General features: G+C 32.2%; 2 protein-coding genes across 2 annotated transcripts; both read right to left on the reverse strand.

Moving 5' to 3' along the window:
• Positions 1 to 15,245: 15,245 nt before the first annotated feature.
• On the reverse strand, positions 15,246 to 17,514 carry LOC123197607 (dihydrofolate reductase-like). The gene is made up of 5 exons (XM_044611934.1): positions 17,312 to 17,514; positions 17,019 to 17,111; positions 16,825 to 16,923; positions 15,743 to 16,016; positions 15,246 to 15,658 (listed from the first exon to the last, which is right to left on the reverse strand). The coding sequence occupies exons 1-5, from the start codon at positions 17,438 to 17,440 to the stop codon at positions 15,513 to 15,515; spliced, it is 741 nt and encodes a 246-aa protein (XP_044467869.1). The 5' UTR covers positions 17,441 to 17,514; the 3' UTR covers positions 15,246 to 15,512.
• Positions 17,515 to 41,371: 23,857 nt separating this feature from the next.
• Positions 41,372 to 44,605, reverse strand: LOC123197952 (bZIP transcription factor 17). Its single transcript, XM_044612487.1, has 2 exons — positions 42,671 to 44,605; positions 41,372 to 42,146 (listed from the first exon to the last, which is right to left on the reverse strand). The coding sequence occupies exons 1-2, from the start codon at positions 44,442 to 44,444 to the stop codon at positions 41,701 to 41,703; spliced, it is 2,220 nt and encodes a 739-aa protein (XP_044468422.1). The 5' UTR covers positions 44,445 to 44,605; the 3' UTR covers positions 41,372 to 41,700.
• Between the last annotated feature and the right edge of the window lie 14,625 nt (positions 44,606 to 59,230).

Below are 59,230 nucleotides of genomic sequence, written 5' to 3' on the forward strand. Positions count from 1 at the left end.
TGCCTATGAATTGAGCGTACTTAAAGTTGGAAAATGTTAGATATTACATTGATTCAATCTCAAGCTCAATTCTTCTTTAAACTTAAGCATATTTTGTCTCAGTAAGCTTATGTTAGTGTATGCCCTAGGAAACATTCGTGTTGTCAATTCTAAGGGCATTTTATTCTTGCATGTACATTTATATGAATTATTAATAAAAGAAGTAGTTTTTTTGTTTATATGAATAAGTTGTTTCTTTTATTTGCAATGATATAAAGTATGTGTGTGAACTCTCCAGATAACTCACTTAATATACAAACTAAGTTATCAAATTATTCCTTACAAACGTGACATTATTGGGGAATTATATCACATAGTAGACATATCAAATACCTCTGTTAAATGTCATGAAATGACATTAGTATAGCTAATGATGATAGTCATGTCATTATGATATTTTTATAGATTATTAGTTAAAGAACCATTTTCAAATATGACCAATAATGATATGTCACATGGTCATTAAATCATAGTCAATGACTTATCATAAGATCGTACTAATGTGCAAAGTAATCTTTTGACTTGAGACATCATGATCGGATCTAATACAGATACTCGTGATTTGTATGATGTATATATATAAGGTTAATCACATCTTATAAGACAAACCATATTGGACATGTTTTATTTGTATATAGAGAAGAATGATGCTCAAGATGAGATCTGTTGACTCATAAAGTATTGGGTTCTTAATATCTGTTAATTTAACCCGAATCCAAGTTCTAAGCAAACATTCATAAATATTGAAAATTGAATCTTTAGCCACAATATAATGTAAGCCATGCAAACGATATTCATAATGACAAGTTTTGAATATTTAAATCGATAATTCACATAGAATCAAAGTTAGGGTTTTGACAATCTATGAATCTAAAATTGATCCAAATTTGATAACGGAAGGATATTACCAACATAGAAGATACAATTGAGGATATTAGGTTCGATAGAGTATTTTTTTCATCATAGTTTAAGGGCTATGGCACATTACTAGATATTTAACATAGTCGTTGGATTTTCGAATGCCTTTTAGATCATCTGAAATAAGACTCATGACTATGTCACAATGAACCTAAAGGGTCAAACCAATAAACCAAGCTTTTAAAAGTAAGGATTGATTATCCAAGCTTGGCTAACATCTTATAAAGGATAATAATACTCATATAAATGTTATATGGGGGCAAAGATAACATTTTAAAGGTTAAAATGTTAGTGAGATCAAACTAGGATGCCTAAAGTATATAATTGATATACATGGATGGTAAGTTCACAAATTGAGAATTTGTTGGCCAAAAAGAGAATTAGCAAATTACATTTTGGGCTACCATTATAAAAGGGTGGATTTTAGTTCATTTTGAAAAAGTTATTCTCTCACTAAACAAAACAAAAACTCTCTCCTCTCTCTCTTATGTGTATTTATAACACTTGTCTTCAAAAGCACACCCCTAGCAATAATTATCCCAAAGTTGTATGTCATGTGTGAATAAATGTTTAACTTAAAACACCTATTTAATATATATGAATAAATAACTCCATATATTTATTGATATTAAATAAACGTGCCAAAAGGTATCCTGAAAATGAGTTTAGCAATTACAAATAAAATCATTGTTCCTCATATACATAATTTCATAGAAATATTAACTGACACAATGAAATAGTTGTAGCCATTTATGCAGCTCATCATGCCGATCCCCTTACCTCCCCGCTTGCCTTGTTGTCTCTATTACCTGTAAATACAAAACAAATAATACAATGAGTATAAATACTCAGTAGACATTCATGATTTTGATGGTATTCCCTGTCAACCATGCCCTAACAAAGTCTTATTATCAAACTTACCCTAGGCACAACAGTTGGACACTTGCCTCAAGTGCCTCTTGTAAGCATTTGCCTCATATGTACACCAGATTGAGCACCCATTTTAGGTCCCTCTTATAACCATACCTGAGATGAACACTATCTTAGGTGTCGCTTACCTCCTCTTAAAAAAATGAATTATTCTTATTTACTTCCAAGGATCGAGACATCTTATCAATCAACCTGTGTATTCTCAATACTAAAATGTCTCATCTATTGGCCTTTGATGCAACTTACCCTTAGTTATATACAATTATACCAAAATTTCAAACCTAACCTCTTATGATCCTCTTATGAATATCCTTGACAGAGTCTCATCATCTCATGCATCTATGACACCTATCTCAAGTGTCTTTTACGTATTTGTATTGGATAGTTATTCATCTCAGATACCTCTTATGTCCATATTCATCAAATTCAAACACTCGTCTCAAGTGTCACTTACATTATCATCACGTATCGAATTAATTCCACTTTTTCTTTATTTGAAACTAAGACATTTCATCAATAATTCGAGCATTCTTAAAACCAAGACATCTTATCAAGTGGTCTTTTACTCAAAACCTCTTATACACATATTTTTTACTATATTAATCTGTGAAATTTTATCATTTAAATTTGAGGAATAGACCACTTATGAAAGCACTATTCTAAGCAGTAATTCTAACCATAAAACTCATGCATGTAGCCATACATAATCACCCATCAAGTTGTGTTATTTACCTAACCAATTTAAAAAATTAAAACCTTTAGCACATGCTGATTAACTATTTATTTGAGAGGTAACACAAGGCGTCCTTATCATATGCAAAAATCCAATGAATATTACACAGAGGCTATTCTAATTCTTCACCATTTATTCATAGCATACAAGGTCTGGGCATATTCTTGGCTATTATAGTTTCATATGGCGCTGGTACACCATAACATATGTGTATGCACACATGCCACTGCAACCCTAAAATACATATATTCAAAAATACATATATTGAGCATACAGTTGTTCACTGAGACATAAATTAAAGTTACCAGAGAATTTGCTCTTCTTATGATGGATACCTCATGTCTAGTATACATACCGCCAATCCTATATGCGTACTGCTTGACTGGATAGAGTATCAACCCTATGAGAGATGCATGGTTACACTCCTAGGAACATTAATCATGTATCTTTTTCCAAGCCTAGATTTGGGTAACGCGGAATGATGATCTAACAAAGACATTATTATGTGACTCTAATGCTTAGATATGTTAGAAATTTTCTATATAGGCTAACATTAATTATATTTTGATTTCATAAAACTTGGTAACTGAATAGTCTAATGCCAGTTTATAGATGAGCTTGAGTGATCAATAAGGACATGTCTAATACACTTAAAAGTTATCAGTTTTGGTGGACGATTTAGTATGGGTCTTCAATTATTGGACCTTTAATGGGAAGGTTCAAGTAATATCTTATAAATTGGTTAGGTCCCCACTCCAAAACATAATTCTAATACACTTACCCATTCAAAGCTATCATAGAGACGTTTTTAGAGTATAATACTTGTCATATTGTATTTTCAAGTTTTAAGTGATTTCTAAAGATCCTCAGTTTCAGAGACATGACTCAAACATGTTTTTTTATATCCCTAATTGTTCATTTTGCATTATATTTGATTATGAAATTCATTGTTCTACATTCTATGCATGTTTATATTAAATTTAGAATTAAAGCTCACATATGGTATCAGAACCAATCGACCTAGATATAAATTTTGAATTTCTATGAGACTTTAAAATAGGGTTTATTTTGCATTAAATTTTAGGGTTTATTATTATTATTTTTTAATTCATGTGCTATTGGAAAAACATAGAAACAAACCCTAGAATTTATAATAGTACACGTCGACGATAGCACCACTGTATTCATTGCCAGTGTAGGTCGTGGTGATCATGGCGATGTTTTCCCTATACTAGAGTGCAACTGATGACTGGAGATGATTGAAAAAACATCGGGTTTTCTAGTCTTATTAGCTTTAGTTGTTGCCAAGTAATCACTACCAACACTGTCGTTGGCATCCTCTTTGATGTCAAAAAAGTGATGAAAAATTGACCTAGCATCATCAACGATTGAACTAGTAGTTGGTTGTGGTAGAATTAAATGATGAAAATTAGCGATTAGGGTTTTTTGGTTATGGGTTGGAATCAAGTTTTCCCAACCTAATTACCAGACCTAAAGGGTTTAATAACTTATTTTACCAAATTTAGTCAAGCTAAGTTGTTTGACCTAAGCAACAAATGGGCCAACTCGGTCTATGTGAATTGAGTACTCTATACGTGAATCCATGTGCCATAAAGATGTCTTAGGGCATGTGAAAGCACATGACAACATGTTTATCATTTTGGCGATGTTTGAAGAAGCATCACATGTCCTTTCTAGAGCGTCATGGTGCGTATAATATTGTTTGTTTGTTGTGTTAGTGTTTTTTACTCTTTTAAGTCTTAAAGTTATTAAATTTCAACTATTTCAGGTAAAATTTATCAAATTATTGTTCAAAAAATTTGGTGCAACAAACTTAGGAAAAGATTGTCAGAGGTTATAAAGTATTAGATCTCATGAAATATTAAATTGGAGCAACATAACTTTGTATCAAGGAATAATTTGTGAGTTCTCAGAATATTGATTGCCAAAGTGACACATTTTGAGGTTTACAAAATGTTCCTTTCAGGAATGATACATTTGATAATTTTAATGCATTTAATTTCCTACCCAAAGATGGTCATTGTGTGTATCAAATTAGAGAATGAACTATGATCTAAAAAATATATCTGTTTGAAGGTGATATTTTCCAAATATCATATGTTCAAAAGGTCCTCATAAAGTTGTTATCCTATCATGACGAGGATAAATTATGTTCTAGAAAATATATCTACCTAAAGGTGATATTATTTTAGAACATCATACGTTCTAAAGGTTTTCATAAAGTTTATATATAACCTTGTGTTTAGGACCCTTATTGCATGTTATTTTCTCTTCCCAAAGGTGAGTTGATGATGATGCCCAAAGAATCCCTATAAGGTGTAACTTGTCAAGCTTCATTGTTTATTTTAAAGCTACTTTAATTAATTGTTGCTTATTGTTTAATTTGTTGCATTATCTTCTTTTAGTCTCTATTTCTCTGAACAATAGCAACAGTACTATTGAGGTCCTCACTAGAGGCAATTTCAAGCAATAAAGACAAGCAATTGAATTTGCTATGAGTATGGGTTATTGGGATATGACACTTGTCAAGATAAGCTAACTAATACTACTGATATAAATACCATTAACGTGAAAGATTTATTTGCTAAGTAGGAGACGTCAAGTCGTTTATGCATGATAGTTATGAAAAAAATTGTAGTTTAACATCTTCTTAGAGGGTAATCAATTAATGGGACTACTAAAGAATTCTTTACTACTGTAGGAAATTGATTTCAAATCCCTAACAATGTTGAAGCTTTATCTCTTGTTATTGAGTTTATTAGAATGAGATACATAGAGTTTAAGGGTGTTAAAGATTACATATTGAAGCTTGTTCACATTCAAGACAAACTCAAGAATCATAAAATCTTTATACCTAATGAATTCATTATTAATCATGCCCTAGCTATCTTACCTCAAACCTTTGCTCAACTTAAGACAACATATAACACAACAGAAGGAACCTAGAGCTTGGATAGTCTGATTACTAAGTATGTAGCTAAAAAGTGTAAAATCCAGAGGGAAAATGATGATGTGGTTTTTTTTGTCTCTCATTCTAAGGATGATCATGGTAAGAAAAACTATAAAAAAGGAAAGTTTAATCCTACAGCTCTTAAAATGATAAAATAAAAGGCATAGTCAAGGTTAGAAAAATACAAATGCAATAGAGGAAAAAAATCTTGTTAAGTGCTTATTTTGCAAGAAAAAAGACCTTATGAAGAAGAATTGCATGAAAAATAAGTTTTTGGGTAGAAAAAAGAGGTAACCCACTAAGTCTTATGTGCTTTGGATCTCATTTTGTTGATATATCACCAAATTCTTGGTGTCTTGATAGTGGAGCAACCGTACATGTTACTTTTACCTTATAAGGGTTTAAAAGCAAAAAAAGACTAAGTGATGTTGAGAGGACACTTAGAGTTAGAAATAATAGAGAAGTTGAAGTTGAATATATAAGAGTCGTTTGCCTTAGGTTGAAAGTGGCTTTAAGTTATTTTTAGAAAATGCATTTTATGTACCTGCATATAGAAGAAATTTGATTTTAGTTTCGACTTTAGATAAATGGGGATTTTGTTTGCATTATCTTTGAATTCTAAAGTTTCTTGGTGAGTGTGTTATAGATAATAGATTGTATTATGTGCGTTTAGCTCAAACTAATACTCTTGCTTTAATGAATGCTAAAAATAATGTGCGAAAAAGATTTTTGATTGATGAAAAATCCCTTTTATTATGACATAAAAGACTTGGACATATCTCTAGGAAAGGATTGAGAAACTAATAAAAGATAATATTCTTCCCTTATTAAATTCTGAAGATCTAGATGCTTGTGTTGATTGTAGTCAAGGAAAATTCACCAAGACTTAAAAAAAGAAGGTAACTCGTAGTTCAAATTTATTATAAGTGATTCATACTAATATAAATGGGCCCTAAACTACTATAATTTGTGGTTGTCAATATTTTATTACTTTTCTTGATGACTTCTCTCGTTATAGTCTCTTCTATTTGATTAAAGAAGAATCTAATGCCTTGGAGAAATTTAAGATCTCAAGAACTAAAGTGGAGAAATAATTGAAGAAAGTTATTAAGGTGGTAAGATTTGACCATAGAGGTGAGTATTATAGGACACATGGAGATTCAAGTCAAAGGCTAGTTTGCTAAGTACTTATAAGAATGTGGGATTGTTGCTCAATACACCATGTTTAGGAGCCCTGATCAAAATGGTGTGCCAAAAAGGCTTTACCACACACTTATGGATATGGTAAGAAGCATGATAAGTATGACTAATTTGCTTGAATACCTTTAGGGAAAGTTAATCAAAATGGCCCATACATTCTGAGAAGAGTTCCTAGTAAATTAGTCCCCAAAACACCTTTTGAGTTACAGACTAATAGAAAGCCTAACCTTAACCATTTTTTACTTTGGGGTTGCCCTTTTAAGGTTAGGAATTATAATCTTATTGAGAAAAAGCTAGATCCTCGCTTCATTAGATGTTACTTTGTTGGATACCAATCTTACTCTAAAGGATACAGGTTTTACTATCCTTCACGCAGCACAAGAATAATTGAGTCCTAAACTGCTAAGTTCCTTGAATTTGATATTTATGATACTTCATTATCCACTGAGATTCCTATTATTATTAGTTCTCCTGTCAAGGATTATGAAAAAGTTGTCACCTTTCCTTTGTCTCCTTCCTCTGGGATAAATGATTATGTCCAAAGAGAAACAACTGAAACTCAAGAAACCTTTACACCACAAACTGAAATTCCTAAAAATATAACTTAAGATCCTGTAGTTGAAATACCCCTTTTAAGATCAACAACACAAAGAAATTATGCCATTTCAGATATCTATCTTTATTTAACTAAACATGAATATGATATTGGAGATATAACTAATCCAATTTTGTTCCTTGAAGCAATTAAAAGTTCAAGTGCAAAAATATGGATGAAAGCTATGAAAGATAAAATGCAATCCATGAAGGGAAATAAGATTTAGGATCTTGTGGAGCTACTTGAAGGTTTCAAGCCTATAAATTGTAAATATGTCTTTAAAACTAAAAAAGATTCTAAGGGAAAGATAGACGAATTCAAAGCAAGATTGGTTATAAAAGGGTTTACTCGAAGAAAAAAGATTGACTTCAATGAGACATTTTCACCTGTATTCTCAAAGGATTTGTTCAAAATTATAATGGCTTTATAGCACATTTTGATTTGAAGCATCATCAGATGGATGTAAAGTTAGTTTTTCTCAATGGCAATCTTAATTAGAAGGTGTATATAAACCAGCTAAATGGTTTTGTGGTTGAAGGGAAACAATATATGGCGCATAGACTTAAAATGTCTATCTATGGTTTAAAATAGGCTTCTCAGCAATGGTATCTTAAGTTTGATGAGGTTGTGACCTTACATGACTTCATTGAAAATAAATTTGATTAGTGTATGTATATGAAGATCAGTGGGACCAAGTTCATTTTCTTGGTATTCTATGTTAATGACATTTTTTGCTTGTGAGTAGTGATCGCAGTATGTTTTATGAGACTAAGTAGTTTCTATCTAGAGCCTTTGACATAAAAGATCGTTGGGAAGTTTCTTTTGTTCTTGGCATTGAAATCCACCGAGATAGAAACCGTGGTTTGTTTAACTTATCTCTAAAGGCATATATTGAGTGTGTTCTTAAGAGATTCCAAATGTAAGATTGTAAAGTTAGCGATGTACCTATTGTAAAAAAAGATATGTTTAATAACAAACAATGTCCTCAAAATGATATTAAAAGGGTATTTATGAAAGATAAACCACATGTTAGGATGATTTAGAGTCTGATGTATGTCTAAGTGTGTACAAGACCTGACATAGTTTTTATTATGAATGTTCTTGGTCAATATGCTATTGATCTTGGTTCTGATCTTTGGGTAGCAACAAAGAAAATCATGGGATATTTGTAAAGGACTAAAGATTTCCTACTTGTGTATAAAAGAATGGAAACTCTTGAGATAGTACGATATTCTAATTTAGACTTTAATAGATGTCCGGATGACTTCAAATCTACTTCAAGGTACATTTTTATGCTTGCAGGTGGGGCTATATCCTAGAAAAGTGTCAGGAATACATCAGTGACATCTTTAACCATATATGCAAAACTTATTACTTGGTATAGGGCATCTACCCATACCATGTGGTTGAAGAATTACATCTCTGAGTTTTGAGTGGTTGATTCCATTTTTAGTCCGCTTATGATCTACTATGATAATTATGTAGTTATGTTTTTTTTGTAAGAACAATAAAGTCAACAGTAAGTCAAAGCATATAGAGATAAAATAATTTACAATCAGGGACTTCGTAAAGAAATAAGACATCATGGTGGAGCATATTAGTATTGATGCTATGTTGGTCGATCCTCTAACCAAAGCACTCAGATCCATTATTTTTAAAGGTCATGTAATGAATTTGGGTTTGTTAAAATCTTTTAATGCCTTAGGTTAATAAGAGTCTTAAAGTAATTTTTGGTTATTTTCTACTTGACTTTATGGCATTATTTTAGATTGGATGATTTATTATAATTATGAGTTTTGCAAAACTTATTATATGGATGGTTGATTATATATTTATCTATGTATGGATATATGTGCATGTACAAGGTTAAGGTAAAACATGCATCTCAAAATAAGGTTTTCATTGAGAATAACAGTTGGATGAGTATGTTTCATAAGTCTCAAGCAAAATTGAATCATACAGGCTTTATTTGAAGCAAAAGGATTTTCTTGTTTCTTTTGAAACATAAAGGTTAGAGAGAAATCATAAAGAGGACTGATAGAGATATAACACTGCTTCTGATTGCCCTTATTGGGTGTTATTCTGCCACACTCCTTAACTTGATCCATATTGATTTGATTATTAATAATTGTAATCGAGAACAATCGTGTGTCAATATAACAGATAAGTAATGTCTTAGTTCGTTATTGGTGATCATATCAACTAGATTGTTTATTATAGTATAATTTATCTTTGGACTATTTTGTTTTATAAAATAGTGACCACTTAAAATTAAAAATGTTGATTACCTAAGAGTCAAAATTGTTTTCTTTTTCTTAAAACAAAACAAAAATAATTAATGTTACCCAAGTGGGAGAATGTTAGAAATTTCTGATATAGGCTAATAATAATTATATTTTGATTTCATAAAATTGGGCAATTAAATAATTCAATACCAGTTTACAGATGGGTGTAAGTGATCAACAAAAACATGTCTAATACACCTAAAAGTCATTGATTTGGGTAGATAGTTTAGTGTGGGTCTTCAATTATTAGACCTTTAATGAGAGGGTATAAGTAATATCTTATAAATTAGCTAGATCCCTACTTCAAAACCTAATTCTGAAATGTTTACCCATTAAAAGTCATCATAAGGAGGTTTATAGAGCAAAAGACTTGTAATAACATATTTTCAAGTTTCAGGTGATTTTTAAAGATCTTTGATTTCAGTGACATAGCTCAAACAAGTTTTTCTATATCCGTATTATTAATTTTGTATTCAATTTAACTATGAAATTTGGTATTCTATATGTTATGCGTGTTTAGATTAAATTCAGAATTAAAGCTTACAAGATACACTTGGCAGACACTGCCATACACATTTGTCACCTTCCGTTTTGGAGAACCAAGTTCACATAAACATTTATTTTCACAGCATACATATAGAAAATTCATATACTTATCATTTCTTTTATCAATATCTAACACCTCAATTTGTATAGAAACCTAAAAAATCATCGAACATGTGAAAAATTGGCATGGATTAGGGAAAGTTGCCATAAAAGGGTGTCATCCCTAGCCTATATGCAAAAGTCATGGCACTAGAAAATAAAGAGAAAATGGGAGAGGTAATTAACACACTTCCTGGGATTTTCACTACACCCATGTAGAGATTATGATACATAAAGGTATAAATATCACAATAAATGCATACTAAACATGATTTTTTTCAAGTTCGCACTCAGACATATACAATCTCTGAATGCAAGCACTTACATGCAATTTAAAACCAAAAATTTGAGAAATAAAAATGCAGTATCGAATAATGGGAAATGACCGAATGGCCTTTTACATTTCCTAGAGGTATTGCAATCTCTCAGCCAAGGTTGAAAGAAAGCTTGGAGGGGCAACGTTTTCGAGGTTCTTCAAGTGAAGAGCTTTATTCCATCATCCTATTTTCCAGAGGAGTCAAAGGAATAGATAATTTTTCCATCTTTCTCCTTTTGAGCTTGTATGTCTTTATTCCTTTTCTTTCACCATGAAAAATGCATGTTTACATCTTCATTTTCATCTATTTTTCTTTCAAAATGGTATAAGAGCTAGAACAGCTCCTTGCATGTCCTTTTAAAGCCAAAAACATGTTTGAAATACATAAAAGTATCTTAATGTGTCATATACATGCATGCATGTGCTCCTTTTGCCTTAAAATCAATTTTTCCAAGCTTAAACTCTTCTTGAAGCTCACATCTAGACCTTCATGGTTGGAGTTTTCTTTTTCTTTTCATGTTCTAATGATTTTATGATAAATAACATGTATAATAAGGCATGTATATGGTGAAATGTTCATAGATGCATGTTAGTGTGCTTGTTTTTTACATGCATGTGCATTTTGGGTTGATAAATAAATTTTGATTCATGGAATATTGTTGCATGTCATAGCAGCCCTGTATATGGTGATATGCAATCTGATTTTGAGTTTATTTTGTGCCTGGAACATAAAGGATGTGATTTAGATCCATGTATGTATAGCTTGATATATGGTTTGGCTTTAGAATTAAAAAGAATTTGAAGCTTAAATTTATTGTATGTTTCATTTTTCATGAGTATATTATAATATGCTTTCTGTTTTGAATTCATTTTGTATATAAGATACATATTTTAGAGGCATGCAAACTTGGTATATGCATTGAAAGCATGCATACATGATGATATATTAGCTTGTGAGCATATACATGTCTTGAATGGTGCATAATAAAAATTCTGGATCTTAAAAGCTTTAATTTGGACATGCTAAATGACATTTTAATGGTAATTAAAGCATTTAGATGAAGACTATAATATATGTAATCAAGTGTAATTATATATGGTCTATATGATTATGGAGTATGGTGACATAATTTGTATGAATACTCCATGAAAGTTGATTGCTTAATTTAATTTAATTTGATTAAATGGTGGAATTTTTGCATGTATGTCAACTTGTACCAATGATGATCGGGTGTTAAAGATGTGATCTAATGTTGACATAAAATTGAATTTTTGAAGGCATGTGAAATAACTCATATGCCCTTTCGCTAGATTTAACATTGATTAAATGATGATGTCATGCACAAATACTAACTAGCCTTTAATGGTGAATAGTGTAATGGTTAGCATGAATTGAAATGATGATAAATATAATATTTTTTATATTATGCATATACCAACTAGCACCTAATGTTGATTGAGTGTGATAGTTGATATAATCATTTGATGACAATTTGAAAATTAATAATATTAAATTATTCCCATCAACATAGCTTCAGATGCTTCTGATGAAGAATGTAAGATGTTCGAAACATGGGTCGAGGACAATAGAAAAGCTCGAGGCTACATGTTAACCTCAATGAATAAATGCTCCAAACTAAGCACGAAAATATGTCAAATGCTTATGACATCCTTGCTACTTTGCATGAGTTGTATAGTGAGAACTCAATAATAGTTTAGTACAAGCTATGTGTTTTGCTCTTAAGCATGAGATTAAGGGAAAACATGCCCCCAGATGAACATGTCATAAAGATGACAAATGCAATGAGGTAATTGGACATTTGGAGTTTGTTCTACTAGATCACATTAAAGTGAATTTGATTTTATAGTCTTTCTCACCAAGTTATAAACCATTTATAACTATTACAATCCGAATCGAATAGAGTAAATACTTTCAGAGTTGTTTAATAAGGTCTAAAAGTTCTACAAGCAAGGAAAAAAAAACTTTAGATATGTGGATGTCTATATAGCTTCTACCAATAACACCAATATTAGGCCCAAAAGGCAACAAAAACACATGGGTATACATTATAGATGTGTTCACCAGACTTACTCGAATAAAGAATATTCATATAGATAGTTGTTTTAATGTCTATAAAATAAATCTTCTAAATACCATTAGTGTATAAGATCCTTTGACTCGGGATTGTCAAACTATCTCGTGTAAGAATTGATATGGTTTGACATTATCAAATGTGTTGTCATAATTTGGGTAACTGTAAAGATAGTGATTGGCCATATCATAAAATACATAGAGGTTATGGTTGACCAGTAGAAAATTTGTCACTCTTGAATACAGGAGAAGATATCTCACATAAGAATAGTAAAAAATATCTATGACTATTTGAATCTACAACCACAGTGGGAGTAGGTTGTAACCTAATTTATATTGGTCATTGATGTATATCAGTTCATGTCGAGGAACCACTGAGATAAACACAAATCTATGTCTTAGCCTCGAGAGTTATTGGTTGATGAAAGAATCGAATTACACTTAACTATAATGTTGTAAAAGCTTAAGAGATGTTCACTGACACTATATCATCTGGGCAGCCATGACACCTCATTAGAGGCTATCTTGGTTTGTGTCTAGATTTGACCCAAATGTAAACATTATCGGTTCGATAAAAAGTTTATGAGTCACACACACAAAGGACTTGAATCAAACTCAAAGGCGAGAATTGCTTATTAACAATCTTAGGGTTTAAGGACAAAAGAGAAAGATTGCGAATAGATTGGGTTTGCCCAATAAGGTTAAGAGGGCATGGTTTGACCACATCTTGACCAAGTGCATGACCATGCATCATGCAAGTTTGTTGTGTAGCTTAGTGGAGTAGTTGTTGGCCATGTACATGCATGGTGTTGATTGACACCATGCAAAAGGCAATTTGCTAGTTGTTTCACTCATGTGTTATCGATCAACATATGAGTTTTAAAGCATGTTAGCTATGCATGCCAATATGCCAATTGTGCATATGTCTTGGATGAAAGTCATGCATGATTAGACTTCTAGTTGTGCTTGGACTCCACCTATATATAAATAAGATATGCATTTGTAAAAAATAAGACACACAAAGGAGAAAAACCTAGCTCTGACTTTTGTGTTTTCTCTTCTTCCTAAGAACACAAGAACATCCAGTCAAGAGCCCTAACCTCTTTACCTAGATTTGTCTCTTTCATATTCACATGCAACATGGATACCAAGGCATTGCCTCTCGAGAGTTAGATAACGTATTATCTTAAGTCACATGAAGTTTAGAATGAGTCATCAACACAAGTATAAATCTAAAACACCTTATGGGTGTTTTTGCATGTTCATGAATTTTATGTCTAAAATAGGTATTCTGTTTAGGGTTTTTCAAGCTTGTTTTATTTTTAAAATTTTAAATTTCAATATGCTACTAGTTATCAATGCCTTGAAAAACTTACGCCAATACTATCAAGTCAAACGATTACATACACCTATGAGTCAAAGGATGTATTCTATAGATACTAAAACAACCATTCATATGAAAATTCTTAGGCCAGATTAATCTGGTGAACATGTCTATAACATATACCCATGTGTTGCATTAAGTCATCAACAAATAATTTCAACATGTGAGAATTGTCGTCACCTTTCGATAAAGTCTTTCAATACTATGATAATCTCATTTCCATTACATGTGCCATGGGTTAAGGAAATGTTAGGACTACATATGTTTCTAGAATGACTATCTAATGTGTGCATAGGATTCTCATGATTAGTTATTTTATCCTCTCTTCATAAATCTATCATTCTGAGGAGATTTGTCTGCACACAATCATAAGTTTTCATAGACAAAGTAAGTCATCCGAAATTATAAATATGACCTCTATTAAATGCACTTGTATGACTATGAGAATTGGATCAAGGACACTAACCCTAACACTTGCATCACACATAAACTTAAATGGTAGACTCTAATGAAGTGCCTAAATGATAGGTGTTGGATTCCAGAGATATTTTTAGATTTACAAATGGTTTTGGAGATATTGTGTCATTTGTGGTATGCCATGTAAATTGATTTTGGTGGCATTAGAGCGTAATTCTAAGCATGGTGTGAAAAGATTGTTGGAAGAAATCCTAATGAAAAATGTGAAATAGGAAGACAAATTTATCCTTAAATCATTTTCCTAAAAGTATACACTTTTGGAATCAAGGCTATTTGTTTTCCTTTATGTATGATTGCAACCAATTTTCCAGTTTTATTGAATTAACATTGCTTCGTTTGAATTTTATATTTTATCTTATAATAAGATATAAGCATAAGGTTAAAAATATGTAGTGTAGTTTTTACCTGAATACATAAACATTTTAATCAACAATAATTTTTATTTTTAACAATATACTTATCAAATCTATGTAGTTCCAATTTTATATTGTCCTTAATTATGCACATATATTTTTAGTTTTTCACTGCAATTTATTATGTTGTAATAATAAAATTATAATATTATATTAAAACAATATAATAACATATATAATTATTTTAATTTATAACATTTGATTTGTTTTTATTTTCTTAATTTAATAATTAAAATTATTTAAAGCATTGAAAAAAATAATCATTTAATATTTAATTAGGATTTATGTGTTAAAACGCTAGTTTTAAAACATTTACCACATATATAAACAAACACTAACACATATACATATTCGCTAGGCCACTAAATTCAGACAAACCAGTAAATTCAGACATATTGCCACCCACATATGAAAGAACTTACGCCACTCAAAAGGGATTATTTCTAGAGTTGAGAAAAAATAAATCAAAGTTCCTTAATATTTTACCCCAACAAATTGAGGCCTTGTGTTTTTATTAGGCCTGGGCCAAACCCTCTACTTGTTTCTCTCTGCTGTTCATTATAATACCAGATTCTCCATCTTTTGTTTCATTTTTGTCAACGAATTCAAACTGTATTATCTCCCTAGTCCAGCTGCGTAGTTGCTCAGTGGCCGCCTCATCTGCCCAGTATTAGAGAATAGATCTTAATTTGTGAGCAATCAAGGAATGAAATGCAATTTAAATCAAAACTACAAGTAAATTACCAAGTCTAGGGACAGTGTGGCCTTGGGGGTGCCTTATAATGAGAGGGTTTTCAAAGGCAGTGGCCAGATCCTCGGAAGGTAATTTTAGCCAATCTTTGGCTCCAATGAAGTGAACTGACTTGGCCTTAATGGTATCTTTATAAGCAACTTCACATATGTTTGGTTTCCTGAACTTTGAGCCGGAAATTGACACAAAAAATTTCAAAGGCGGATGCTCCTTCAACACCTTCCCCTGTGCTTGGTAGCCCAGCAAAAGAGCTGAAAGTGTTGCACCCTATCAAAAATAAACAGACAATTTAATATGTGAAGCAATATTATTTGTAAAAAAAAATATTTTAATTAAGGCCAAAGTACTAATTCCCACCTAAAGTATTATCTAATATAAAATTTTTACTCTTTAATTATGAAAATCTTAAACACCCATATATAGAGAGTTAAACTTGTTAGTTTCAAAGGTAAAATCGTTATTTCATTTGTAATATTAAAAATAAATTAAAATTTAATCTTCTGCCCCCCAAAACCCTAAAAACTAAAAGTTTATCCCCTAAGCCAATTTTTAAAAATTGACATTCCCCTCCTAGGGTTTAGTTTTCAAACTCTAGCACCATCTTTGGTGTCATTGTTGGTAGCCTCTCTCTCTCAAAGCTTCCTCACCCTCCAACAGTCTCTCTCCACTTAATTGGACAAAGAGGCCAACGAAGCTCCAAGATGAAGAGGCGAAGCTCTTTGTCTCTCAAGCTTCATTCAACGTTGATTGCGTGTTTAGTTAAGTGAAGAGAGATCGCCGGAGGGAGAGAAAGCTTCACGAGGGAGAGGTTGCCGACAACGATGCCGGAGTTTGAAAACTAAACTTTATGGGAGAAATGTTATTTTTTAAAATTTGGCTTATAGGGAAATTGTTAGTTTTTAGGGTTTAGGGGGAAAAAAAGATAAAATTTTAAAGGGTTATGGTTCTGTTAAATTTAACCGCCTATGGGTTGGTAAATGAGATTTTCAAAGTAAAATGATAGAAACTTGAGATTAAAGGATACTTTGGGTGGGACATAGTGCTTTGGCCTTTAATTAACAGATTTCACACAAACCTGAGAGAAGCCGAGCAAACCATCAAAAGGGCCTTTAGTGGTGATATAATCGCACAAACGAGATACACATTCTTCAAGGTTTGTGTACTCTGTGAAATCCTGATTGACAATTTCATATTCATAGAAGGGTAATTCTGTGATTTATATACATAAAAACTTAACCAAATGAAAACTAAGCAAAAGGAGACTTTTACCTCATTGAACTGGAACCATTCAAAGTACGGTGGTGGAAATATGCCTTCTATGTCAGATTTTCCCCCTGCAGGAAACAATCCATCTGGAAAATCCTATAACGGTTCATAAATATCATTATGTTGCTTCATCTCATTCTCTCAGTAAAGCTTATTTAGGAAAATTCATAAACTATATTGAGATTAAAGTCTTCAAAATTAGATTTGGCTTAATAATTAATAATTAGCATACCAATAAAAAACTTCCCTTCTTATCTATCAAAAGCACTTAATGACAGAAAGAGTATATAACATACCAACTGGAAATGGGCAAAAATAGAAGGATCCCACTTGCCAATTTGCTTCTTCAAGAAACTCCCGCTTGTTCTAAATCCGTGCAGGCATAAAATCTTCATCTTCTTCATTTCTTCCATTTGGCTTTCCATTTTAGTTGTATTTTCTTTTTGATAAATTCTTCACCAGACCCTGTGATCTATATGGTATCACTTCTTACCTTACCTACGACTGAATTTAAAGCAGCCAACTACCATTTAAGAACGTTTGGTTGGGGCATTGGCGGATTGGTGTTGCACGTGCACTTTTCAACGCTCTCTCAATTGTTAACATTTTATTGGTAAATTTAACTAATGCCAATTTCCCACTCCAATTTTGATAAAAGGACAATGTTCATACTTTCTTTGAAAAGTTCATCGGTACACCTGTATCTATATATATTTCTATTAGTAAATTTTATTAATTTTAACTATGAAATTAATGAGGATATATAAAATGTCTTTTAATAGTTATTTTCTTCCCTTCATTTTTCTTTTTCTCATTTCCTTGTAATCTTTTTGCTTCTTCCTCCATTCTCTACCCACTGTAACTTTATGATAAACTAAAATTATATATCAGTTATTCTTGAAATACGATTCTTGTAGAACGGTACTGAACAAATGCCTAAAACCAAACATTTTCAAATTGCACCTTTCATCAAGGTTTTAAAAAATAAAGTTAAAATTTTAAGTCTATACACCATTATTACCCAATTGCAGTCTTCTCCAAATCACATCATTTATTGTTAATCGAAATCAACTGAACATCAATGGTCAAGTGGAGTGTGCAACTCCAAAAGGAATTTTGCTTGAATCATACACAAATACACTTAAAATTCTCAAAGAGACCCACTAAATCTTTATCTATATAAGCAGGGAATCTATCACATTGACGAATTACTTGATGGAGCCATGCGAGTTTCGATAGTCCATGATAGAGATGGGGATGTCAAGAATGTAGCAATATTTAAACTGATGTCTAATCATCTATAACTATGAACACTTAAGAGGATGCTCCGTGTTCATGGCTCTCATTCCCAGTCAAAGTTAAGGTCAAAGAGAGTTCAAGTCAAATATAGAGTGAAAACCATCCACAAGACGCTAACACTTTTTCATAGTGCAAATTCTGGTCATTAAAGTCCTCGTTCTATAACTCGTTTGTGTCAATGTTCACGACTTTGGAATTTTAAAGGTTTTAAGTTTTAAAGAAACAAACTTCTATTCATTTGTATGGAGCGAGAAAAGAAGTCAATCGTTAAGAGGTTTGATTAAGGTTGACCTACATCAAAAAGAAAATTTTGATGTCAAGAACACTTATTCATGAGAAGGGTGATGCTCATTCACCCATTCATTCCAAGAGAAAACTATCACTTTCAAAAGTCAATGGACACTTCTCTTAAACCAATGGCTATTTCATCTCTTCCAACAACATTTGCCTATGAATTGAGCGTATTTGAAGTTGGAAAAGGTTAGATATTACATTGATTCAATCTCAAGCTCAATTCTTCTCTAAACTTAAGCATATTTTGTCCTAGTAAGCTTATGTTAGTGTATGCCCTAGGAAACATTCGTGTCATCGATTCCAAGGGCATTTTATTCTTGCATGTACATTTATATGAATTATTAATAAAAGTAGTTTTTTTGTTTATATGAATAATTTGTTTCTTTTATTTGCAATGATATAAAGTATGTAAGTGAACTCTCCGGATGACTCATTTAATATACAAACTAAGTTATCAAATTATTCCTAACAAACGTGACATTACTTGGGGAATTATATCACATAATAAGCATATCAAATACCTATGTTAAATGTCATGAAATGACATTAGTGCAGCTAATGATGATAGTCATGTCATTATGATATTTTTATGGATTAGTAGTTAAAGAACAATTTTCAAATATGACCAATAACGATAAGTCACATGGTCATTAAATCATAGTTAATAACTTATCATAAGATCGTACTAATGTGCGAAGTAATCTTTTGACCTGAGACATTATGATCAGATCTAATACAGATACTCGTGATTTGTATGATGTATATATATAGGGTTAATCACATCCTATAAGACAAACCATATTGGACATGTTTTATTTGTATATAGAGAAGAATGATACTCAAGATGAGATCTGTTGACTCAGAAAGTATTCGGTTCTTAATATATGTTGATTTAACCAGGATCTAAGTTCTAAAGCAAACATTGATAATATTGAAAATAGAATCTCTAGTCATAGTCTAATGTAAGTCATACGAAAGATATTCATAATGACAAGTTCTAAATATTTAAATTGATAATTTACATAGAATCAAAGTTAGGGTTTTGACGATCTATGAATCTAAAATTGATCCAAATTTGATAACGGAAGGATATTACCTACATAGAAGATACAATTGAGGATATTAAGTTTGATAGAGTATTTTTTCATTGTAATTTAAGGACTATGGCACATTACTAGATATTTAACATAGTCATTGGATTTTTGAATGCCTTTCAGATCATCTGAAATAAGACTCACAACTATGTCACAATAAACTTAAAGGGTCATACCAATAAACCAAGCTTTTAAAAGTAAAGATTGATTATCCAGGCTTGGCTAACATCATATAAAGGATAATAATACCTATATAAATGTTATATGAGGGGCAAAGATAACATTTTAAAGGTTAAAATGTTAGTGAGATGAAACTAGGATGCCTAAAGTATATAATTGATATACATACATGGTAAGTTCACAAATTGAGAATTTGTTGGCCAAAAAGAGAATTAACAAATTACATTTTGGCCTACCATTATAAAAAGGTGGATTTTAATTCATTTTGAAAAAGCTATTCTCTCACTAAACTAGTTCATTTTGAAAAAGCTATCTCTCACTAAACAAAACAAAAGCTCTCTCCTCTTTCTCTTGTGTGTCTTTATAACACTTGTCTTCAAAAACACACCCCTAGCAGTAATTATCCCAAAGTTATATGTCACGTGTGAATAAATCTTTAACTTAAAACACCTATTTAATATACATGAATAAATAACTCCATATATTTATTGATATTAAATAAACGTGTCAAAAGATATCCTGAAAATAAGTTTAGCAATTACAAATAAAATCATTATTCCCTATATACATAATTTCATAGAAATATTAACTAACACAATGAAATAGTTGTAGCCATTTATGCAACTCATTGTGTCGATCCCCTTGCCTCCCTACTTGCCCTATTGTCTTTATTACCTGCAAATACAAAGCAAAGAATATAGTGAGTATAAATACTTAGTCAGCATTTGTGATTTTGATGGTATTCCCTATCAACCATGCCCCAACAAAGTCTCACTGTCAAACTTGCCCCGGGCACAACAGTTGGACACTTGTCTCAAGTGCCTCTTGTAAGCATCTGTCTCATATGTACACCAGGTTTAGCACCCATTTTAGGTGCCTCTTATAACCATACCCAAGATGGACACCTATCTTAGGTGTTGCTTACCTCCTCTTAAAAAAATGAATTATTCGTATTCTACTTCCAAGGATTGAGACATCTCATCAATCAGCTCGTGTATTCTCAATACTAAAATGTCTCATCTACTGGCCTTCAATGCAACTTACCCTTATTTATATACAGTTATACCAAATTTCTAGACCTAATCTCTTATGATCCTTTTATGAATATCTTTGACAGAGTCTCATCATCTCATGTATCCATGACACCCATCTCAGGTGCCTTTTACGTCTTTGTATTGGATAGGTTATTCATCTTAGATATCTTTTATGTCCATATTCATCAAATTCAAACACTTGTCTCAAGTGTCACTCACTTCCTCATCACATATCAAATTAATTCCACTTTCTCTTTATTTGAAACTAAGGCATTTCATCAATCAATTCGAGCATTCTTAAGACCAAGACATCTTATCAACTGGCCTTTCACTCAAAACCGCTTATACACATATTTTTTACTATATTAATCTGTGAAATTTTATCAATTAAATTTGAGGAATAGACCACTTATGAAAGCACTATTCTAAGCAGTAATTCTAACCGTAAAACTCATGCATGCAGCCATACATAATCACCCATCAAGTTGTGTTATTTACCTAATCAATTTCAAAAATTAAAACTCTTAGCACATATTGATTAACTATTTTTTTGAGAGGCAACACAAGGCGTCCTTTTCATACGCAAAAATCCAATGAATATTACACAGAGGCTATTCTAATTCTTTACCATTTATTCATGGCATACAAGGTCTGGGCATATTCCTAGCTATTACAGTTTCATATGGCACAAGTGCACCATAACATATGTGTATGCACACAAGCCAACGCAACCCTAAATTACATATATTCAAAAATACATATATTGTGCATACAGTTGTTCACTGAGACACAAATTAAAGTCAGCAGAGAATTTGTTTTTCCTAGGGTGGATACCTCACGTCCAGTATATGTACCACCAATCCTATATGCGCACTACATGACTGGATGAAGTATCAACCCTGTGAGAGATGCATGGCAACACTCCTAGAAACATTGATCATGCACCTTGTTCCAAGTCTAGTTTTAGGTAACACCAAATGATGATCTAGCAAAGACATCGTTATGTGACTCTAGTGCTTGGATATGTTAGAAATTTTGTATATGGGCTAACATTAATTATGTTTTGATTACATAAAACTGGGTAATTGAATAGTCTAACGCCAGTTTATAGATGAACTTAAGTGATCAATAAAGATATGTCTAACACACTTAAAAGTTATCAGTTTGGGTGGACGGTTTAGTATGGGTCTTCAGTTATTGGACCTTTAATAGAAGGGTCTAAGTAATATCTTATTAATTGGTTAGGTCCCCACTATAAAACATAATTCTAATACGCTTACCTATTCAAAACTATCATAGGGAGGTTTTTAGAGTAGAAGACTTGTCATAATATATTTTCAAGTTTCAAATGATTTCTTAAGATCTTCAGTTTTAGAGACATGACTCAAACAGGTTTTTTATATCCCTAATTGCTGATTTTGTATTCTATTTGATTTTGAAATTCAGTGCTCTACATTCTATGCATGTTTAGATTAAATTTAGAATTAAAGCTTACATATAGTATCAGAGCCAATTGACCTAGATATAGAATTTGAATTTCTATGAGACTTTAAAATTGGGTTTATTCTACATTAAATTTTAGGGTTTATTATTATTATTATTATTTAGTTCATGTGCTATTGAAAAAACATAGAAACAAACCCTAGAATTTATAATAGTACACGTCGAAGGCAACACCGCTGTATTCATTACCGATGTGAGTCATGGCGATCATGGCAGTGTCTTCCCTATGCTAGAGTGCAGCTGATGACAGGAGATGATTGAACAAGTATCGAGTTTTCCAATCTTATTGGTACTAGTTGTTGCCATGTAATCATGGACAACACCATCGTTCGCATCCTCTTTGATGTCAAAAAAGTGATGAAAAATCAACCTAGCATCATCAACGATTGAACTAGTGGTTGGTAGTGGTAGAATCAAACGACAAAAATTAGTGGTTAGGGTTTTTTGGTTATCGGTTGGAATCAAGTTTCCCCAACCCAATTATCGAACCTAAAGGGTTGAATAACTCATTTGACCAAATTTGGTCAAGCTAAGTTGTTTGACCCGAGCAGCAAATAGGCCAACCTGATCCATGCAAATCGAGTACTCTATGCGTGAATCCATGTGCCATAAAGATGTCTTAGGGCATGTGATAGCACATGACAACATGTCTATCATTTTGGCGATGTCTAGAAAAGCATGACATGTCCTTTCTAGAGCGTAGTGGTACGTATAATATTGTTTGCTTGTTGTGTTAGTGTGTTTTACTCTTTTAAGTCTTAAAGTTATTAAATTTCAACTATTTTAGGTAAAATTTATCAAATTATTTTCAAAACATTTGGTGCAACAAACTTAGGAAAAGATTGTCAGAGGTTATAATGTATTAGATCTCATGAAATCTTAAATTGGAGCAACATAACTTTGTATCAAGGGATAATTTGAGTTCTTAGAATATTGATTGCTAAAGTGACACATTTTGAGGTTTACAAAATATTCCTTTCAAGAATGATACATTTGGTAATTTTAATGCATATAATTTTCTATCCAAAGATGGTCATTGTGTGTATTAAATCTAAAGGAAACATAAGGTTAATTATAGAAATTAACCGATCCCATAAATTAGAGAATGAACTATAATCTAAAAATATATCTGTTTGAAGGTGATATTTTTCAAATATCATATATTCTAAAGGTCCTCATAAAATTTTTATCCTATCATGAAGATAATGAATTATAATCTAAAAAATATATCTACCCAAAGGTGATATTATTTTCAAACATCATATGTTCTAAAAGTCTTCATAAAGTTTATATTTAACCTTGTGTTTATAACCCTTATTGCATGTTATTTTTTCTTCCCAAAGGTGAGTTGATGATGATACCCAAAGAATCCCTATAAGGTGTAACTTATCAAGTTTCATTGTTTATTTTAAAGCTACTTTAATTAATTGTTGCTCATGTTTTAATTTGTCGCATTATCTTCTTTTAGTCTTTATTTCTCTGAACAATAGCAACAGTACTGTTGAGGTCCTCACTAGAGGCAATTTTAAGCAATAAAGGCAAGCTATTGAATTTGTTATGAGTATGGGTGATTAGGATATGACACTTGTCAAGATAAGCTAACTAATACTACTGATATGAGTGCCATTGAAGTGAAAGATTTATTCGCTAAGTGGGAGAGGTCAAATCGTTTATGCATGATAGTTATAAAAAAAAATTGTAATTGAACATCTTTTTAGTGGGCTATCAATTAAGGGGACTAATAAAGAATTCTTTACTATTGTAGGAAAACGATTTCAAATCTCTAACAATGTTGAAGCCTTATTTCTTATTACTGAGTTGATTAGTATGAGATACACAAAGTTTGGGGGTGTTAAAGATTATATATTGAAGCTTGTTCACATTCAAGACAAACTCAAGAATCATAAAATCTTTATACCTAATGAATTCATTATTAATCATGCCCTAGCTATCTTACCTCAAACTTTTTCTCAACTTAAGACAGCTTATAACACCACATAAGGAACCTAGATCTTGGATAGTCTGATTACTAAGTATGTTGCTGAAAAATGTAAAATCCAGAGGGAAAAAGGTGATGTGGTTCTTTTTGTCTCTCATTCTAAGGATGATCATGGTAAGAAAAACTATAAAAAATGAGAGTTTAATCCTACAACTCCTAAAAATGATAAAATAAAAGGCATAGTCAAGGTCAGAAAAATACAAATGCAATAGAGGAAAAAGATCTTGTTAAGTGTTTCTTTTGTAAGAAAAAAGACCATATGAAGAAGAATTGTATGAAATATAAGTTTTTGGCTAGAAAAGAGAGGTAATCCACTAAGTCTTATGTGCTTTGAATCTAATTTTGTTGATATATCACCAAATTCTTGGTGTCTTGATAATGGAGCAACCATGCATGTTACTTTTACCTTATAGGGGTTTAAAAGCAAAAGAAGACTAAGTGACGCTGAGAGGACACTTAGAGTTAGAAATAATGGAGAAGTTGAAGTTGAATATATAAGAGTTGTTTACCTTAGGTTGAAAGTGGTTTTGAGTTAATTTTAGAAAATGCATTTTATGTACCTTCATATAGAAGAAATTTTATTTTAGTTTCGACTTTGGATAAGTGGGGATTTTGTTTTAAGTTTGAAAAATCTTCGGTTGCATTATCTTTGAATTCTAAAGTTTGTTGGTAAGTGTGTTATAGATAATGGATTGTATTGTGTGTATTTAGCTCAAACTAATACTCTTGTTTTTATGAATGTTGAAAATAATGTGCGAAAAAGATTTTTGATTGATGAAAAATCCCTTTTATTATGATATAAAAACTTGGATATATCTCTATGAAAGGATTGAGAGACTAATAAAAGATAATATCCTTCCCTTATTAAATTCTGAAGATCTAGATACTTGTGTTGATTACATTCGGGGAAAATTCACCAAGACTTAAAAAAAGAAGGCAACTCGTAGTTCAAATTTATTATAAGCAATTCATACTAATATAAATGGGCCCTAAACTATTATAATTTGTGGTTGTCAATATTTTGTTACTCTTCTTGATGACTTCTCTCATTATGGTCTCTTCCATTTAATTAAAGAATAATCTAATGTCTTGGAGAAATTTAAGATCTTAAGAACTAAAGTGGAAAAATAATTGAAGAAAGTTATTAAGGTGGTAAGATTTGACCATGGGGGTGAGTATTATAGGAGACATGGAGATTCAGGTCAAAGGCTAGTTTGTTAAGTACTTATAAGAATGTGGGATTGTTACTCAATACACCATGCTTAAGAGTCTTGATCAAAATGGCATGGCAGAAAGGCGTTAGCACACACTTATACATACGATAAAGGCCATGATGAGTATGACTAATTTGCTTGAATACCTTTAGGGAGAGTTAATCAAAATGGTCTCATGCATTTTGAGCAGAGTTCCTAGTAAGTCAGTCTCCAAAACACCTTTTGTGTTACAGACTAATAGAAAGTCCAACTTTAACCATTTTTGACTTTGGGGTTACCCTTTTAAGGTTAGGAATTATAATCCTATTAAGAAAAAGCTAAATCCTCACTTCATTAGATGTTACTTTGTTGGATACCCATCCCACTCTAAAGGATACAGGTTTTACTATCCTTCATGTGGCATAAGAATAATTGAGTCCCAAATTGCTAAGCCTTGAATTTGATATTTATGATACTTCATTGTCCACTGAGATTCCTATTATTATTAGTTCTCCTGTCAAGGATTATGAAAAAGTTGTCACCTTTCTTATGTCTCTTTCCTCTGAGATAAATGATTATGTCCAAAGAGAAACAACTGAAACTCAAGAAACCCTTACACCATAAACTAAAATTCCTAAAAATATAACTTAAGATCCTGTAGTTGAAGTACCTCTTTAAAGATCAACAACACAAAGAAAGGATGTCATTTCAGATATCTATCTTTATTTAACTGAAAATGAGTATCATATTGGAGATATAAATAATCCAATTTTGTTCCTTAAAGCAATTAAAAGTTCAAGTGGAAAAATATGGATGAAAGTTATGGAAGATAAAATGCAATCCATGAAGGAAAATAAGATTTAGGATCTTGTGGAGCTACTTGAAGGTTTCAAGCCTATTAGTTGTAAATATGTCTTTAAAACTAAAAAAGATTCTAAGGGAAAGATAGATAGATTCAAAGCAAGATTGGTTATAAAAGGGCTTACTCGAAGAGAAAGGATTAACTTCAATGAGACATTTTCACTTGTAGTCTCAAAGGATTTGTTCAAAATTATAATGGCCTTATAGTACATTTTGATTTGGAGCATCATCAGATGGATGTAAAGATAGTTTTTTCTTAATGGAAATCTTAATTAGAAGGTGTATATGAACCAACTAAATGGTTTTGTGGTTGAAAGGAAACAATATATGACATCTAGACTTAAAATGTCTATGGTTTAAAATAGGCTTCTTGGCAATGGTATCTTAAGTCTGATGAGGTTGTGACCTCACATGACTTCATTGAAAATAAATTTGATTAGTGTGTGTATATGAAGATCAGTGAGACTAAGTTTATTTTCTTGGTATTCTATGTTGATGACATTGTTTGCTTGTGAGTAGTGATCGTAGTATGTTTTATGAGACTAAGTAGTTTCTATCTAGAGCCTTTGACATGAAAGATCTTTGGGAAGTTTCTTTTGTTCTTGGCATTGAAATCTACCGAGATAGAAACCGTGGTTTGTTCAACTTATCTCTAAATGCATATATTAAGCGTGTTCTTAAAAGATTCCAAATGCAAGATTGTAAAGCTAGTAATGTACCTGTTGTAAAAAAAGATATGTTTAATAACAAGCAGTGTCCTCAAAATGTTATTAAAAGGGCATTTATGAAACATAAACCACATATTAGGATGATTTGGAGTCTGATTTATACCTAAGTGTGAACGAGACCTGACATAGTTTTTGTTATGAATGTTCTTGGCTGATATGTTATTGATCTTGGTTCTGATCATTAGGTAGCAACAAAGAAAATCATGAGATATATTGTAGAGGACTAAAGATTTCATACTTATGTATAAAAGAATGGAAACTCTTAAGATAGTAGGATATTCTAATTTAGACTTTAGTAAATGTCCTGATGACTTCAAATCTACTTCAAGGTACATGTTTATGTTTGCAGGTGGGGCTATATCCTATAAAAGTGTCTAGTAGACATCAGTAACATCTTTAACCATGTATGTAGAATTTATTACTTGTCATAAGGCATCTCCCATGTCATATGGTTGAAGAATTACATCTTTAAGTTTTGAGTGGTTGACTCTATTTTTAGTCTGCTTATGATAATTATACAGTTATGTTTTTTTGCAAGAACAATAAAGTCAATAGCAAGTCAAAGTGTATAGAGATAAAATAATTTACAATCAGGTACCTCATAAAGAAATAAGACATCATTGTGGAGCACATTAGTACTGATGCTATATTGGTCAATCCTCTAACCAAAGGACTTAGATCCATTGTTTTTAAAGGTCATGTAATGAATTTGGGTTTGTTAGAATCTTTTAATGCCTTAGGTTAATAAGAGTCTTAAAGTAATTTTGGGTTATTTTCTATTGACTTTATGACATTATTTTAGATTGGATGATTTATTGTAATGATGAGTTTTGCAAAACTGATTATACGGATGGTTGATTATATATTTATCTATATATGGATATATGTGCATGTATAAGGTTACGATACAACATGCATCTCAAGATAAGGTTTTCATTGAGAATAACAATTGTATGAGTATGTTTCATAAGTCTCAAGCAAAATTGAAACATAAACGCTTCATTTGAAGCAAAAGGATTTTCTTGTCTCTTTTGAAACATAAAAGTTAAAGAGAAATCATAAAGAGAACTGATAGAGATATGACATTGCTTATGATTGCCTTGTTAGGTGTTATTCTGCCACACTCCTAGACTTGATCCATATTGATTTGATTATTAATAATTGTAATCGAGAACAATTATGTGTCAATATAGTAGATAAGTAATGTCTTAGTTCGTTATTGGTGATCATATCAACTAGATTGTTTATTATAGTATAATTTATCTTTAGACTAATTTGTTTTATAAAATAGTGACTACTTAAAATTAAAAATATTGATTACCTAAAAGTCAAAATTGTTTTCTTATTCTTAAAACAAAACAAAAATAATTAATGTTGTCCAAATGGGAGAATGTTAGAAATTTCTGATATAGGCTAACAATAATTACATTTTGATTTCATAAAACTGGGTAATTAAATAGTCCAATATCAGTTTACATATGGGTTTAAGTGATCAATAAAAACATGTTTAATACACTTAAAAGTTTTTGATTTGGTGGATGGTTTAGTGTGGGTCTTCAATTATTAGACCTTTAATGGAAGGGTCCAAGTAATATCTTATAAATTGGCTAGGTCCCTACTTCAAAACCTAATTCTGATATGTTTATCCATTAAAAGCCATCATAAAGAGGTTTATAGAGTGGAAGACCTATCATAACGTATTTTCAAGTTTCAGGTGACTTCTAAAGATCTTCGGTTTCAGAGACATAGCTCAAACAAGTTTTTCTATATCTGTATTATTAATTTTGTATTCAATTTAATTATGAAATTCGGTATTCTATATTTTATGTGTGTTTAGATTAAATTCGGAACTAAAGCTTACAAGATACACTTGGCGAACGCTGCCATACACATTTGTCACCTTCCGTTTTGGAGAACCAAGTTCATAGAACCATTTATTTTCACAGCATACATATAGAAAATTCATATACTTTGTAACATCCGAATTCAGGTGTGTCAGTAAACTCCACTTCCAAAATTACCCCTAGAGTTGATTTTATAACTTGTTGTGTAAAGAAATTGCAAAAGAATTATAGAAAACTACTAAATGAGCAATATTTTTCAAAGGGGGTAAAATGGTCATTTTATAAAGATTCAAGGGACAAAGTGGGAATTAAAATTGAAGGGCACACTTGAAATTAGATGGTGGTGCTAAGGGTTTTTGGTAATTGGCTAAGGATAAAATAGTAATTCATGGAAAAGATTAAGGGCAAAATGGTCCAATAGGCTTATAAACTTATTTCAATTCATTTCCTTCTTCATTTTAGCCGAGACCTCCATTCTTTATAGCTAAGCTTTTTCCCTTAACCAAAATTCACTAAAAAACCTAGCTAAACCATCTAATTTTCAGTGCCTCCAGTTATAAAAAGTGTAGATCTGTCAATTCTGATCAGTTCTAAGGTAAGAAATTTAATTTTTAAGATATGTCAAGTTTAGGGTTTTGATGAATGATCATATTTTTGGTTGATTAAGGTTCCCAGAAAGAAGAAAAGAAGGTGAATAAGCTTAAATCACTAAATTAGCAAAGAAAATGTAAGAATTTCATACTTTACATACTTGAAGTAAATTTGAGTTAGGTTATTTAAATAACCTTTACTTATATAAGTGTGTAAGGTATTAGAATTAAGGTGATTTATGCTTAAAAGGATAAAGAAATTCATTAGGAGATGTAATTTTTGGCCATAAGAGTAAAAAGGTAAATTTTGGCCATAAGGGCAAAAATGTCATTTTATGTGATATAGGTTAATTTTGCTTAATTATGTGCAGAATATGTGTAATAACCCTTATATTAAGCCTACATTGTATATTTTGAAATTAATTAAATGTATGAGATATATAAATGCATGAGAAGAGACTATGATGTTTGATAAGGAATGAAAAGAATAAGGGAAAACAATGAATGGGTATATCTTATATTATGATTATATATGCATACATGAGGAATCATAACATATACATGATTTAGAAAAAAATAAAGAAAGAGGAAAAATATTTTCTAATCATGCATGCTTTCAGAAAATGGAAAATAAATATTTTTGGTTTTATAATGACTCATATGATACAGGAAAGCAGAAAACATACTTAAAATCCTTACACGCAAGCTATACTGTGTGGACAGCAAAGAAAATAATTGGTTGTACTGTGTGGACAACCAGCTGTACTGTGTGGACAGCAAAGAAAAAATCTCAGCTGTACTGTGTGGACAACAAAAGAAAAATATCAGTTGTACTGTGTGGACAGCAAAAGAAAAATATCAGCTGTACTGTGTGGACAGCAAAAGAAAAATATTAGCTGTACTGTGTTGACAGCAAAGAAAAAAAAATATGCGTGTAAGAGAGAATTATACTTTGTATGGTGACTGCAAGTACTGTCATATGTAGTCTAGACCAGTCAATGAGAAAGAGAGAGAAACAAATTAGTAAATATTTTATGAAAGTCATTTGCATTAGAATTATGCATACAAGCCTGTGTGGCTGATAAAGAGTTGAGAAAGATGTACGATCAAAAAATAGAAATGTCATGGCACTCATACATGCATAAATCATAACGAGTGAATCATATTTGTATAGTAAGGAAATGAATAAATGTGTGAAAGAAAAGAATTATGATATGTGTTAAATGCGTGTTTTGTGTCAATTATTTTGTTGTAAATAGTTCAGACACGCTGAATATGGAAAAGATTAGAAAAAGATTAGTACTGGTATAAAACGCTTTAAGTGTTGAGTATGATTTTCTTACTGAGCCATAGTCGCTCACTCCGTTTAATTTAATATTTTACAGGTAAAGAAATGCAGCAAAAGTTCCCGGGGAGCACTAGTGAGACATGAAGCTAAGGGAGGAAGGCACCATAATTTTGTTGACTTAAATGTTATGATGTATATGTAATATATATATATATATATATGACTAGTTTTGAAAATTGGTTATAAAGTTTATGTGGGTGATAATTTTTATGATAGTTATTATTATGTACTTATTTTATTTATTATGATTATGTGATAAAAATCCAGTCGATTGGTAGGACTGGTTTATGTGAATTGTTAATTGGGAGTGTTACAGGGCATAATTAAATAGAGAAAAAAAATTCTCCGGGCCCTCTAAAATAGGGGAACTCATGCCGTTTTTCTGTAACACACCCAATGGTTAGGAGAGGTTACATACTTACCATTCCTTACATCTATATCTAACACCTCAATCTGCATAGAAACCCAAAAATTCATCGAACATGTGAAAAATTGGCATGGATTAGGGAAATTTGCCATGAAAGAGTGCCATCTCTAGCCTATATGCAAAAGTCATAGCACTAGAAAATAAAGAGAAAATGGAAGAGGTAATTAACACGCTTCCTAGGATTTTCACAACACCCATGCAGAGATTGTGATAAATAAAGGCATAAATATCACAATAAATGCATACTAAACAGGATTTTTTTTCTAGTTCGCACTCAGACATACATAATCTCTGAATGCAAGCACTTACATGCAATTTAAAACCAAAAATTTGAGAAATAAAAAAGTAGTATTGAATAATGGAAAATGACCGAATGGCCTTTTACATTTCCTAAAGGTATTACAATCTCTCGGCCAACGTTGAAAGAAAGCTTAGAGGGATAACCTTTTGGAGGTTCTTCAAGTGAAGAGCTTTATTCCATCATCCTATTTTCCATAAGAGTCAAAGGAATAGATAATTTCTCCATCTTTCTCCTTTTGAGCTTGTATGTCTTGATTCTTTTTCTTTCACCATGAATAATGTCTATTTACATCTTCATTTTCATCTATTTTTCTTTCAAAATGGTATAAGAGCTAGAACAACTCCTTGCATGTCTTTTTCAAAGCCAAAAACATGTTTGAAACACATAAAAGTATGTTAATGTGTCATATACATGCACGCATGTGCTCCTTTTGCCTTAAAATCAATTTTTCCAAGCTTAAACTCTTCTTGAAGCTCACATTTAGACCTTCATGGTTGGAGTTTCTTTTTCTTTTCATGTTCTAATGATTTTATGATAAAGAACATGTATAATAAGGCATGTATATGGTGAAATGTTCATAGATGCATGTTAGTGTGCTTGTTTTTTACATGCATGTGCATTTTGGGTGGATAAATACATTTTGATTCATGGAATATTGTTGCATGTCATGGCAGCCCTGTCTATGGTGATATACAATCTGATTTTGAGTTTATTTTGTGCTTGGAACATAAAGGATGTGATTTAGATCCATGTATGCATAGCTTGATATATAGTTTGGCTTTAGAATTAAAAAGAATTTGAAGCTTAAATTTATTGCATGTTTCATTTTTCATGAGTATATTATAATATGTGTTTTGTTTTGAATTCATTTTGTATATAAGATACATATTTTAGAGGCATGCAAACTTGGTATATGCATTGAAAGCATACATACATGATGATATATTAGCTTGTGAGCATATACATGTGTTGAATGGTGCATAATAAAAATTCTGGATTTTAAAAGCTTTAATTTGGACATGCTAAATAATGTTTTAATGGTAATTAAAGCATTTAGATGAAGACTATAATGTATGTAATTAAGTGTAATTACATATGATCTATATGATTATGGAGTATGGTGACATAATTTGTATGAATACTCCATGAAAGTTGATTGCTTAATTTAATTTAATTTGATTAAATGGTGGAATTTTTGCATGTATGTCAACTTGTACTTATGATACTCTTAGGCGAATCCCACATCGGCAAAGTACGGGAGAGATGCTGGGTTTGTCTATACTTTGTCTATGTATCCCACATCAATTAGTGGTGGGAGAATTTGACTAGTTAAATAGCCTGTGAGCTCCTTAAACTGTTAAGACGCGTTTTAGGTTGTAAAGCCCAGAAGCAAAACCATGATGGACTGTTTGTCTAAAATGGACAATATCTTAACAGTGAGCCAGGTTATTAGACCAGGGATGTTACAGTACTAATAATGATCAGGTGTTAAAGATGTGATCTAATGTTAACATAAAATTGAAGTTTTGAAGGCATGTGAAATAACACATATGTCCTTTTGCTAGAATTAACATTGATTAAATGATGATGTCATGTACAAATACTAACTAGCCTTTAATGGTGAATGAGTGTGATGGTTGGCATGAAGTGAAATGATGATAAATATAATATTTTTTATATTATGCATATACCAACTAGCACCTACTGTTGATTGAGTGTACTAGTTGATATAATCATTTGATAACAATTTGAAAATTAATAATATTCAATTACTTCCCATCAACATAGCTTCAGATGTTTTTGATGAAGAATGTAAGATGTTCGAAGCATGGGTCGAGGACAATAGAAAAGCTCGAGGCTACATGTTAACATCAATGAATAGAAAGCTTCAAACTAAGCACGAAATTATGTCAAATGCTTATCACATCCTTGCTACTTTGCATGAGTTGTACAATGAGAACTAAAGAATAGTTGAGCACAAGCTATGTGATTTGCTCTTAAGCATGGGATGAAGGGAAAGCATGCTCCTAGATGAACATGTCATAAAGATGATAAATACAATGAGGCAATTGGACATTTGGAGTTTGCTCTACTAAACCACATCAAAGTGAATTTGATTCTACAGTCTCTCTCATCACTTTATAAACCATTTATAACTATTAAAATCCGAATCGGATAAAGCGAATACTCCCAGAGTTGTTTAATGAGCTCTAAGAGCTCTACAAGCAAGGAAAAAAAGACTCTAGATATGTGGATGTCTATATAGCTTCTACCAATAGCACTAATATTAGGCCCAAAAGGCAACAAAAACAAAGTCCAAATGTTGGACCTAAAAAAAAGAATTTTAAGAAAGGGAAAGTGTTTCCTTTGTCAACAAAATGAACATTGAAAAGGAATTATCCCTTATACATGACAACCTTAAGAACAACAAAATAGGTATAATCCATTGTCAAGTCATTGAATTTGAATTAAGTTTGGATTCAAATAATCATTCTTGGATCATAGATTCAACAACTACATCTCAAGTGTGTGGTTTCATACAGACACTACAGAATGGTTCTATTTTGTCACAAGACGAGATCATTTTGAAGATGGACAATAGAGCAAAAGTTGCAACCGAAGTCATGGGAACTTGCCAAGTTAGACTACCATCAAGACACATTTTAAGGCTTTATAATGTTTTGTATTTTGCAAAAGCCACTAGAAATATCATTTCCATTTCCGAATTATGTAAGCTTCATTACAATGTTTGATTTAATATAAATGAACATTTGATATTTTGTGAAAATATTGTAGTGGGAACATATTTATGTAAGCTATAAATACAAATTGTCCATATGTATTGGAATTGAATGATTATCATATAAATTATGTTACTAAAAAAAGAATTTGAAATGACGCAAACCCCAAGGTTCTATGGCACTATAGATTAGGTCATACTGGAGAAAGAAAATTAGTTCAACTTGTAAAAAATGGGCTTTTAAGTTCATTGGGTTCTAAACTTTATCCAATCTATGAATCTTGTCTCCAAGGTAAGATAACCAAATCTCCCTTCAAGAGTAAAGGGGAACGTGCTAAAGAATTATTAGAGTTAATACATACAAATGTATGTGAACCATTTAAACACATGGCTAGAGGGAGGTTCTCACTATTTCAATAACTTTACTGATAATCATTCTCAGTACGGGTATTTGTATTTGATAAAATACAAATTAAAATCCATTGAAAAATTTAGAGAATTCAAAAATGACATAAAAAAAGAAACTAGAAAGAGTATTAAAATTGTATAATTAGATCATGGAAAAGAATAACTGAGTATAGAATTTCAAGAATTATTGAAGGACAAAGGAATTATTTCCCAAATGACTACTTCATACAAACCTTAGCTTAATAGTGTATCTGAAAAGAGAAATTGTACTTTATTAAATATGGTATGATCAATGGTAAGCTTTATTGACTTGACAATGTCATTTTAGAGATACGCCCTCTAGACCATTATGCATATCTTGAATCGGATACCATCAAAATAAGTCCAAAAAACATCATAGGAGTTATGGTATTCTAAATGCCTAAGTTTTAATTATATAAAAATTTGGAAATGTCCAACTTATGTCAAAGTAATTAAATTAGATAAGTTAGTTGATAGATCAGAGAAAGATCAATTTATAGGATATCCTAAAAATAGTTTAGGATATTACTTTTACTTCCCAACTGATCAAAAAATAATAGTTTGTAAAAAATACACATTTTCTCTAGAATGAGTTCTTGGAAGAAGATGGTTAAGGAAGAAATGTTGAGCTTAAGAAAGATTCCAAAAAGCCTCAAATTGAAATCACTAAAGTTGAACCATGTATTAAGCAAACCTTAGTATCATATACTACGATGCTAACATGAAGATCTTCTAGGGTATCTAGACCTCCAGATAAATACAATTTTCTTCATGAGTAGGATTTTAAATCATGTTTAATTAGAGAAATAGATCATGATAATGATCTTAGAAACTATGAGAAAGTTGTATTGGATATAGATTCAAAATGATGGCTAAAACAATGAATTCTAAAATAGAATTCATGCATGCTAATCAAGTCTAAACACTTGTTGATCCACCAAAAAGAATTATTCTTATTGGTTATAAGTTTTCAAGAGAAAGATTAATAAGGATGGACAAGTGAAAACCTATAAGGCACGACTAGTAGCAAAAGGTTATACTTAGAAATAAGGTTTCAATTATGACAAAACTTTTTCACCCATGGTTATGATTATATCCATCCGACTAATGCTAGCTATCGTAGCATACCATGATTATGAAATCTAGCAAATGGATGTCAAAATCGTCTTTCTCAATGAATTATACATTGAACAACCTATAGATTTTGTATTTGCCTTTGAAAGACATAAGGTATGCAAGTTGTATTGATCCATTTATGGATTTATGGATTCAAGCAAGCTTCCATAGGTTGGAATTTCTTATTTGATGAAATAATCAAATCATTTGATTTTAAAAAGAATCCGAATGACCCTATATTTAAGAATGGGTTAAGGATTATGTCATAACATTCCTCATATTATATGTAGATGACATACTATTAATATATAATGACATTAGGATGATAGATAAGATTAAAATTTGGTTACCTCAAACCTTCTCAATGATAGACTTAGAAATGTGACCTATGTCATTGGAATTCGTGTCTATAAAGATAGAATAAAAAGATGATTAGATTATCTCAAAAATTATACATAAAAAAATTATTGAAAAGGTTCAATATGAAAAACTCGAAAAGAGGACTTTTGCCCTTCACTCATGGTTTTTATCTTTCTAAAGATATGGGTCCAAAAACCGATGAAGAGCGACAATAGATGCGTAATGTATGTTATGCTTCAGCAATATGAGGGCTCATGTATGCAATGTTATATATGAGACTTGATATAGCATTTGTAGTAAGTGTTACGAGTAGATATCAGGCCAATCTAAAGGAACCATTTTTCATTTGTGAAATTAATTTTTAAGTATTTAAGAAGGACTAAAGATCTTTTTGAGTTATTGGTGTTTAGAGTTAAACATTTATTAGTATTTGGACTCTAATTTCTAGTTAGATGTTGATGGTAAAAAGTCTACATCAGGGTTTATTTTTATATATAATAGGGTACAATTAGCTGAAAAAGTTTCAAACAGTTAACCATAGCTGGCTCCACTACAAAAGTTGAATATATTGTCACTTCAGAAGCAACAAAAGAAGTTGTATGGATACAAAAGTTCATATCCGAACTTAATATGATTTCGAACATGGCTTATCCAATAACTATGTTATGTGATAATAGTAGTGTTATTGCATAGACAAAGGAACCAATGGTGCATCAAAAGTCCAAATATATTTAATGAAAGTATCACATTTTAAGAGAATTCATTGGAACTAGAGAGATAATCATGCAAAAGACACTGTTAGTAAAAAATGTTGTTGACCCACTAATAAAGGCAATGACACTAAAACAGTTGGACCATTATCTTGAGAATATGGGTATACGATACAATCGTGAATGACTCTAATGCAAGTGGCCCTATGAACCATTCATGTTGTTAGTTCTAGGGGCATTTTGATCTGATATGTACATTTATATGAATTATTAACAAAAGAAGTAGACTTTTTGTTGATATGCATAAGTTGTTTCCTTTATTTGTGAAGATATAAAGTATATATGTGAACTGTTCGAATGGCTCACTTAATATACAAACTAAGTCATTAAATTATTCCCTAAAACGTGACTAACTTAGGCAATTATATCATATAGTAGACATATTGAATACCTTAATTGAATTCATAAAATGTCATTAGTACAGGTGACGATAATGATCATGTCATTACGATATTAGTATGGATTAACAGTTAGAGAACTGTTTTTTGAACATGACAAATAACGAGAACTCACATAGTCATTAAATCGTAGTTAATGATTTATCATAAAATCGTACTAGTGTACAAAGTAATCCTTTGACTTGATACGTTATGGTCAAATATGATGTAAATATATGTGATTTGTATGGTGTATATATACAGGGTTAATCACGTTCTATAGGACAAACGATATTAGTCATGTGTTATTTATATATAGAGAAAAATGGTGCTCAAAATAGGATCTATTAACTTTAAAAGTATTGGATTCTGAATATCTACTTATTCAATCCAAATTTGAGTTTTGAAATGAATATTGATAAATATTAAAAATCGAATCTCTAGCCCAAGTATAATGTAAGTCATGTGAAAGATGTTTATAATAACATGTTCTAAATATTTAAACTAACAATTCGTATAGAATTGAAATTTGAGATTTGACAATCCATGAATTCAAAATTGATTCGAATTTGACAACAAAAGGATATTACCTACATAGAACATACAATTGGAGATATGACACATTGCTAGATGTTTATCATAATTATTGGGTTTTCGGATGCCTTTCAAATCATCCAAAAGGAGACTCGCGGTTGTGCCACAGTAAATCTAAAAAGTCACACCAATAAACTAAGCTTTCAAGAATGAGGATTGATTATCTAGGGTTGGTTGGCACCTTCTGAAGGATAATGATATTCATTTAAATATTATATGGGGGGCAAAGATAACATTTTAAAAGTTAAAATGTTATCTTTGCCCCCCATATAATATTTAAATGTTTGTGAAATGAAACTAGGATGCCTAAAGTATATAATTGATATGCATGCATGACAAATCCACAAATTGAGAATTTGTTAGGCAAAAAGAGAATTAACGAATTACATTTTGATTCACCATTATAAAAGGGTGGATTTTAGTTTATTTTGAAAAATCCTTTATCTCACTAAACAAAACAAAAGCTCTATCCTCTCTCTCTTATGTGTCTCTAGGCCAAGGTTGAAAGAAAGCTTGGAGGTGTAACTTTTTGGAGGTTCTTCAACTAATTTATTTTTCCATCTTTCTCCTTTTGAGCTTACATGTCTTGATTCATTTTCTTTCACCAAGTATGATGTTTGTTTTCATCTTCATCTTCATCTATTTTTCTTTCAACTTAAACTCAATTTTTTGAGAAAACCATTGTACTCAACATGTGTATTCAATCTTTAAAAGACATTTCTACACTAAAAAATGGTATTCAAACTATTATAGATGAAATCTCGTATCAACTATTGTATTGGACGAAATGTTGGACAAACTACATGTACAAGTTTCAAGTGCATAATAGAAATTCAAGCTGGTTGTTTAAAGAAGTGGACATAAGCGGCTTGCAAAAGAAAGCTCTGAACCACTATAAATACTGAACATTTCATTTTTTTTAACTCTTTATTTTTAGCTCTTATTTATTATTGTGTTAAACTATTAATTTGTACATTAAATTTTTAAAGATCTTATTTACACACCCCCTCCCTTTATTTCCAAATGTGTGCCATGAATGCTACTTTTTCATAAAGTCCAAAAGGTCACACTATTAATGTCAACTCTTAGGTTTTTAATAGTTAAGTTTGACAAATTTTATATTACCTCTTAGAGTCTATAATACACAAATACACTCCAATGTCAAACTTCAAGTATATGCAAGGTAATTGACACATATATATAAGCTACAAAGTCTCATTGTAATTTCACTCCATATGCAAGATTTTGGCTCCCTAAGCTTTTAAAATTTACACATACATCCCCGTGCCAAACTTTGAATAGCTTATTGTAATTGCTATTGTTAGTGTTAGATTTTTCCTCCTTAGCTTTTCAGTTTTGCACATACAATCCCATACCAAATTTTAAATAAGAGGAGTAACTAATAGATATTATAAGGATACGAGATTTTCTTGTAATTTCTCTAGGTAATACCTAATTTTTGCCTTTTTTAGCTTTCCAAATATACACACACACACCCTAGAGTAAGCCTACTAACGACATATAAAGATATTACAACATACACCCCAATATATACATTTGTTATAGTGATGTTATATATATATATATATATATATATATATATATATATATATATATATTTATTTATTTATTTATTTATTTTTATTTATATATTGGAATAGTAAGTTCGGCGTATCACCAAACGTTCCAATGATAAATCTTGATTCTAACCTTAAACATCACTATAACAAATGTTTTGACACCTTTGATTTTACATATGGACTGAAAAATCCCACCTCAAAAATTTTGTCGCTTAGATAAAATGCTACTTAATCTTAATCAATAATTATGCACATGCAATAATTTAATAAATAAAATTAATAAAATAAACTCAAGACAATGACAATAATCCCAAATGTCAACAATAATCAAAATCCAATAAAACATTCACTGTGTGTGTATGCCAAAATCTGAATATAAACAAATGATAAATCAACATAAAATAAATTCATCAAATAATCAACTGAGTTCATCCATCTCATGTTGCTTAATCATTGGCTAGTTGTCTTGTTGTCATCACATTTACATTTTTCACTTGCAAAACTAAAAAAAATAGGTGGATAATAAACACTCAATAAGCATAAATAATCTATCAAATATACATCTACACCTCTCACTTAAACCCTTAAATTATCTTATTTTGCCCAATGTATGTTTTACAAACAAAATATGAACAAAGTTCTCTTGTGTTCATTAAAATTAACAAATTCAAACATACCTTAAAAAAAAAAAAAAAAACAATAGAAAATGTTCAAGGAATGAATTGGGATATATTTTATGCAATTCAAGTGCGAACCCAAGAAAACGTTATTGCCTGTAATTTTATGTTAACGGGGAAAAGACGCTAACTATCAAAACCGATCAATAATTTGTTTTTTCGTCCTAAGTCTAGTAAAAATTACACCGCTCCATGTATTGACACCTTACACAAAATAAAGACCTTTCTTCTTTTCAAATCCTCACAATATTTATAATATAGTAATATTATATGTATCCATTTTTAAGTAAATAAATAAGTACAATATATCATTATATAATCAAAATAACTTTTTATCTTTTATTTAAAATTACTAATTACTTAATAACATATATAAAATAATAATTCATTTATATATTCAAAATAAATATATATAATTTTATTATTGAAGGTATAATTTTTTGTAACATAAATAAAATCCAATAAATTCAAGATATGAAGCTCAAACCTTAAACTTTTGCAGGATTAAATTGACAAGATATTGACCCAAAAGTGTATGTGAGAGGATGAGAGTAAATTTTATAATAGTAGAAAATGAAAGAAAATTCTTTTGTCAAAAATATAAAAATAACTGTCATTATTTTTTGTATAAAGCCCTTAATTATTTTAATTAATATTCTGATGATTAATTCAGGCGCCTTTGCGAAATAGAAGGTAACAAATGGATGAAGGACTCAGCTTCCTCAGAAAATTCTTGGGCGATGGACTCACCATGCATGTGGTAAAAAATCACCCCAAGTTGAACCAAATATACTTCATTCATATTCATCCTTGCGTAAATTATAAACAATAATAATTACGGTTAATTAGATGAAAACATAATAAGTCTGATTGCTGCGATTATTTTGGTGTTTTCCCAACTTTCATTCATCAAGAGCAAGGAAAGTCGAAATTCCTAGTACTGACTAGTTTTCCCATCTATGCAAAACCCTAGGTAGCCACAGAAGTAAAATCAATTACAGGCCAGAATTAACCAAACTATCAGAAATGTAAAGTTCTGTATATTTAGTAGAACATTAAAAAACATTGTTCCATAGTCAACACCAATTAAAAAGCAATGGCATCTTAGCCCTAATATGTTATCCATCAAACATAACATTCTTGAGGACCTAGAACTTAAACATCAAGTTGGGTGGACACATGGTTTAATACAAGACCTCAAAGATTTACTATTAGAACAGTATGCCAAGTCAGTATAGGAAACTCAGTGCATAAGAAGGTTGATAACTAAAACTAAGCTGCTAATTGTTCTTTTACATACAAAACTGTCAGCTGGTGGTCGATCCCTCCTTCCAGCTACTTCCAGTATTAAGCAGTCACTAAATGAGTACCAAACCGAGGAAGAACACATGAGTAAGTGACATACTTGACACTGTCCATAAGCACAACAACAAAAATCCGAGACAATGACTTTGGAGTGATTGTGCTATCAACATCGCCATCACCAACCTCTCTGGGATCGACAAGCACTGAGACAATCATCGAAGAAGCAGATTTATTACCTTGAAAGCTGTCCTTCTGTGACTTACTTTCCACATTTTCCCTGCTAATATTTTGATTGGAGCCATTAAGAGGAAATGGAGGACCATGGAGAATCCTTCTATTTTTCCGCTTGCTAAAACGAGTAGCATTTTGACGGTCTTCCACAGAAATATTAGAAACTGATGATGCAGGAACAATGGCTCCAGGACCAGAAGCTGGTGACACATCAAACTGGAAGACTTCAGTACACATTCCAGAACTCAGCAGTGGCCCTGCAAAAAGTTGTATGTATAAGCACAAAGAATAAACACAGATTGCACTAGCAGATCATATTTGTAAACAATGTAAGCCTATCGAAGGCTATTCAGCAATACTGAAAGTAGTCAAACAAACTCCACAGTGGAAAAGAAAAAATGATACAAAGTCTATAGTCACACTACAGATATAGTTGCAATAGAGCACAACAGACCTTTTACCAAGTTAAAGAAAAAGGCTCCCCGAAAGAATGGTTATACAATAATACATCCCTTATGTCTATTAAACAAGGCTGCAGAATTCCAATACCAGTGGTTCATTATGGAAATTAATAAAGATGTCCCCTCAAGATCATTTTAACTAAACAAAATTGGTCAACAAAAGCTCACATATTTTCCAGCTACCAACAGTCACAACAATTGTACTAGAAATATTATATAATCTCAGATTCATGGCATTGAAGTTTCAACCTCAACACTCAATTAATAATTGATAAAAGAATATGTGAACAATTTAATATAAATGAGAAAACGTTGACTACCTGCAAGACCTTCTTGGAACCACTGCTGCAGCTTACTGTCTGCTGATGTTGACGTCAAGGTATCAGCAGAACCAGAAGAGATGGCCTTCTGTCGCTCAGCAGGATTTCTGTATACATGTGAGTGCCTCCCGCCATTCCCTCTGTCAGGAATAGCCAAAGCTTTGGCAAGAGCCAGACCAGTCTCCCTCTTGTTATCCACTTTAGAAGACTCATAATAAGCCTCCTGGGAAGCCCTAGCTTTCTCACTAGCCAGAACAGAGTGAATTATCAAGTTGCCATCAATCTTCACTAGCTTATCATTCCTCGGCACATACAAAGAGGCAACAAGAGGCTCACTTGCATTGCCCAGATTAACAAACTTATCTGAACCAGGTGATGCCTGTGACCCTCTCCCTTTCTTTTCAATATCTCTCTGAAAATGTACTTTATCACCAATATCAAATTTCCAATTAGAAAATCCAATCCCGATATCCTTATGAGATCCATTCCAATGCCCATTAACCGACAAAACTTTCCCTCTATGCTGATCATATAATCTACCACTGAAGTAACCACCAGAAGCACCATCCCTCATACCTCCATACTTAACATCCACAAGAGGCAACAATCCACCAAACAACAACACAAAAAACAACAGACCCAGAAAACTAACACTAGCAACCTTCTTAGTTTTACTATTAGATTTACTACCATCATTCTTCCTAGCCTTAGCAGGAGACAAATTCTGGTTAGTCTTCAACCTGGGGATAGGCAATAATGGGGTCTGGGAACCTTGTGGCTTTGCCATATAAGGTGTACCATAAGGCATCCAGGCATACGGCATTGCCGCCATATGAGGTAGTGGGTACACCCCCATATGGGGATGCCCCTGTGTTGTTGGCGGCATTGCGCTGCCGCTACTCAACTGTTGCCTCAAACTGGCATTTTCAGCCATAAAAAATGTTATTTTACCATTCAATTCGGCAATTGTAGAATTCATAGCTCTCACCTTGTCTTCTAGCTCCTCCACGTAATGCTTCTTTCTTTGTCTAGACAACTGGGCGCTCTCCCGGTTTCGCATCAGCCTAGCCTTCCTTTTCATCTCCTCATTCATATTCTCATTAGAGTTCTCATTAGACGACGATTTATGATATTTAGAGCTTCTTAAATCGCTATTCGTCTCTTCACTACTCTTTTTCCTCTTAGAGATACTCTTGTTCACTTCCTCCACCTTAATTTTCTGCTCAACCACCAAATTACCCGAATCAGGAGACGGAGCGTTCCCAGATGAAAAACCCGACCCGAAATTCCCGGATCCCTGAGAAGGCAAGGGCTGGCATAATTTAGAATCCCAATTCGAGCTCTGATTACCCGAATTCTGAGGCGATGTCGAGTAATTCAGGTACTTTTCGACATCTAACAAGTCGCCGTTGGCCGAAATTCCAGAACCACCTGACTTGGGCAAGGCCATAACCGAGAATTTGGCCTCGTCGGGGCTAGTATCAGCCTTTTTCAAACACGTGACCCTGTTCACATCGGATGTGAAATTATCAAAATGACCGTCAGGGAGGAAAAAATTGTCAGACTCGGAAGGGAAGTGGAGATTTTCGAGATCCTCAAAGGAGATATCAAAATCGCAGTTATCATCAAGAACGAAGTCAAGATCGTCGGATGAGGAGGTGTAATTCTGTGCGGAGAAGAACATGGGATCAAGAGGTGGAATTGGGAGGGAATTGAAGTCATCAGAGAGATCAGTGTTGGGAGGTGGAGGTTCAGTCAGGAGTTGATCCGTCATTCTGTGGTTTGAGTTTTGATAAAGGAATTAGGGTTTTCTGTGTTGAGAAGGAAATAGAGAAATATGGATCAAGAAAAATTGAAGACTTGAGTGTTGAAGACGAAGACTTTGGTTTAATTTATAATTGATCCTTCTGCGGAGGGCTCGTGCTCGCATCAATGTTCCTCCGTTACTTCTGAATGCACGCGCCACCTGTACCCAATTAATGTTTATAATTGATCCTCCTTTATGTTAATTACTGTTTTACCATATGTATATTATTAATATAGTATTATCCACCTAATTTTTTTATATAATTTTATTTATAATATTCTATCATATGATCTAAATAATTAAAAATTAAAAATAAAATAATATTTATTTATATAATAATATATTATTATTTAAATATAAAATTATATATAAAAATTATACATATAATTTTATTATAATATTAAAATAACATAAGTGATGATAAAAATTATTATTAATCATATGATGATATATATAATAGTAATATATAGTTATTATAAAGGCAACATATTTATTTGTCAAATCTTTATAGAATATATATTATCAAGAACAACTTGCCATATTATTAATATTTAAGTTAATAATTAATCATTTATAAATTATATTATTTATAAGAAAAGTAGACTAAGAAACTTATAAACCGTAATGTTTGAGGGACAGAAACTTCTTTTAAAAAAAATATGATAAAAAATATTACATCTACTTTAAATACATGTTAATTAAAAATTAATGACTCATTATGAAAATAAAATCGTATAATATTCGCTATTTGTACTAGTATATCCAGATTAGGGATGGCAATGGGGAGGGGTGGGGAGGGGATGTCAATCCCCGTCCCCTCCCCGCGAAGGAAAATCCCCTCCCCATCCCCTCCTCGTCCCTGCGGGAAAAAATTCCCTCCCCATCCCCGCCCTGTCCCGTCCCCGCGGGGAAAAATCCCCTCCCCATCCCGTCCCGTCTCTGCTGGGAAAAATTCCCTCCCCATATCCGTAAATATAAATTTTAATTTCGTTATGTATTTCAATAAATAAAATAAATTATATTCTCCAAAAATATCACTTGTTACAAGAGCTACAAAATATTCATTGTTATTTTAGTTCAAATACAAAGTTTTCATAAAATCTAACAATATGCAATAATCAATCTCTTCATTAGTAGCTCTTCATATATGTGATTTAGGGTAATTTTATAATAACATTAAATTTAATACTTTTTATTCACTTTAATTGATTTTATCAAGTTATATATTTTTTTTTTGTGTGTGTAAAACCTAGTGGATTGAGTAACTGAAGTTGAAATAGAATTAATTTGGTATATTTGTAATTTATGATAATGAGATTCTGAGGTTTTTTTAATATATTAGATTAATAGTTTAGAAATTAGTAAAAGCTAATAATTGATAATTCAAAAATTAGTAAAATTAAAATTATAGTTTTAATAAATCATAATGTATAAATTTCTATAACTTAATAGTTTATAAATTATTATATTAATATATTAGATTTAGGGGGTGGGGAGGGGAGGGGCAGGGCGGGGCGGGGACATATGTATCCCCGTCCCCGTCCCCGCCCCGTCCTCGATAACGGGGATTTTTTTCATCCCCATCCCCGCCCCTTTTCCCGTTTTTATCGGAGAATCCCCTCCCCGTTAGAGTTGGGGAGGGTCGGGGCCCCTAAAGTCGGACCCAAATTGCCATCTCTAATCCAGATTGATTAGTATTTAAAATCATATTAATTTTAGGTCAAATGACATTTTAATATATCCTAATACCTGTTGAAGACAAACACTAAAACAAAAGTAACCACAACAAACACAAACACTATACAATATTTCACAACCTAGAAATTTCTACTAGAGTAGTTGTTGCTTGAGAACAATTAGTCGATCTAGATTTAGAAGTGATTCTAGATTATTAGTTAGTATAATAAAAAGATTTACAGGATGTAACCTCTCCTAACCATTGGGTGTGTTACAGAAAAACGGCATGAGTTCCCCTATTTTAGAGGGCCCGGGGAATATTTTTCTCTTTTTCATTATGCCCTGTAACACTCCCAATTTGTAATTCACACAAACCAGTCCTACCAATCGACTGGATTTTCATCACATAATCATAATAAATAAAATAAGTACATAATAATAACTATCATAAAAAAAATTATCACCCACAGAAACTTTATAACTAATTTTCCAAACTAGTCATATATATATATATATATATTACATATACATCATAACATTTAAGTCAACAAAATTATGGTGCCTTCCTGCCTTAGCCTCATGTCTCATTAGTGCTCCCCGGGAACCTTTGCTGCATTTCTTTACCTGTAAAATATTAAATTAAACGGAGTGAGCGACTATGGCTCAGTAAGAAAATCATACTAAACACTTAAAGTATTTCATACCAGTATTAATCTTTTATAATTTTTTCCATACTCAGCGTGTCTGAACTATTTACAACAAAATAATTGACACAGAACACGCATTTAACACATATCATAATTCTTTTCTTTCACACATTTATTCATTTCCTTATTATACAGATATGAATCACTCATTATGATTTATGCATGTATGAGTGTCATGACATTTCTATTTTCGGTTCGTACATCTTTCTTAACTCTTTATCAGCCACACAGGCTTGTATGCATAATTCTAATGCAAATGACTTTCATAAAATATTTACTAATTTATTTCTCTCTCTTTCTCATTGATCGATCTAGACTACATATGATAGTACTTGCAGTCACCATACCAAGTATAATTCTCTCTTACACGCATTTTTTTTTCTTTGTTGTCCACACAGTACAGCTAATATTTTTCTTTGCTGTCCACACAGTACAGCTAATATTTTTCTTTGCTGTCCACACAGTACAGCTGATATTTTTCTTTTGCTGTCCACACAGTACAGCTGGTTGTCCACACAGTACAACCGATTATTTTATTTGCTGTCCACACAGTACAGCTGGTTGTCCACACAGTACAACCGATTATTTTATTTGCTGTCCACACAGTACAGCTGGCGTGTAAGGATTTTAAGTATGTTTTCTGCTTTCCTGTATCATATGAGTCATTATGAAAGCATGCATGACTTAGAAAATATTTTTCCTCTTTCTTTATTTTTTTTTTTTCTAAATCATGCATATGTTATGATTCCTCATCTATGCATATATATCCATATTATGAAATATGCGCATTTGTTATTTTCCCTTATTCTTTTCATTCCTTCTCAAACATCATGTTATTTTCTCATGCATTTATATATAAATATATATATCATGTCTCAAATTAATTTCAATTATACAAAATAGGCTTAATATAAGGGTTATTTCACATAACATGCACATAATTAAACAACATTAACCTATATCGCATAAAATGACATTTTTGCCCTTATGGCCAAAATTACCTTTTTACCCTTATGGCCAAAAATTACATCCTGAATCATAATGAATTTCTTTATCCTTTTAAGCATAAATCACCTTAATTCTAATACCTTACATACTGATATAAGTAAAGGTTATTTAAATAACCTAACTCAAATTTACTTCAAGTATGTAAAGTATGAAATTCTTACCTTTTCTTTGCTGATTTGGTGATTTAAGCTTATTCACCTTCTTTTCTTCTTTCTGGAAACCTTAATCAACCAAAAATATGATCATCCATCAAACTCTCAAATTTCACATATCTTAAAAATTAAATTTCTTACCTTAGAACTGACCAGAATTGACAGATCTACACTTTTTATAACTGGGGCCTCTGGAAATTAGGTGGTTTAGCTAGGTTTTTAGACGAATTTAGGTTAAGGAAAGTTTTTAGTTCAACAATGGAGGTTCTCGGCAAAAATGGAAGAGAAAATGAATAGAAATAAATTTATAAGCCTATTGGACCATTTTGCCCTTAATCTTTTCCATAAATTACTATTTTATCCTTAGCCAATTATCAAAAACCCTTAGCACCACCATATAATTTCGAGTGTGCCCTTCAATTTTAATTCCCACTTTGTCCCTTGAATCTTTATAAAATGACCATTTTACCCCCTTTGAAAAATATTGCTCATTTAGTAGTTTTCTCTAATTCTTTTGTAATTTCTTTACACAACAAGTTGTAAAATCCATTCTAGGGGTAATTTTGGAAGTGGAGTTTACTGACACACCTGAATTCGGATGTTACATTTCTTCCCCCCTTAAAAGAATTTCGTCCTCGAAATTTAAACAAATAAGTTGGGAAATCTCTCTCTCATTTGTTGCTCAACCTCCCATGTGGCTTCTTCCACCTTATGATTCTTCCATAATACTTTCACTAATGGAATTGTCTTATTTCGGAGCTCTTTTATTTTTCTGTCCAGTATCTGCACTGGTTGCTCCTCATAAGCTAAATCTTCTTTTAATTCCACATCGTCTGATTTTAAGACATGTGAAAGATCGCTAATGTATTTTCTCAATAAAGAAATATGAAATACATTATGAACTCGATCCATACTAGGTGGAAGTGCAAGTCTATAAGCCACCTTGCCCACTTTTTCTAAAATTTCAAATGGGCCAATAAATCTTGGAGCAAGTTTCCCTTTTCTTCCAAATCTCATCACGTGCTTGTAAGGGGCTACTTTCACAAAAACTTTATCACCCGGTTGGAACTTTACTTCTTTCCTTTTCAAGTCTGCATAGCTCTTTTGTCTGTCTTGAGCTTGCTTCAATCTAGTCTTGATAATCTTTATATCGTCAACCATCCTCTGGGTTAATGCAGGCCCAAGAACTTGACTCAAATCATCTCGCTCTCCTATATCATCCCAATGTAATGGAGATCTACACTTTCTTCCATAAAGAGCCTCATATGGGGCCATTTTAATGGTGGACTGGTAACTATTATTATATGCAAATTCAATCAATGGAATCATTTCATGCCAGGTCATTTTATAATCTAAACAACAGGCCCTCAACATATCCTCTAGTATTTGATTCACCCTCTCTGTTTGTCCATCTGTTTGAGGATGATATGCTGTGCTAAATGCCAACCTCGTACCCAATGCTCTTTGTAAACTACCCCAAAAAGCTGAAACAAATTTGGGGTCTCTATCTGACACAATAGTTTTGGGTACACCATGTAATCTCACAATCTCCCGTATATAAATCTGGGCCAATTGATCTGAAGTAAAACTATCTTTCACTGGAATAAAATGGGCCGATTTAGTCAATCTATCTACAATCACCCATAATGCATTATAACCTTTTTGTACTCGAGGTAGGCCAATAATGAAATCCATTGAAATATCTTCCCATTTCCATTCAGGAATACTAAGTGGGTGCAGTAAACCCGAAGGTCTCTGATGCTCGGCCTTGACCTGTTGACATACCAAGCACTTAGCTACATAGTCACCAATATCTTTCTTCATACTTATCCACCAATAAGTTTTCTTTAAATCCTGATACATCTTTACTCCCCCAGGATGAGCAGTGTAAAGTGTATCATGTGCTTCACTTAGGATTTTCTTTCTCAATTCTAGATCTTGGGGAATACATACCCTATTTCTGAACTTGAGCACTCCATCTATAATTTGAAACTCAGTTGTTTTCCCTTCGCATATCTGTTGACTTATTTTCTGGCACCATAAATCTTCTACTTGCTTCTCTTTTATTTCATTGAAGAGATTAGGTTGAATTTCCAATCTGGCCACTTGACCTCTTATCACCTCAATCTGTTCCCTCTGAAACTCTTTTTGTAACTCTATCTGAATGGTGAGGTGAGCTATGGCAATCTTTCTACTCAAGGCATCGGCTACCACATTTGCTTTACCCGGCTGATATTTAATATCACATTCATAATCTTTGACCAGCTCCAACCATCTTCTTTGTCTCATATTCAAGTCTTTCTGAGTGAAGAAATATTTTAGACTTTTATGGTCGGTGTAGATATTACATTTAACTCCATATAAATAATGCCTCCAAATTTTTAAAGCAAAAACCACTGCTGCTAACTCTAAATCATGGGTAGGGTAGCGTGTTTCATAATCTTTTAACTGCCGAGAGGCATACGCTATCACCTTACCCTTTTGCATCAGCACGGCTCCCAAGCCATTGTGCGAGGCATCACAATAAATATCATAATCTACACCTTCCTCTGGTAATACTAAAATAGGAGCTGTAGTCAACCGTCTTTTTAGCTCTTGGAAACTCTTCTCACAAGCTTCAGTCCATAGAAAAGGAGTTCCTTGTCTGGTAAGAGCTGTAAGTGGTTTGGCCAACCGAGCAAAACCTTGAACAAATCTTCTGTAATAGCCGGCTAGCCCTAAAAAGCTTCTAATCTCTTTCACAGTCTTTGGCCTCACCCATTCAAGTATTGTTTCCACTTTACTGGGGTCTACAGTTATACCTTCCTTAGTAACCACATGTCCCAAAAATACTACTCGATCCAACCAGAATTCACACTTAGAGAATTTGGCATACAATTTCTTTTCTCTCAATCTTTGTAGCACAAATCTCAAGTGTTCGACATGTTCTTCTTCTGATCTGGAGTATATCAAGATATCATCAATAAATACCACCAGGAATTTGTCAAGGCAATCATGAAATACTCGATTCATTAAATCCATAAAGATTGCTGGAGCATTAGTCAATCCAAAGGGCATTACCACAAACTCGTAGTGCCCGTAGCGAGTCCGAAAAGCTGTTTTTGGAATATCTTGCTCTGCAATCCTCACCTGGTGATAACCCGACCTCAAGTCAATTTTGGAGAACACAGAAGCTCCTTTCAATTGATCAAATAAATCATCAATTCGAGGCAACGGGTATTTATTCTTCACTGTCAATTTATTCAACTCTCTGTAATCAATACACATACGAAGCGACCCATCTTTCTTTTTGACAAATAGTATGGGTGCTCCCCAAGGAGAGTGGCTAGGTCTAATAAAACCCTTATCTAAAAGTTCTTGCAACTGTTTCTTTAATTCTTGTAATTCAGCTGGAGCCATTCGATAAGGGGCTTTTGAAATTGGGGCTGAGCCAGGTTCTAACTCGATGCTAAACTCCAACTCTCTCTCTAGAGGTAAACCTGGTAGCTCATCAGGAAAGACATCTGGGAAATCTTGTACTATTGGGACATCCTGAACACCTAATCTTTGAACATCATGCTCATGTACCACATGAGCTAAATATCCCGTACACCCCTTTTTTAATAATTTTTGTGTCTTTACACTACTGATCATCATACTAGGCTGATGGCCCTCTCCGAAATTAAAGTGATCTCCATTATCGAGTTGGAATCGAGCCTTTTTCTTTCTACAGTCAATCTCGACTCCATATCTTTCTAAGAAATCCATGCCTAAGATAACATCAAAATCGGGCATATCAAAGACAATCAAGTCCACCTTTAACTCTCTCTCATGTATCACTACCTTCTGGTCTTTTAGCATTTTATCTGTAATCACACTCCCACCATCTGGCATCTCAATTCTAATGGAATGGGTAGATCTAACAGGCACTAAACCTACCCTTTCAATAACCCCTGGTGCAATAAAGGAGTGTGTAGCTCCTGAATCAATCAATGCATACAAAGAAACAGAGTGGAAAAAGAGCTGACCAGTAACTGCAGATGGACTAGCCTCCGCCTGACTTTGGGTAGCTGTATAAACCCGTGCATTAGTACCTCTCCCTGGTTGCACTGGTGGAATTAGGCTTTGTGGTGGTTGTATCTGAACTGGCACTTCGGTACTTTGGCAATCTTTTGCTATATGCCCTGGTTGTCGGCATCTATAACAAATCACCGGTTTCTGCTGGTACCAACATTCCCCACTATGACGTCTCCCACAAATCTGACATTGGGGAATATTTTCTTTTCTAGGCCTTTTGTCACTCTTCCAGCCTTTTCTACTTGCTTTTGACTGGAATTTTCTTTTTCCCCTATTGTTTCTGAAACTGGAGCCAATTGAACTACCCCCTGATGTTGTAACTGGTGCAGAAATAGTCAATGAAGCAGGTAAAGCTGACTGACTTGGCATCACTGTTTGGGGTACTGTCAATGATGGAGGTGTTGACATAGAAGGTGCATTCCTGGGTAGCTTATTAACATATACCTCCAACCTCAATGCTCTCTCCAATGCCTCTTCATAAGTTTGAGGAGGTTGTGGTCCAGCTAACACATGCAAGGCTATCTTCGGTCTAAGGCCTTGAAGAAATCTGTCTAGCCGGAGACTAGGGGTACTCACCATACCTGGAGCAAAACTGGCTAAGACATCAAAACGGGTAGAGTAATCCTTTACTGAACCCTCTCCCTGCTGTAAAGAAATGAACTCTTGAACTTTGACTGCTACCACATCAGCTGTTCTGTATTGGGCCTCAAACACCTTTCTAAAGTCTTTCCAGGTCATCAGATCTATATTTTTGGTTTCTTTAACTAGGTCCCACCATACGCGGGCCTCTCCCCTCATCAAGAAACTGGCATACCGAACTTTTTCTTTATCAGTCATAGAAAATAAATCTATAGTACTTTCCACTTGCTTGATCCATTCATCAGCCACTAAAGGATCTTTAGTACCTTTAAATTCAGGAGGGGTATGTTGATTAGGTAAGGAATAAATAGGCTCAAGTCGCCTTTGAGCTCTAATTTCTCCTCTTCCTTCATTCCTCATTTCATTTCTGATTTCTTCTATGACTTCCTCACGAATCTCACTTCTAATCTCATCTCGGATGGCATCTCTGGCTATATTTTCAGGTGTGGGTCTATCTTGACTTTCAGTCAACACCTGACGAACTATATCTCTTAGCCCAAATCCTGAACCAACTGACGGGGCAGGGTTAGACGGTTCTCCCGTCTCTCTCTGAATACCCCTTCCACGACCCCGTCCTCGTCCTCGTCTTGTGGTACTCATCATCTAATAACTGCATAAGTGTAATTACATAATATTCTATTATTTGAATACAGGTAAAGAAAATAACTTACTGCAGTCGATTCTCGGGAGCTGATCGGTGAGACATGAGGGGCACCTATGCAATATTAGAATGCAAAACCATAGATATATTGTATTATATTACCACACATTATATTATATTTTTCTTTAAGCGCCCAAAATCGCGCTCTGATACCAAAAATGTAACCTCTCCTAACCATTGGGTGTGTTACAGAAAAACGGCATGAGTTCCCCTATTTTAGAGGGCCCGGGGAATATTTTTCTCTTTTTTATTATGCCCTGTAACACTCCCAATTTGTAATTCACACAAACCAGTCCTACCAATCGACTGGATTTTCATCACATAATCATAATAAATAAAATAAGTACATAATAATAACTATCATAAAAAAAATTATCACCCACAGAAACTTTATAACTAATTTTCCAAACTAGTCATATATATATATATATATATATATTACATATACATCATAACATTTAAGTCAACAAAATTATGGTGCCTTCCTGCCTTAGCCTCATGTCTCATTAGTGCTCCCCGGGAACCTTTGCTGCATTTCTTTACCTGTAAAATATTAAATTAAACGAAGTGAGCGACTATGGCTCAGTAAGAAAATCATACTAAACACTTAAAGTATTTCATACCAGTATTAATCTTTTATAATTTTTTCCATACTCAGCGTGTCTGAACTATTTACAACAAAATAATTGACACAGAACACGCATTTAACACATATCATAATTCTTTTCTTTCACACATTTATTCATTTCCTTATTATACAGATATGAATCACTCATTATGATTTATGCATGTATGAGTGTCATGATATTTCTATTTTCGGTTCGTACATCTTTCTTAACTCTTTATCAGCCACACAGGCTTGTATGCATAATTCTAATGCAAATGACTTTCATAAAATATTTACTAATTTGTTTCTCTCTCTTTCTCATTGATCGATCTAGACTACATATGATAGTACTTGCAGTCACCATACCAAGTATAATTCTCTCTTACACGCATTTTTTTTTTCTTTGCTGTCCACACAGTACAGTTAATATTTTTCTTTGCTGTCCACACAGTACAGCTAATATTTTTCTTTGCTGTCCACACAGTACAGCTGATATTTTTCTTTTGCTGTCCACACAGTACAGCTGGTTGTCCACACAGTACAACCGATTATTTTATTTGCTGTCCACACAGTACAGCTGGTTGTCCACACAGTACAACCGATTATTTTATTTGCTGTCCACACAGTACAGCTGGCGTGTAAGGATTTTAAGTATGTTTTCTGCTTTCCTGTATCATATGAGTCATTATGAAAGCATGCATGACTTAGAAAATATTTTTCCTCTTTCTTTATTTTTTTTTTTTCTAAATCATGCATATGTTATGATTCCTCATCTATGCATATATATCCATATTATGAAATATGCGCATTTGTTATTTTCCCTTATTCTTTTCATTCCTTCTCAAACATCATGTTATTTTCTCATGCATTTATATATAAATATATATATCATGTCTCAAATTAATTTCAATTATACAAAATAGGCTTAATATAAGGGTTATTTCACATAACATGCACATAATTAAACAACATTAACCTATATCGCATAAAATGGCATTTTTACCCTTATGGCCAAAATTACCTTTTTACCCTTATGGCCAAAAATTACATCCTGAATCATAATGAATTTCTTTATCCTTTTAAGCATAAATCACCTTAATTCTAATACCTTACATACTGATATAAGTAAAGGTTATTTAAATAACCTAACTCAAATTTACTTCAAGTATGTAAAGTATGAAATTCTTACCTTTTCTTTGCTGATTTGGTGATTTAAGCTTATTCACCTTCTTTTCTTCTTTCTGGAAACCTTAATCAACCAAAAATATGATCATCCATCAAACTCCCAAATTTCACATATCTTAAAAATTAAATTTCTTACCTTAGAACTGACCAGAATTGACAGATCTACACTTTTTATAACTGGGGCCTCTGGAAATTAGGTGGTTTAGCTAGGTTTTTAGACGAATTTTGGTTAAGGAAAGTTTTTAGTTCAACAATGGAGGTTCTCGGCAAAAATGGAAGAGAAAATGAATAGAAATAAATTTATAAGCCTATTGGACCATTTTGCCCTTAATCTTTTCCATAAATTACTATTTTATCCTTAGCCAATTATCAAAAACCCTTAGCACCACCATATAATTTCGAGTGTGCCCTTCAATTTTAATTCCCACTTTGTCCCTTGAATCTTTATAAAATGACCATTTTACCCCCTTTGAAAAATATTGCTCATTTAGTAGTTTTCTCTAATTCTTTTGTAATTTCTTTACACAACAAGTTGTAAAATCCATTCTAGGGTAATTTTGGAAGTGGAGTTTACTGACACATCTGAATTCGGATGTTACACAGGAGGACGTGGGAAGATGGAAAATTGGAAGAAAAAGGAGTACATTTTTTGTTAGACGGATGGAATTAGCTAATTTAATGATAAAATTATATTGTGGTGGTGGTAACAGTTGTAATGACACTGGTGAAATTGAGCTAATAGTGGTGAGACCAATTAGTGGTGGTGATTGGTGAGACTGTGTTGGTGGTGGTGAGATATAATAATCTAATATGCAGACAATATAATAACACAATCTTAACAACATTGGTGTCATCCTCCCCCTATGCCCTTATGACGTCTTTGTAACACCCACTAAAGCAATATAATAATAACACAATCGCAACATCAAATTATATATCCTAAATCATTTGGCCAACTAAAGCAAAAAGATAATAATGCAATTTGCTTTGATGACTAAATTATACTCCCCTTAATAAAATAGAGTGTGTTAATACTCCACTAAACTACGACTCTTTTTGTACCACCCACAGGCATGTATAAGGTATTTTAGTCTTTTCCTCTAAATTGATGTGAATTGAATTGAGAATATGTTGATTTAAAGTAAGGAAGGTCATGCACCAAAGGGGTGAATGCTTGTGCATGCCTTAAGAAGGCCAAAATGGTCATTTCGTGTTAAACACATGAAAACGTCTAAGTATGAAGGACAAACGGTCATGCATATTCGGGAGGACGCTCGTGCATCTATTCGTCAAATTTAAAAATGGATAAAATTAGTTTCTCGATAATTTCAAGGCATGTTTTAAATTGGAAAATAGTAAGGATGACTATGTATAGGGGATGCATGAACATTCGTGGCGTTATGTAGCCAAAATAAAAAAGGGGCATAACGGTTGTTTGGCTCATTTCACATCCTTACTATTTCAAAGCCAAAAGTTTAACAAGATAAATAATTGCAAGATCAAAGACATGCCAAAATGAGCTTGGATCAACAGAAGCCTTGCCATGTGAAGATTGTTGCTATCGGTGAAGGGCAAGTATGGTGATCTTTAGTCTTCCTTTGGATTGATTAAACGTGTTTGGAGTTTAAGCAATTATGCTATAAATGATATGCTAGATACTAAACATCTTGTTAATGAAATTTAAGTGTTCAATTGCTATATTGGAATGGTATATTGATGTTTGTATGCATGTATGAAACTAGTAAGGATGTTTGCCATGAAATTTGGATATGTAAAATTGTGATTTATAGATTTAAAGGCATGTTTGGTGTACTGGATGTAAGAAATTTATGATAGGTTGTTTAGAGATTGCCAATAAGTATTTTTGTTTGCTTGGATTGCGTTGGCTTGGCCAAAAAACTTAGAAACAGATAAGGCATAAACTTTCAAATGATGATGAATGACCTTCCCTCTATAGTAGGGACGTTTGTTCATCCTCAATGAAGAAGATAACTCCTTGTAAATCAAATGCACGTTGGTCCAAAGGTTAGGCATAAATCATTGTTTGGTATGGAACAGACACTAATTCATGGTGTGATAGAATGAACGATCTAGATAAAAATGGAAGACTTTGATTGTGAGTATAAGGACTTAATGGTGTTAGTCTGGTGTTAGTCAAGAAAGCAATTTAATGCTTATCTTTAGTATGGGTAAACACCATACATGGTTTATGTGAGAAGCATAGGGAGTGAGGGTTAGGCACATATATTCTAATAAGCACAAAATGACCAAATACCGTTATGTTATATATTTGGAAAATGGATTAATATAGAAAAGTCTTAACGAAGGTGAATTAAGATAGCTAGTTATTTTGGAGTACCTGACTATGTGGATAACAATATAAACCTTGGCTAGAGTAGATTCGAGTTGAAAATAAAAAAAAAAGTTGAGAACAATGTTGTACATCAAGATATTCATTAGTTGGGTGTGAAAGTGGTGTTATATGTAAAAGCAATAGGACTAAGCGGGCTGACTCAATCTGAGCCCCCTTTTTTTGGCATAACTCGTGGGGGCTTGACATGCACTATAGTAGCCTACGGGCCAACTCGCAGGGCATGTCGGTTATGAAGTTCGACCCACCATGACACTATGCACAATTTTTTTTAAAATTCATTAATTATTTTAAAATTTTTATTATTTATTTATTATTGGTAATACAAAAGTATTCATTAATGTTATGAAAAATTAAAAAACAATAATAAATTTATTATTAATTTTATAGGAAAGTCAAAAGATAATGTGGAGAATCTAAATTTATTAATTATTTGTTATTATTCTTGTAGGAAAAACTAAAAAATTATTATGAGAAATACAAAAGTTATAATAAATAAATAAATAAATATATATATATATATATATATATATATATATATATAATGAGTCAGCCCGTCAAAAACCCACAGGTCACCTCATTGTAGCACGGGTTGTGTTGTAATTCTATATACTTTTATGGGTCAACTTGACATGAACATTAGCGACTATGCAAGGCTTGGGCCCCGCACAATCACAGGCATAATGGACAGAGTCAAAGCTGACCTGGCTCACCCTCGCACGACCCACTACCGTGTCTGATACTTGGTTCTAAATGCAAAAAAGTTTGTGCTGTTAAAAGTTGAAGTAAAGAACTCATGATAACTCAAATACAATTTATGTAAATTATTTGTACTTGAATATTGTGCATTGTATTATTAGTATGTATAAATAAACATATTTAAAATCGTATTAGTCTTTTATAATGGTAAATTTGAAAATGTTTGATAGATGACATTTATATTAATTAATTGAATAACTGTATATTATCATGAAGTGTTAATTAAATCTTTTATGATTATTTATTCAATTATAATGACTTGAATAAAATTAGTCATTTGAATAGATTAAACTATAAATCAATGAAATAACTAGTTTGATTATCAGTTCGATTTTAAAAACATCGATAATATATCAAAATCTCTAATTTTCAAACCCAATTTCATCTATAACCAGTTTTAAACTTATTCTACTACAAAACCATTGATAAATTTTATAAAAATCACAAATTATTCAAGTTATTTCACATGTTAACTCAATCAAAGAAACCACATATCAAAATCTATAAAATTTATATAAATATAGTCAAATTTCAACATTATTAGTAATAAATCATGATAACAAATAATATAACAATATTTTTTCCCATTTTAATTACTGAAAATTACTAAAATCGTTGGATGTCTCAGTATGTAAGATTTGTTTTCAGTATGCACATTTATCATATATGTTTTTAACTATAAAAAATAAATTTAAGATTTATTTATATAAAAATAGTATCGTCCAAATGTAATGTATAGGGCCTATCAGTCACATGGTTGATAAACTTTTTGGTCAATTTATCAACAACCGGTATTCCAATAATACAGAAGTCGCTTCAATTTCCATTAAGTGGACTATTCCTCCGCCCTTGCAGAGTGATATCCACGCGCCGACCTACTTATGTTCCATACTAATCAATTTTGTATACATCCCCGTGGACCCCATGTGAG

Source organism: Mangifera indica, chromosome 15 (assembly GCF_011075055.1).
Source record: "Mangifera indica cultivar Alphonso chromosome 15, CATAS_Mindica_2.1, whole genome shotgun sequence".
Classification (NCBI taxonomy): Eukaryota; Viridiplantae; Streptophyta; class Magnoliopsida; order Sapindales; family Anacardiaceae; genus Mangifera; species Mangifera indica.

Coding starts and splice junctions, on each gene's coding strand:
- LOC123197607 (XM_044611934.1), bottom strand. CDS start 17,440: ATGGAAAGCCAAATGGAAGAAATGAAGAAGATGAAGATTTTATGCCTG. Junction 17,112..17,311: donor TTTTTGCCCATTTCCAGTTG/GTATGTTATATA, acceptor GAACCGTTATAG/GATTTTCCAGATGGATTGTT. Junction 15,659..15,742: donor CCACACTGTCCCTAGACTTG/GTAATTTACTTG, acceptor AATACTGGGCAG/ATGAGGCGGCCACTGAGCAA.
- LOC123197952 (XM_044612487.1), bottom strand. CDS start 44,444: ATGACGGATCAACTCCTGACTGAACCTCCACCTCCCAACACTGATCTC. Junction 42,147..42,670: donor GTTCCAAGAAGGTCTTGCAG/GTAGTCAACGTT, acceptor AACTTTTTGCAG/GGCCACTGCTGAGTTCTGGA.